General features: G+C 38.5%; 1 protein-coding gene across 2 annotated transcripts; it reads left to right on the top strand.

The window, feature by feature from the left end:
* Positions 1-29,341: 29,341 nt before the first annotated feature.
* C4H21orf91 (chromosome 4 C21orf91 homolog) lies at positions 29,342-56,906 on the top strand. 2 transcript variants are annotated; one of them, XM_065876780.1, is made up of 5 exons: positions 29,342-29,411; positions 30,350-30,483; positions 53,160-53,696; positions 54,720-54,782; positions 56,565-56,906. In XM_065876780.1, the coding sequence occupies exons 2-5, from the start codon at positions 30,357-30,359 to the stop codon at positions 56,729-56,731; spliced, it is 894 nt and encodes a 297-aa protein (XP_065732852.1). In that variant the 5' UTR covers positions 29,342-29,411; positions 30,350-30,356; the 3' UTR covers positions 56,732-56,906. The 2 variants fall into 2 exon arrangements, with proteins under 2 accessions (XP_065732852.1, XP_065732853.1); XM_065876781.1 differs by lacking the exon at positions 29,342-29,411 and having other exon boundaries at positions 30,357-30,483; positions 56,568-56,731.
* Positions 56,907-72,089: the final 15,183 nt, after the last annotated feature.

Below are 72,089 nucleotides of genomic sequence, written 5' to 3'. Positions count from 1 at the left end.
CTTGAGAGTAGCTATTTGTAGTCTGTCTCCTCCACTAAACAATCAAATCCTTGAGAAATGGCCCAATATAATATTTGTTTTTGTGCCCCAGGATGTAGTGGACAGCCCAGCACATGTTAGGTATCTAAAAATAGCTATAGCACTGGAATTTTTATGTTGACTTTGAATCTCTGCAACAGAACCCTTTATCTATTTTATCCTTTCTTTCTTGTATTCTGTTGAATTCCAATTTCATTCCTGGTGACAATGTGCCCAGCTCAATGCTGACATTTCCCAACCTCCCTTGCCATGACAGAAGACCAATGCAGTGTAAAAACTCATTGCTGGCTTTCTGGAAACTGCTTTAAAAGACGCTGACTCAACTGGGAAAAAGATGCTTTTGTCATTTATTCCTCCCCTCCTTTTGCCTGAAACATATTCACAATGTCTGGAGTTCCAGGAGACATCATGTGACCTTGAAGAGGCAAATCCATGCTGTAAAGATGGGACTCTGTACCCTAACAAACATGGAGCTTTCATACAAGCCTAGGACAGCATTCTTTTAGACTTCTGCTACATAAGAGACTATGACCCATACTTTGTTTAGCCTGTGTCTTTGTTACCAGAAGCTGAATGCAATAGTTCTGAATAAAGGTTCTTCTTAAATGATGCAACTGAAAATTAAAATTGATCATAAAAAAATGCTTAATTGGGATTATCTAGGATGAACACACTTCTATTTCTAAATGTACTACCCTATTCAACTTCATCCAGAAACTGGCAGGCTGGGTGACTTTTTATAGATAGTGAGCTATTTTGTTTTCCCAACTGTTATTTAACTCGGTGACTTGTCACTTCAGTAAAGTTGGAGTTTCTGAGGTAATTACATGAGTAACTTTTATAGTACTCTTATTCACAGCTAGTAACTATTATGGGGGCTTCATATTGCCTAATTAAGAAATAAGGACAGAGTAGTTAGAGCTCCTTCAAGGATTTATAACCAAGAAAGCGTTAATAAACCATTATATATTTACATGTATCTATGTGTATGTACACATAGTATATAAATATTTATGCGGATAGCAAATATAAATTATTTTTCTTTCACTTAGTTGCTCCATTTAACAAGTATAAAATAAAACAGTGAAAACAACATACATAAATACACACACAGGTTTCAAACATACATTGGATTCTGGGTCTCCAACTTAACAGGTATCATACCTTGTGTTTCTAAGGACTTCATCCATTGATCTTGTTCGCCCCCAGGGCAACCACAGGCCATTTTCACACCATATTGACTCAGTTTAAACTCTATTCAGTTGCTACCTAGACACTGGCAGCGTGTGGCCTCTCCTCCAGGCATTTAAGGCTGACTTTTCGACAATCATCAGTGCCCACTTTCTGAGTGGCTCTGAACTGCTTAGAGTCTGTACCACCAGCTGTTTCTATGTCACTCTTTAGCACTCCTCCCTCCCAGGGGATAGTCATTCACTGTGTGCAATGATTTCTGCACATACGCATTCCCTTCTGAGCCATTTAAAGTCCACATAAGACAAAGCCTTGACCCAGCCTTGTTTTGTTTTGTTTTTAAGTCTAAATAATAGGATTTGAGATCAGATATTTTCAGACTGTAAATGGCATATCTTGACTCTGCTGTTTTACACTCAATAGGTACATGCTTTTAATAACAAGCAGGTTGTCCAAGGTTCATTCATTGACTTACTAGTATTAAGTGTCTGCTATGTGCTTAGTGCTGTGCTAGGTCACACATACTACACTGAGCAAAACCAGGTATGGTATCTAATTCCATGTTGTGGGGAATACACGTATTATGCAAATTATCACAGAAATGAGTTTACAATTGAAAACTGAGATTAGTGCTAAAAGGAAAGGAATATGGTTCTATGAGTCTGCTAATCACAGATTAGCACCTTAGCAAGTAAGCTAGAAAAATGGAATTTTAAAAAATCTGTGTGAATACGTCATAAAGCTACTAAGGATATGAGGACTCATGGGGCTCAAATCCAAGAGAGGAGGGAAGTGCAGGGAGGTGAACCTGACAGTAAGAGTGACTTTTCCTCTTACGGCATTTGCTAATTGTCAGTGGAGAATCAGAAGATGAGCAGAGCTTCCTAGAGTCTTGCGGGGCTGGGAAACAAAAGTTGAAGTTTAGGGCCCACAAAGAAAGGGAGGCCTTGATAAACTCCATGGCTTTCCTTTAAGAAAGGACAGCACTCATGAACTCCCTTCTGCATGACTCATTCATGGAGCACTTTCAACCAGTACTCCAGACACTCATGGCTCTTCACCTAGTAGATGGCTCGAAATTTCAGTCCTGATGTATCTGAGCCATTGATACTTCTGCTTATAAAGCGTTTGCTTCATTCAGTCTTTTATTAAACTGTACTAGTGGACACAGCAGTACTAGAAGGAAATTCTACTTTCATTCTATCCGTGAAGATTACTTTCATTCTATCTATGCTGCTCTCTGGACACACTGTGTAGTGAAACCTTTGATAGGATTAATCAATTACCTCCTTTTTGCCCATTTACCCAGCGGCATGAGTAAACTTAAATGGCCAAGAGGCAGTCTAAGCTTCAGGTTTAATGGAATGATTGCCATATCCCAAGTGGAAACAGCCCACTGTTAAATACTAAAATATTCAAACTAAATCCAGAGAATGGGGATGGGCAGTAAAACATTTTCAAGTAGATTATTAAGTACAATTAGGAGAAGTTCCACTCTCACTTCCATTCTATTTTCTCCAAACCCATATATTCAATCTATGGGAGAAATAATACTGTATATTAATCATTGGCTAAAAAAGATATTACAAGAAGGTCCTCTCTTCACAAGGTGTTGTATCTCAGCTATACTGTATTCAAGACTCCAGTTAGACCACAGATGTTTCTGGGCCCTGATGTACCTTAGACCACTTAACTACCATTTGCCCCACTTCTTTCACTGTAAAATAAACTTCTTTGGTCAGAGGGCGGTTGGCTAGAATACCATAATAGTTCATAAAATAGTCCATGAATAGTGATACTAAAAGAAAAAACTAACTGGGTGGAAAGGCAAATTAAAATTTAAAGTGTCACATGCCCCTCCATGATGGAAGGCACCTAGCTGCCCTCCCCAGGGTATGGTACTACACTACAAGCTCAAGGTTGATAGCTGTTGCTGGAAAGTACAGCCAAGTCAGATTTTTGAGGAGTCCATGTTTTAATTCCTGTCACCATATCCACTTTTACCAATATTAAGGAGGCTTGAGAAAGAGGCAGGGCAGCACAAATGGAATGAGTCATCTTGTACACACGCTCATTAAAAGCCTATCCTTTCAGTGGTCATTCACATAGGATACATTTAGTCACACTTTGGAACTTCACTGAAAGAGGTTCAGTCATATATGTCTCCTCACAAACTCTTTATGGTCAGTCTTACAATTCTGCTTCTTTTAGGTCCCTGACAATCTGATTATATCATTAGCCACTGCTCATCCATCAGTATAGATACTTACCTCAGGCTTTCTACTAACAAAGTGAACAAACAGATAAATTGTTTGAATTTATGTCCACTGGGAGAATTTTCTATGTCCACTGTCCTGCAGGGCCATTCCTAAGGGAGGTAATGAAGTTGCAGTAATCTACTCCTTGTTGGTACAAATGTGTAGAGATCCATTTTTAACCAAACTCTCAACGATCTGAAGTAATTCTCCCATGAGAGTGGAATGCAATAGAGCAGGAGGGGGCAAGGTGAGAGTTAATGAAACTACTCATGCAACTTACTTCTTCCTTTACACCTGGATTGGACCCAGTCCTGGATATATCATTTCCACTTGCTGATGGAGGACTTCAGGCCATGTTTAACATCAATGTTTGTTTCTTATCCTTCACTACTTACTGTATAATCTGTTCTTCATCTTATTGGTAAAGAAATAATCCAAACTGGCTCAACTTTATGCTTCTGATCTCCTTCTATTATTACCTTGGCTCACTCCACTCCAGTTACTCTCTTCCTCCAACAAGCCAGTCCTGTTCATGACCTGTGCCCTTCTTGTTCTTTCTGCCTAGAATATTCTTGCCCTGGAAATGCACAAGCTACTTCAACACCTCCTTCAGGCCATGGCTCAAACAATACATTCTCAGTGACACATTCCCTGCAACACTTTTTCGAAGTTAAACCCTTCCCCACCCTGGTAATCGTAATTTATCCTGATTTATTTTTCTCCTTACACAGATCACCTTCTAACATACTATATTTTTCAATTTATTTGTTTATCCTCCATTTTCTTCTACTAGACTACCAATTACATGAGGGAATTTTCATCTGCCTAGTTTATTGCTGTGTCTCCAGTGCCGAGAAAACTGTGTGAACATACTGGGTATTCAATAAATATCTTAGTGAACGAACAAGTGAATGAATCTTACCCTTCAAAGTCCTAACAAATTTTAAATTTTGTTTGAGGGTATTCGAATGAATCAAAAACAAACAGCATTGTTAAATGAACATGTCTGGTCTTATTCACTTATATTTATTTACATGTAAGAAACTCGCTCCCTCCCTTTTTTCCCCCTACAGTCTTCCAATCTACATATATTATAAAAATTTTGAGTGAGAAGAAATCAGTTCAGTTTGTTCTTCTTTCCCAACATCCGCTAGTTTGTAGAATAATAATGCAACTGGTTGTTTCTGATTCAAACACAGTGTGAGGCTTTGTTTCTTACAAGTCAACCGAGCAACCAAACAAGTAGAATTACTCCCAGCTTGAAGAGGCACATTGAATCCAGAATCTCAATGAATGTCCCCATCATGCTAAAATCAGCATGATCTAAAATCATCAGTTCCCCTTTGGCCTTACTCCCTCAGAATACACACACACACACACACACACACACACACACACACACACATAAAATTCTGATATAAATTAACAAAGTTTTACAATTTTTTTGTGGGAATTCTTTCATCTCAGAGTTTTGCTTTTAAATTGGTTCCCAGAGTACGATGGGATCTGACAACGTTAAAGCTTTGGAACAAAGAAAGGCGTAAGGGTGGGACAGAAGAAGAACTGGCTTCCCTCAGCCAGGTAAATCCCTTAGATGGGCCTATTAAAGTATTTGTTAAGGGTCTTTAAGCAAAGAGGAGAGAAAGGAGAGAAAGGAGGGCTGCTTCGCTGGGAGCCTCACAGGCCATTTTAAAGACTTAGAATTTTGCTCTGAATGAGATGGAACGCCATTTGAGGGTTTTGAAAAGTTCATCCATGATGCTCTGTTGAGAATAGACTGAAGGGGAACCAAAGCTGGAGCAGAGAGATCAGTTAGGAGGCTATTACTGTTAGGGGAACCGCCACCCTGGCCAGGCACCATAGTAACCACTTGCATGCGTCATCTTAAACAGAAGGTCCTGGTAAGGAATGGGGAACAAGCTACCACCAACCGGAAGAATTTGGGAAAGGTCAAAAGGAGACAGGAGACTCCAGTCCAGATGTCCTACCAACTTCCCAGAATCCTTCTCACTGGAATCCATCTTGGCTGAGTGATGCTCACGCCACCAGGAAGGACCTTGGGTCAGAGTGATTGGCCAGAGACAACCTGGAAACTAACCCAATTACCCAAAAAACCCGAGACTGCAAGCCACGTGGCACAGCAGTTCTCCTGGGTTCCCTTACCCTGCTGCTCTCCACCCGGGCACTCCTTCCCAATAAAGTCTCTTGCTTTGTCAGCACGTGTGTCTCCTTGGACAATTCATTTCCGAGTGTCAGACAAGAGCCCACTCTCGGGCCCTGGAAGGGGTCCCCCTTCCTGTAACATTACAATAATGCAGTACAGAAGTGACAGTGATTTGAACTGGGACTGTAGCAGAGGCACTACTATACAGAAGAAGTGGGGAGAGTATTTTGAAAGTAGAGCCAACAAGATTTGCTGACCGATCAGATGTGGGTTGGGATAGGGAGGAGTCAAGAGTGACTCTTGGGCTTCCCTGGTGGCACAGTGGGTGAGAGTCTGCCTGCCGATGCAGGGGGTGCGGGTTCATGTCCCGGTCTGGGAAGATCCCACATGCCATGGAGCGGCTGGGCCCGTGAGCCATGGCTGCTGAGCCTGTGCGTCTGGAGCCTGTGCTCCGCAATGGGAGAGGCCACAACAGTGAGAGGCCCGCGTACCGCAAAAAAAAAAAAAAAAAAAAAAAGGAGTGACTCTTGAGTTTTGGTCCTGAGCAATTGGAAGAATGGAATCATCACTAACTGAGAAAAAGACAAGAGGAAATGCAAGCTTGAGGTTAGCAGCATGAGGCAAAAGGGAAAATCAGAAGTTCAGTGATGGATGTATTAATGGACAATGAACGGATCATATGAATCTGGCATTCAGGGGCAAGCTCTACACTGCAGATGTAAATCTCCAAGTTTTCAGTATATAGATGATATTTAAAATCACGGACTGGATGAGATCAATGGAATGATCACCAATAGAAAAGACCTCCAAGCTGCTTTGGAAAGCAGTCTGGCAATTCCTCAAAGGTTAAACCTAGAGTTATCCTATAATCTAGCAAATCCACTGTTAGGTACCTACCCAAGAGAAATGAAAACATGTCCATACAAATTATTGAACAACATGAGGCTTAAGGGCACAGACCCTTCTGCAGTTGACAAGTAGAGTATAACTTTATAATCAGTCCTTCGTATCCATGGTTCTACATCCTCCGATTCAACCAAACGTGGATTATGTATTACTGTAGTACCCATTTATTGAAAAACATCCACATATAAGTGAACATGTGCAGTTCAAACCTGTATTGTTCAAGGGTCAGCTGTGTATCAATGATCACAGCAAGAGTATTCATAATAGTCAAAAAGTGGACACAACCCAACTATCAACTGATGAATGGTTAAAGTGTGGTATACGCATACAATGGAATGTAATTTGGAAATCAAAAGGAATGAAATACATAGTACAACGTGTATGAACCTTGAAAACATTATGCTAGGAGAAAGAAGCCAGTCACAAAGGACCACATATTGTATGATTCCATTTTTATGAAATGTCCAGAACAAGCAAATCTATAGAGGCAGTGGTTGCCTAGGGCTGGGAATGGCGGGAAGGAAAGCTAAGTAGGGGGTAGAAACTAAGGGGCAGGGGGTTTCTTTTGACAGTGATGACAATGTTCTAAAATTGATTATGGTAAACATTACACAACTCTAAATATACTAAAAACCATTTTGTACACTGGTTGTACACTTTGAATTGTACACTTCAAATGGTTGAATTGTATGCTATGTGAATTATCTCTCAATAATACTATCCAAAAAATAAAGAAAGAAAGAAGGAAAGGAAAGAAAAAAATAAAGAAGAGTTCCAAGGTTCGAGTCCTGAGGCCATCAGACATTTGGGGATTGATGATGCTTATTAGACATCCGAGAGGAAGTTTTGAGTAGGCGGTTGGGTATGTGAATTTGGAGATGAGGAGAAAGGTCTGGGCTTGAAAAGTAAATCTGAAAGCCCTTAGTATATAGGTAGTATTTAAAACCTTTGTATTAAGTGAGATCACCTAGACAGTGAGTGTAGAAAACGTAGAGATCTGAGGCTGAGTCTGGGGCACACCAATGTTAGAGACTGGGAATATACAGAGGGACCAGAGCACAGGGCATGGAGCAAATGATCCTGAAAAGGAGGAGCCAGTAAAGTAAGAACAGAACCAAGAGTACAGTATCCTAAAAGTTAAGTGAAGAAAATATTTAAGGGAAGAGTGATCATCTGTCAAATACTGACAACAGCTCAAGTAAGATGAAAACTAAGAGCAAGCACTGGTTTTAGCTATGCGAAAGTCAATGGCAATTTTATGAGAGCTGTTTTGTAGGAGTCATGAGAATGAATGCCTGATTAGAAAATAGGAGATGAGCAAACCGCAGATAACAAGTAGAGAGAACCATTGAGAAGATGTGCTTTTCACAGAAGCAGAAAAATGACCCAGTAAATAAAGTGAAATAGAGTCTAGAATTTTTTCCCCCTAAGATAGGAGAAATAGTAGCATTTTATAAGCTCGTGAAAATGAGCAGGCAGCAGAGAAAACATGATTTTACAGAACAGAAAAGCCAACTGCTGATGTGTGGTCTTTAAACGTGTGACAGGGGATGGAAATTGGTGAGCCAGTGGAAGGGACTGGCCTTAGCCAAGAGTGTGGCAAGTTCACCTGTAGTAATGAAAGACAGAATATATGGTCACAGAGCATTCGGGTGGGTGGACATGGTGGTAGGGGCATACTATAACTGTTCTGGTGGCTTTTATCATCCCAGTAAAATAGGAAACAGGATCTCAGCAAAGAGTGAGGATGGAGAAGGAAACACTGAGGAGAGAGAAGAAAGAAGAAAACAGTCTTTGGGCAATGGCAAGTGGAGAACTAGAGAAATGCAGTATTGTTGCCAGACAGTTATTAAGCAACCATTTGTGGTTAATACTAATGAGTTAAGAGTGAGACCAGTCAGCAAGGTGATGTTTTTCTCCAGACCTGTTCAGTCTTATGATGGTAGGTCCTAATAAATGAGAGTTGGCTTCAACCAGCATTGGCATTAACAAAATAGGAAAATGCTCACAAGTTTGTAAAAAAGAAAAACAGGAGATTTTATAGAGAGTATGATTATAGCACTTCTATAGGAACAAAACAGACTGAAATGAAATGTTTACATTGGGTATGATTTTACAGGCAATTTGAATTTCTTACATATTCTCTAAATTTTTTTGCAAAAATCAAAGCTCACTCAATCTATCTTAAACAAGCTAGTATTCGGGACCATCCCATATAACCAAAGACAGAAAGCAGGGCCAGGTCTCACAAGAAATTTAAATCTGAAAGCAATAAAACAAGACAACAATTCTTTTTGTCCCTGCTCTCACTGAGCACATCACCTCTTACTCTCTTATGCTTCCTCTGGGAATCTGAATCATTCCTCTGATTTCCTCTGCTTGTGGATCAATGCACAGGATCCCAATGTGGCTGCTTTTGTCTCAGCCCGTAGTTCCAGAGACCACCATCACCTGACTGTTTGTCTTCCTCAGATACACAATAGGCAAGCTAATTGGCTCAGCTTGAATTAGGGCTCCATGATTGGTTCAATCAGCTGGGACCAGGAATGGGAAGTCAGCTGTTCAAAATATGATGGGCACCCAACCCCTTTCTTCCAAATGTCAGGAACAGAGGTAACTCCAATGAAAGAGGCCAAGCAGGACCCCAAATATATCTCTAAGAAAGCACATGTGACTTTAATAAGAACAAATACTTTAAAATAAATACTTCTAAAGAAGAGATCAAAAGGAGATATTAAGTATTAAACACTTAGTTTCCCCTTTTTTTGTCAAATATTCCTTCTCTGTTTCAGGTAGGTTTTTCATCATTGTAACGTCCAAAAAGCTTCTATTGAGTGCTTATTAGCACAAGGCACCATGTCCTCCACTGCATAGAATGAGTCTGACAGGCATAAAATCATATTTAACAGTAAAATTTAATTTCTGAAGAAAACATTGAGAACCTGGAATGCATCCCTAACTACAAAATGGAACTGTTGATAACATCAAATATTCTGAAGATTCCCTCCCTTCATCATTATTTTCCTGCAGTTATTAGATTTGAATGCTACATTGGAGGTAAAAATAGCAGAATAAAACTGAAATGTAAGTCTATTTGTGGCTTTCTAGTCTAAGGTTATTTTTAGATATTTTTATGTATATTTAGTTATTTTTAGTTGCACAAATTATACACGATACATGTTTGTGTATATAAAATTCAAGTAAATACAGAAGCATATAGAGACAAAGAAAAGGCTTCTTTGTCTTCCCTCTCTCACCCCTGAGTAACCCCAATTCCATAGCCCTTTGCAGAGGAAAACACAGGTAACAGTATTCTTTCAACTGTTTTTCTAGGTTAGTTTTATTATTGTTTTGTTATTAAGCCTTTTCTTTTTCATTTTTAAACTTGCCTTTCTTTCTTTATGCAGATGACTTCCTGTCAGTATTCCTGGTAAGTTATATACCCAGTGGCCTTGCATCCAGGTTCCATAAAGACATTTTTAATAATATCCCAATGACCTAATCTTTTAAGGCTCTAATATTTCACCTGTTTTTTTTAAAGCAGACATTTTATGGACTGGTGAAGAGCAGTCATTAGAGACATACATCTCTGAAGCCATAATAGTTTTATAATTTGTTCTGCCTCACAAATAACCACAGCCAGTCTTCCAAGAGGACAATCCTTTAAACCAAATCTCTAACATTACAGCAGCTTATGGCTATTTCAGATAATGGGAGCTGTCCAGTGTGTGATGTGTTCAGTCTCTTCCATTTAGGGAGGATCTGTTGTACAAATAATCGACTTGAAAATGAGCTCTGCACTAGAAATTCAGCAGTGAATAACGGAAATAAGTGAGCTTACAAAATTTATTGGAAATTTCTTTCTGAAGGTCAGAGAACATATCAAGCACAACAGCAAATGTGCATTTTTAATAGTATATCATATTCTTATGAAACTCTGCTATAAAGCTTATTGTACTTCCCTTTCAAAAAAACTGGTTAGGGATTTCCCTGGTGGTCCAGTGGGACCTGGGCTCCCAATACAGGGGGCCCAGGTTCGATCCCTGGTCAGGGAACTAGATCCCGCATGCTGCAACTAAAGATCTCACACGCTGCAACGAAGATCCGACATGCCGCAACTAAGACCTGGTACAGCCAAGATAAATAAATTAATTTTTAAAAAACTGGTTAAAGGGACTTCAATCAACACCTACTTTGTAGATTTGTCTAAATTTCTGGAATAATAAATTAGATGTAATAAAAGAAAAAAAATCTCTGGATTTTTTCCCTAAAAAAGAAAAATCTCCTAAAATATGTCCTTTGTGGACCTTGTCATGAGTCATATGTGTATAGAAACACACTTTATCACTTAAAAGCTATGTCATCTTGAACAGGAATGAGAATTTGTCTGATTCTTGGTTTCCCCATTTTTAAACTGGAAATAATAATGTCTATTTCGCAAGTATTATATAATGTATGCATAGCAGAGGCTTTGCCATGTGCCTGGTCCATCACTGATTCCAACTGGTGGTAGATAATTCCCATGCTGATGGCAAACTCTACCCCAAGTGTCTGTCTTATTTCTCAACTTTTCTGCCTCAGGACTTGTTCTGAAGATGTAAAATTTTTCATCCTTCTGAGAACATTCCAGAAGTTAACAACCAGAGGGGCAACCCTCAACCAATGAGGAACGGGAGTCAGTGGATAAATTCCTCAGTCTTCCGTTTTTGAAGGGACAATTCTGAAGCCCATTCTATACAGTTGTTTGGAGGGTCCGCAGTGGAATTGAGCACAAGCTGCCCATAGCAAAACTGGCTCAATAATGTACCCTTAATTAGCTTCCTGGAGTCATCTCTCTAATAGATTACCTTCTCCCAAATGCTTATCTCAGACTCCGTTTTGAGGGGAAAAAAAAACGAACTAAAGGCTTTTAACAGTGCAAGTACATAATATGTGGTTGGTACATGATGGTTCCCTTCCCTGCATCTCTTCTTAAATGCATTTACTCTACTGATGAGTCAGTTTTCCAGTCTTTATCAAGGGCTTACTCTTGGCAAAATAATGCTCTAGATACAACTATCCAATATGGTAACCACTAGTGACACATGGCTATTGAGGACTTAAAACGTGGGTAGTCCAAATTAAGAGGTGCTGACAGTATACGCTACACAACAGATTTTGAAAACTTAGAATAAAAAAAGAATGTAAACTATCTTATTAATAATTGTATGTTGATTAGTTGAAATCATAGTATTTTACACACACTGAGTTAAATAAAATGTATTATTAACATTAATTTCACATTTGTTTTTACTTTTTATAATGTAGCCACATTACCAAAAGTTTTTAATCACATTAGTAATTCAGCCTGGCTGAATTAGAAAAATGCATAGAGGCATGAAACCTATCAAAGTAATAAGCACTCTCACTGTTTCCTTAGTTTCTTATTGGTCACAGTTCTTAGCATTAAGAATCTTTCAGTCTGAGTGAAATCTTTTGCCCATTTCCCAGTGTCCAGAACATAATAAGTATTCAGTGTTTTCTTCTGCACAAATAAATTAGAGATTTCATTACAAGAAGAAATAGGAGGTAAATTTTATAAAATAGGTTGGTGTTGGACTACACAGGATGTCAATGTAATTTATTTCAGAGGCAATATAACATCCTTAAAGGTTTTGGTACTATTTATTAGAAAGATTCATGTGGAATCAGTATGTAGGATGCAAAAGTCAGAGTGAGACTAAAGCCTAGCTGGAAGGCTATTGCAAAATGCTGGGGAGGTCACTAGAAGGGAGTAGCCATGGCAATGGAAGAGAATCAGATCATAAGATAAAATTAAGAAAATGCTAGAACCTGATTGGTTCTTGGTGGAGAAAGAAGAGAGGAAGGAATGTTTTCATGTCTTCATTGCAGTATGAAATCCATTAAAAATCCATGCTCTATAATTATTATTGTAAGAAAAAAAAAGTTGCCCCAAGAACTTTCCCTCACTCTATTCATTCTAAGGCATTTTCTAACTCAGGAAAAGAAAAATTACTGCAGAACAGCAGAAAAGGATGGCAGATTCTTTCCTTTAGCTTCAAAAGCAGTGTTCCAGGACAACAAAGACATTGCAAAAGTACTTGCAGAAAGAGACTACCTCATTCCTCTCCACTGAACCTTCCACACCCAGAAGATAAGAGCCTTCTGATTAGGATGAAAAGAAGTCATGAAGGAGAAGCAACGGGGTTAAACGCACACATGAGGAGGATTGGAACAGGATCTTCTCTCACAAGTGTGTAGCTTAGGGAGACAGAAGGTTGGAGAAAAGTGTGGTGTTCTAGATTTACCACTTCAATTTGGTACCCCAGGACACAAATGATGGTGTGGGTCTCTCTACACCATAATAACATCGAGCCAACAATTACACACGGCTAGGTATGACACAAGGGAATAATGAGGCTCTGATTCTACCTTAAACTCGCCACCAAGAAGTGGACAAATAAACTTTCCCCACTTCCCCAAGAAGGGCTCAGATGTTTGTTGAAGGAGACAGCTGAGGGCCAAAGGGGCTTAAATTTGTAACCCAAATGCCAGTGTGAATCATGGAACTGAGGTTTTTACAAGTGCAGAGATTTCAGAAGGTGACCTTAGGAAGAGTGACAAATACTATGACCACCAAAGATCAGATATTCTCTCTCCCTGACCTCCCACCTCAACTTCAATCCTGTCATTATCATAAATACTCCTTGGAACAGGAGTGCCACCCTAAAGAGAAGGAGAGGAAGGTAAAATCCAGGACTGACACAATTTTAAGCTTGACTGAAAAAGTATGACAAAGACTGAGTTCACCTGGAAATGACTAGATACAGTTTTATAGCATCAGGAGAAATCAGGCATATAATAGAAACTAAATGTAAAAATGGGAAAATAAAATGTTACCTGTTTTGCATATATGATTTCAGGGCCCACGAAAATTATACTTACAGCAGGTATAAAGGAATTTACTGCATTCTTAAGAGGATTAAGAACTCTCTTTGGGGAACTATAACATATTTTGTAAAAAAAAAAAAAAAAAAAAAAAAAAAACATAATAAATCATTGACTGAAATGCTGTGACACTAAATTGAAATTAACAAAGTGAACTGCTATTTTCCTCATCCCTGGCCTTCCCTCTGAGGCATGGTCTGATTCTAATTTAGTGCTGAGTTTGAATAACTAAGGTGATAAGGGTCACTAACCAGTATTCTTCAGTACAGGGTATTCCAAAGATTTCCAGGCCATTCTTGGGTCAAAGTCTAAAGGACTCCAAAAAAAAAAGCATTAGGTATTGAAGGTAACCTGATAGTTAAGATAAACTCTAGAGAAGTGGTTCTTAATGGAGAAGATGGGGGAGAGGTAGCAGGTAGTTGGTGGGGGAGGGGAGAAGGAGGAAGGGGGTGGCACCCCATGGGACAGTTGGCGATGTCTAGAGATAGTTTTGGTTGTCATAACTTAGGGTGGTGCGACGAGCATCTAGTAGGCAGAGGCCAGAGATGCTGCTAAACATCCTACAATGCATAGACAGTCCCCACAACAATCAATAGTCAAAATGTCAATAATGTCAAGGTTGAGAGACCTGCTCTAGAGGTGAGTGAGAAGCCTAACCACGCTGAGGATCCTGGCAGCTTCATAAAGTTGACCTATCACTTTGAATTGTTAATATAAAAAAGTTATTGTTCACCGGATCTTTTGTTCTGGGAAGAGCTTGGACAGAACTTCTAGAATTTTTACAAAAAATACTTTTTCTTTTAAAGGGCTCTTGATGATGATAATGATAAAATTCAGGTGAACTTAGTTCTAGTCATAGTTTGGAGCAAGAAAGACCCAGATAACAATGTACTCATCTCTCTATTTTGGATTCTATATTCTGGGCACTTAAATATAGTTATCAGGGGAAGGACAGAAAAGAGGGAAAAGAAGAAGCCTGTAAGAGAAAGAAGCTCAATATTATCATTTCTATTATACTGGGGAATGAATAACTAGGTCATTTAGTAATATTAGCTTTGAAAAATATAAACTTCAAATTTTAAAATGGTCATTAGATTGTTTTAAGAAATATTTTAAATTCTAAATAAAAATAGTCTTTAAATACTTTCCTTTCCTCCTTTGATTGTAGAATTCAATTCATCAATAAATAAATACATTGCCTCCCTCTTAATTTCAGCAATCTGTTCTTGAATAGTTCAGTAAAAAATACTTACTGTGAACCTAATTACCATGATTTTAATGGGAAAAATTATAATGTATATGTCAACCACAAACCCACAGCCAATTTCCTAAAATGCAGTAAAACACCCCTAAATAATTAACGAACTATCATGTTAGAACATAAAATGTTTAAACATTACTTCCCAATAAATCAATATAGCTAATAACTTAGCAATATACTGAACATCTCCTCTCTGAAGACTCAAGAGCTTTTCAAATATCAACATGTGGGTCTGATGTTGCGGCTGAAATAACTCAAAAACACTCCTATACATTGTTTCATTGGACATATTTTGTTGATTTTTCATTTCACTGACAATTAACAGTGCTATGTACTTTTTCATGTGCTTACAGGGTATTTGTTTATCTTCCTTTGTTAAACTCTGTTCAAGTATTTTAGCTATTTATTTTATTTTATTGTATGTATTTTTACAAGTCCTTTGTCAAATATATTACTTTGAATATTTTTGTCCAGTTTACAGCTGGCTTTTCATTTCTTAAGTATCTTTCAAAGAGCAGAAGCTTTTAATTTTAATGAATCCAATTATTTAATTTTTACTTTTATGGTTAGTGGTTTCTATAAGAAATTTTTACCTACTTCTAGGTCACAAAGATATTCTCATGTTTCTTTTTCCCAGAAGCTTTATACATACTAGAATGGCTGAAAATAAAGGTTGACAACACCTAATATAGGCAAGGATGTGGAACAACCAGATCTTTCATAAACTGCTGCTGAGACTGCAAAATGGAACAAGTACTTTGGAAAATTGCTTGGCAGGTTCTTAAGCTGTGAAACTGTTAAACGTATACCTACTCTATGACCCAGCAATTCTAGGTATTTATTCAAGAGAAGTGAAAACAAGTCCATCAAAAGTTTATACAAAAATACTTACAGCGACCATATTCATAACCGCTTAGAACTGGAGGCCACACAATTGTCCAAAAAGAGGTAGCAGAAAAACATACTGCAGTACTGTATATTCATATAATGATAAATGAACTACTGCTACCAACAATAATATAGATGAATCTCAAAAATATGATGAGCAAAAGAAGCCAGACACAAAAGAGTTCATACTTTATGGTTCCACTTATATGAATTTCAAAACAGGTAAAATAATTGACATTGATAGAAATTAGAATAGTGATTGCCTTGGGGTAGAGGGAAAGATAGGGGATTGAACAGGATGGGATACAAGGGAACTTTCTAAGGTGGTGAAAATGTTTTATATTTTGACAATGGTGTGGATTGCCTGGGTGTATTGATTTATTATTGGCTTGTATACTTGAAATTTGTGCATTTCACCACATGTAAATTATACCTAAAAAATATAGAGCATATTATATTTTAGAAGCACAAGTATAAATTTTTCCTACAGCTGAGATATGTACACTTTATGACATATTAAAAGTCACAGGCATTCTACTAGAAAAATGTTAAACTAGGAGAAATCCTGTTGGGGTATGCCTGTATTTCCTACATGCCTGGGAAGATCTGTCTTTGCCTACGCCCTTTTAGATGTATTAAGTAGAGAGTCAGATCATGTGCTGAAGGTTGTTTCACTCTGGATTACAATATTTTAGCTCAGTGGGAATTCCCAACAGTGGGGCTGTGTTCTCCACTATGTTTGCTCTGTACTACTGGGTAAGTGCCAAGAGTTAACTCAATCTCTACCGAAAGTTGTAAATACAAAACATGGAATAACAGGGTTTTATTTATAAAATAACAAGGTTGGAAAATATTTTTGTTAGCTATAAAATTACATGTAACCCACTCGAACCAGGGTGAGTGTACACTTGATCAGTGACCGAGATCTGCTAAGACTCCAACTCAGTCTTAATAGTACAAAAGAGACTACATAACTGCAGGTAAAGCATTAACAAAACCTCTTGTCCTTTATGAACAAACTTGACCCTGGTTAACTTTACAGCACTGTTTCCCTGGAAACCTAAAAAAGGTAGAATGGAAGTGGTGCTACTAGGCAATATTTCTCACGATAAAAAAATTACAAATTGCATCTGGCAGGAGAGAACCTATACATGAACTATAAAAACCTGGTGGGAAACCACAGTTTGGGCTCCCTGCATGTGATGACTCTAATAACGAGGCAGGCTCTAGAATTTATGATTGGGAAATTCACTGCTGTTAGACTCATTGTCATCTCTGTCCCACGGATAAGTCACTCTTCAATGCCACAACATAAAGTGGAGATAGCATCTGCTCCTGTACAACAGTAGGAATGTCATGAACATAAAATAATATATGAAATACTTTGACCTCCTCAGAAGAAAATCAAAACATGTTTTGGGGCTTCCCTGGTGGCGCAGTGGTTGAGAGTCTGCCTGCCGATGCAGGGGACACGCGTTCGTGCCCTGGTCGGGGAGGATCCCACATGCCGCGGAGCGGCTGGGCCCATGAGCCATGGCCGCTGAGCCTACATGTCCGGAGCCTGTGCTCCGCAACGGGAGAGGCCACGGCGGTGAGAGGCCCGCGCACCACAAAAAAAAAAAAAAAAAAAAAAAAAACATGTTTTGGTACAGGCACAGCTGCTAGCCTTACGTCCCTGGACGTTTTTGACAATATTCTATTTTTTGTTTTCCTCTCAGATATATACATAAGCAGTTCCTCTTTTTAAAATACTAAGTTTATGTGTATCAAAGATGAAAATTATAATCTCGCCCCTACATCTGGTTAACTGAAACTAGCCATTAAATATCACAAACCAGAAGCAAAGGGAAGAGTCAAATACCATTAGAGAAGTTAGTGACAAGAGAGTAGACAGAAACAAAAAATGGAAATCCCCAAACCATTCTAAAGCAGAGAGAAAAAAATTAAGGATATTTAGACTTAAAGGCACTTGATACAAACTTTAAATAGATAAACTAAGAGTAGCTCCTGAACAGTCTCCCATGAGCATATAAATTAATCTATCTGTTAAGTCTATCAGAAATCAGTATAATACTCTAAGTCACTACCTTTTTTTGAGTTTTGCTATATAAACCTTTTTCCTACAGAAACTTTTAATGTTCTCAACGTAAAAAGTAAGCCAATGAACCTAATATTATGATGCACTGTAGAGAGACTGAGACTCATCCTGATAATACATGAATTTGTCATTTGAACTTTAATTATGAAAAAAGAGCTGGATATGGTCATCTTCTCTTACTGAGTTCCAGATAGAAAGCCCACATCCTCAGTTGTCAGCTAACATTATCATTTGCACATATTGAATGACTTTGCAAAAAAAAAGTTTCAACATATCAATGACTAGATAGCTACTTTGGGCGGATAAAGCTGCAGGGCTTTTTTTGTTTTGTTTTATTTTTGAGGACATAAAACCACTACAGTTTTCCAGATGATTAAACTGAAATATTTAACAATCTGCAATTCTAATTTATTTTCTAGGCATACATGCAAATTTTACCAATAGCCTGTAGCAAAATACTTAAGCTGCCACAAATTGATCGACACATTCTAGCCAGAGTCAGTTCCATTCTCCTGGGTGTTTAAGAAGTACCTAGGGGTAGAGATGGAGGAGAAAAAGGAAAACTAACCCACCCAACTCCTTAACCCTATAATCTCCACCAATGAGTTTATGTCTAAGTGGATAAGAAATAAACAATATGGCCAAAATTGTCTACACTGGTGTCACTCCTTCTATGGCAATAGAAAAGAGCCTCTCTCAAATGGTGCCTTATAGTAGAATCCACGTGGGGCCATTGCAGAGATGACAGGATAGATTACCTCTAGGAGGTACCAGCTAGGAGTGCCTAAAAGACTAACTAGTTCCACTAGTTATACTGAATTTGAATGCTAATTAGCACTTGCTCTGTGATAACAGTGTGTTAGATAGATGACTCTGTGATTATTCATTTGCACCCTTATTGTCAATTCCTCAAGGATATGCATGAACAGAATAGTGGTCATTTGGTCTCAGTAGCTACTGAAGATACTGCTACTCTATCAGTTAGGATGTTTTCAGCTACAATCAACAAGTAACAGAATAGCAGACCAAAAATGGATTAAATGAAGTAGACATTATTATCTTATTTTTAAAAAGGTGAATCCAAGGTTGCTGCAGTGATTCAATTATGTCACATGGGTCCAGGTCCTTTCTATCTTTCCACTCTTCTAACCTCAGTATGTTAGCAATGTCTGCCTTCATGGTCACAAGATGGCAGGTAAAGCTTCAACATCACATCAACACAAGAGTAAAGAATCGCCAAAGCAAAAAGAAGGGGGTGAGCAGAATTTTTTTTTTTTATTTCCAGGGGTTTTTCCATTCTACCACATTTTTGCTTACCTCTCACTTGCCAAGACTGAAACTTGTCCATTGTTAGTCTAGATGAAGAAGAATGTAATTTCTATAACTGGCATAGAAGAGTTCTCTATGACTAGAGAACAGAGAACAAAGATGGATCCTCCCTGCCCTACTCTACCAATGAAGAAAATGAGGGTTGTTTACATGGAAGAGGAGGAAATGGCTATAACCAGCAGTATTTGCATAGCTCATTAATAAAATAGTATATAGCAGATCCTGAAAAGTCAGCACACTCTCAAATCATTCATTCATTCATTTATTCATTCAACAAATATTTGGCAGGCACTATTCTCTGTCCCTGAGATATATGAGAGAAGAAAATATAACTTCCAAATCTCATGGAATTTACATGCTAGAGGAAGAAGACAGACAATAAACAGTAAGTATGATAAATAAGATAAATGTATCTCATATATACATATTTCATATATACATGAAAGTAATGATTTTTTTTTAAAGATTGGGGTAAGGTGGGACTGAGTGGAAGCTTTAAGTAGGGTGATTGGAGAAGGCCTCCTAAGGGAGTGATAATGATTAAACAGCAAAAGGTCAGACTGTTACCTTCCCAGTCCACCCCAATTTTTCAGATGGCCTCAAGATAACTGCAACTAAAATAAAAGAACATGTCAGAGGAAGAAGAAGAAAGCAAAAACTGAAGTACTGTATAGAATATATGCAGAAAAAATTTTGGTTGTGCTTACAGACATATTGGAAGCAAATAAACTACAAGCTTACTAAGATTGAGGAAATTGTGTTGGTAAAGAATCTATGAGCCTGAGAACCAAAGATCCATCTGACTCTGAGCCTTAAAACAACCTACAGGCTTACAAAAAGCTGCAAAATACACACAGCCCCTAAGGGGAACATATTCCCACAACACATTTCAGATGTGGCCAAGAAGAATAATAGATGAGGAAGGTTCTTCCAGAAGGTAGCGCAAGGGGCTACAGAGAGCAATGGATAAGAATTCCCTCCCAGAGAGTAAAAATAGGATGCAATCAAGGCACTTCTGCCACTGCCAGAGCAGAGGTCTTTTTCTTTTTTTTTTTTTTTTGCGGTACGCGGGCCTCTCACTGCTGTGGCCTCTCCCATTGCGGAGCACAGGCTCCGGACGCACAGGCTCAGCGGCCATGGCTCACGGGCCCAGCCGCTCCGTGGCATGTGGCATCCTCCTGGACCGGGGCACGGACCCATGTCCCCTGCATCGGCAGGTGGACTCTCAACCACTGTGCCTCCAGGGGTCTTTGAGACCCCTGCCCAGCTGGTCTCCATCAGTGCTATGGACCAATGACTGCTGTGTCTCTCATTGTTTTCTTACCTGAATAGGGGTTTTAATTTTTTGGGCCACCCTGATCACCTGAGTTACATCTGGACCTGAGTGAAAAGACTAAACATCACTCAGAAATCCTTGGATTTGAGCTGGATACAGTAAGTAGATGGAACTTTGAGCTGTCTCCCTTGGGAAAGGGGTGAGTGTGCTCTATGTGTCTTGCATGGAGAAAGGATGAATGTGAGAAGGACATACACAACATTTGGCAGCCATAATTGCAGGTTATGTGAGAGACAGCTAGCTTCCCATCAATATTCATCCACTCCTTATTCCTGGCACATAATTAGGTTACATTTCCCAGTCTCCCTTGCAGACTGATGTAACCATGTGACTAAAATCTCAGCTATGATATGTGAGTAGCTGTGATACGCACCTGTCTCTTCAGGACTCCAGCCTTTAAGAGAGGTGTGCCTCATCCACACTGTTCCCCTCTCCACTGGCTGAAGCTGAGGTGGTGAACAAGCCTTGACATCATGACAAGGTGCCAGAGGATAAAAGAGTCACAAGATGACAAGATGGGAGAATCTGGGTCCCTGAATCACCATGTGGAAGAGAGTTGCTACCAACCTGGAACACCCTCGATTATTCCATGAGGGAGAAATAACCTTCTGGTTCATTGTCACTGATTTTCTAAGTCTATTTTTACTACAACTTAGTCTACTCTAACACAGAAATTTAACTCCCCAGCTAATGTAGAAATTATCTTCTATATATTTTAAGATGGCAAAAAAGAACATAATGTTGATACATTTTTGAAAACCTTTGTCTTAGTTTGGGCTGCTATTACCCCTACCATAGAACACCATAGACTAGGTGGCTTATAAGCAACACAAATTTATTTCTCACAGTTCTGGAGGCTGGAACTCCAAAATTCAGGTGCTGGCAGATTCAGTGTCTGGCGAGATCCTACTTCCTGGTTCATAAACAACCACCTTTTCACTGAGTCCCATGTGGCAGAAGGGAAAGAGAGCCCTCTAAGGTCTCTTTTAGAAGGGCACTAATCCTATTCATGAGGGCTCCACCCTCATGACCAAATCACTTCCCAAAGGCCTCACCTCTAAATACCATCACACTGGTGGTTAGGATTTCAACATATGAATTTGGGGAGAACATTCAATCTATTGCAGCTTTCTTTCAAAATAGCTAAAAATTTTAAAGTATTAAAAACTATCATTTTCCAGTTATTCTGGAAAAAAAAAACTGTGGTGGAACCCCTCATTTCCTACAGATTATAGATAAGTGAATCATTACTATACTTAACATGTAAAATTTATCAGAATAATGAAAAAAAAGCAGAATACAAAAATATATGCCAGTGTGGTACTTAGACATCTTTATAGTGCTAGGGCAATTAAAATGTAAATATATTTCAATGCCATTAAAAACTCCATTCCAAAAGCAATTACTTAATGCCTGTCCCTTTCATCGGTGGTAAATTTCTCAAGAGTAGGCACTCTCTTGATCTCTACTGTATAACTAATACCTGGAAAAGTATCTCATATATAAACAGCATTTAATAAGAAATTGTTAAATGAACAAATAAATAAATGAATGATTAAATGAATGAAAAAAAGTATTTTAAAAATTGAATTAGTTTTAACTTTTGTGGAAAAGTACACGTTTAGTAGAAATTCCAAAAACAAAAAAGTTGTATTCTTTTTCACTTACCATTAATGCTATCATCTCCCATCCACAAACCTCGCTGAATTAAAGAAAATCCTGAAAATTTTAAAATTCTGAAATTTAAAATTCTCTATCTAACTCAATTGGTACACTAATAGTTAACTCAGAAATATGTCAGGATTTCAATGTCTAGCTTGAGTATTCCATACCCAGACATCTTATATTTATACAATGAAATATAAAAATAAACCTCTGGTAAAATATTGTGAAACAGACTGTTTTCTAACTTCAGACATCAATCCCAAACTTTCCTTTTATCACCTTGAATTTAACAGCGGGAATGGTGCACATTACTAAAGACTGGATTTGAACCACAGTGGAAAAAAAAAAAAAATCAATAGCTTAGTAGTTAACTCCCAATCTCCTCCCAGCAATGCCAACAGTGAATTCATCTACAGACTGGAAATAGGTTTGGTTTGTTGTGCTTGCACAACAGGACAATGGATCAACAGACAGCTTACCCATAAAGTCAGCATTACTGAAACTATAAGTGGTAAATCCCTTTAATGCAAATATTTGTAGCCCAAACTTTCGAAAGGATGCTGGTCTAAGCTTAAGAGGACCCATAATTTTAAGTGAGACATTTTCTTCAGAGTTAAGGATTCCAATAGAGCAGTACTAAACTTTGTCTATAATCCTATAAAAATTAGACTTTTAGAAAATGGATCAACAACACTGAAATAAGCCTACCACACTGCTCAATTTGAGTGTAAAGCAAAAAGAATTCTAAAACAGTCAATTTTTGCTTTCTTGCTTGCTAAAAATGAGAAATAGGATAGGTATTTTACCTCAAATAGGTTATTTAAGCCAGCATTGAATCTAAGATTGAAAATTTAGTCTTCAGAGTTTATTAACCAATTTTAATTTTTAATACATGATTCATTCACTTAACACATTCATTCAAGAAATATCTATTGAGTACTGTGCCAGAGATTGCTTGTTGCCTATTCTAATATACACTGTTCCTATTTAGAAGCCCTGATTTTTAGCTGGGCACAGGGATGCTGGAATAAAGGTCTGATCCCAAGTCTCCCTTTCATCCAGGCTCTTACCACTGAAAGGGTAGGAGGTAACCAGAAATGTTTTGTAGCAGCTTCTCAGAAATATCCTTAAAAAGCAGCTGGTATATATTCTTTGCCCTGTCTTCTCATTTTCCTCCACCCTGCTGTTTAACATTTGTCTCTAACGAAAGGGGCTATCTCTTGCACAAAAAGATGAGCCCATGTCCTAGGGATGACAGAGTAGAAAACTAGGAGCAGTATGCGTTCCTGAGAACTTTGTGGGTCAGAGCCACCACACCTACCCTAGACTGCACATCCCCAGACTTTAATGCAAGAGAAAAAATAAAGCCCTATCTTTTAAAGTTACTTGTGTTCAGGGTTTTTATATTACTGCAGTGAAACCTAATCCTAACTGATACAAGCACAATCTGTAAGGTAAGTGTTGAAATACAAGATGACTAAAGCAGGGTTCCTTGCAAACAACCGGCTTAAATTCTAGCAATGAATATTGAAGTATAAAGAACACCAGAGTGAATTAACAATAGTTTTTGCCTGTTTGTTATATTTTCAAACCAACTCCCTTCTTCTGGTAACAACAACCACTTTTCTTTGGAGGAGTTCTTCTCCCATATTATGAGATCAAATTTTAATCCCTGCAGCCCCATTCCTGAGCCAACCTGTTTTCTGGGGAGGGGTGAGGTGGGAGATGTGGGAATGTAATCCAAGCCTGGCCAATTAAAGTACTGGTTTGGCCAAAATGTTCATTCGGCTTTTCCGTAACATCTTAATGCAAAAGCCAAATGAACTTTTTGGCCAGCCCAATACTAGCCACTATAATTGATTCAGAAATAAGCATATGAATTAAACTTGGCCATTTAGAATCCTGCTGTATTAACAACCATCACTACAATATGTTGCATAACAAAACAACCCACAACTCAGTGCTTATAACAACAAGCATCTATCACAGGTTTGTAGGTCAGGTAGGCCTCCCTAGCTTTAGGCTGCTGATTGGATGCAGGTCTGCTCCACATCTTTCAATCTCCTTGCACTGGCAACTATCTGGGTGAAATTCTCTTAGTGATATATGACAGAGGCACAAGAAGCCAAGTTAAATCACACAAGCACATTTAAGGTCTCTGCTCACGTCATGTTCATTAATATTCCATCAGGGTGGGGAAATATATTCTGCCCACTATAGTGCGTTATGAGGTCACATGGCAGAGGGAGGGTATGAAGAAGTGGAAATAATAATGCAATTGATTATGCACACATCTTGAGTTTCCGGGTCCTTTAGGGTCATAGTACTAGAAGGCTCTAAGCCTGGGGCTGCATGCATCAATCTTCCAGGCTAAATGGATGAAGCACATCTCCAACAGCAGAGAATGAATTAACACATAAAGAGAAGCAAAGACAGCAAAGGTAAGAGATGGATGAATAGATACACTAAGTATACTGAATCCTTTACTTTAAAATAGGAACATGCCAGAAAAAATACCAAGAATAGCAGTGGTATGAACAAGAGTTGTGGGGATTCAGAAAAGCGAGAAGATTAGAGAAATTTTTATAGCAGACATTCATTGGAATGAGGAGCGAGGGTCATTTGCACCAAAGCAGACATAAAAATGATATTCAGAAAAGAAAATTATGTAAACTCTCTAGCAGTCATTGTTGGTTTATATACCTAACTTCTTTTCCTTGCCTCTGTTATAGAGGTTGAAAAAACTAAATACTCACTTCCCTAGAATCCATTGTTGTCATATAATTTCTAGTGATTTGATATAAGCAGAAATCTGCTGGGGTCTCTCAGGAAAGCTTTTCCTTCCTCACAAAAATGAAAGAGGCAGCTTTCCCTCCCACTTCTCCCTACATCTTCCATTTCCATCCTCTTGCCTGGAAGACAATATGTTGCTTAACTGTAGGGCAGCCATTCTGCTCTTGAAAGGGAAAGCCAGAATAGATGCAGAGAGGGTAGTCCTGATATAATAAGCCAATGAACCACTGCCCGGAGATGGCTCCTCAGATCTTGTTCGGTGAAACAAATAAAACCTTACCTGATTCAGACACTGTTAATCAGGTTTCCTGTTACTTTCATCTGAATGGATTCCTAACTGATTTAAGCCTGAAGTCAAGGTAATGTCAGTTTTAGGTCAAGAACAAATTATATAACTAATGTTTGTATATATCCCCTTACAGTTTGTAACACATTTTTGCACACTTTACTCAGTTACTAAATTAGAAAGGATTGCAGTTAATTGAAAATAAAATCCTTGACTATCCAAGTAAATGTTAGGTTTTATCAAATGAGACAGTAAACTGGAAAGCCCATTGTAACTGTCTAAATGCTGAATAGATACATGTATTACTGTTAGGAGAAAGGCAAGATGCCATGACAAGTTTTTGAGAAGGGGAGTTCACCTGTGTTTATTTCATAATGGACTGTGGAAGATGAATTGAAAAATAACTAGATTGGAAGCAAAGAGACCTGGGAAGAAGCTCTTATTTGATGAATGAAGGATCCACTGACAAAAATAACAAGGGATTCTAGCCAGGATGGAGTAAGGAGTACCAGAATAGCTCTTCAAAGTTAGAAAACAGGGCAAAATTTATGAAATATCTATTTTCAGACACTGAAACACACACAGAGCAAACATGTCATCCCAGAAAGAAAGGAAACAAATGAGGTGAGCCCTACAATTGCCCTGGTTTTATGCCTGGAGGTACTTTCAAACCATGGTCCACATGAGGAGATCCAAGCAAAGCTGGGAGGAGGAGACAAAGATTGAGTCTGGGGAGTACAAGATGTCTGGAATTTGTAATCAGGAATGCTAGAAAGGAAGAGCTATACACAGAAAGAGTTTCAGAACACGCTTTAAGTCTTCACCTGAATACTAAGCTGTGCATGTACAGGGTGAAGCTCCAAGAGGCTGTGCAAAAATTAATTACCAGGGAAAAAAGAATTACTTAGGAACTACAATATGAACAACTACTGGAACTCATAGGGAAAGTAATAATTTGAGTTTTCTCCAAGTAGAGTATAGAAACTTTATTAAAAACCTGTGACATACAATAGACAGCCTAAGCCACTCCTTAAGAGAGAACTAGAAATTCTTATAGCAAAAGGATAGTCTAGAGTCTCACAAAAGTTTAATAGGCTACTAGAGTAACAGCCTCCCAAATAAAGCCCAACACTCTTTAAAAATCTAGACACTCAATGTATTAGCTTTTTAATGCTGCCATAACAAATTAACACAAATTTAATGGCTTAAGACAATACCATTTACTATCTCACAGTTCTGTAGGTAAGAAGTCCAGGTACAATGGATTTCTAATCCTCCATTTAGAATTTCACAAAGCTAAAATCAAGATGTAGACCAGGTACTGGATTGAACTTCCAAATCCATTCAGTTTTTTGGCTGAATTTAGTTCTCCAAGTTTTAGGACTGAAGTCCCCATTTCCTTGCTGGCTGTCAGCTGGGATCCAGTCTTTGCTCCTAGAGCAATGCTAACTCAAAATTTCTAATCACTTTGACTTCCTCTTCTGCTGCATCTCTTGACTTTAGTTGGAGAAAGTTCTTTGCTTTTAAGGGTTCATGTGATTAAACTGGGATCACCCCCCAGTAATCCAGGATAATCTCCCTCTTAAAGTCCACAACCTTAATTATATCTGCAAAATCTCTTTTGCTATGTTACATACATATTCACAGGATGCAGGGATTAGGGTGTGAACATCTTTGGGGAGCTATTCTGCCTACTACACTCAACAATATCACTTTTACATTGTTCAGCAACCAATCAATGCATATCATATAAAAAGCAAGAAAATATGACGTACCCAGCAGCGGAAAAAATAGTCTGTTAATAGAAACAGGCAGCACATTAATATAAAGACATAGAGGGGTTAAAAATAAAAAGAGGAGAAAAGAAACACATGGAAACACTAATCATAAGAGAGCAGGAGTGGCTATATTGATATCGGATAAAGTAGATTTCAGGAGAAGAAATACTGCCAGAGATAAAAATATCACCAATGATAAAAGGGTCAAATCATCAAGAAAACAAAACAGTCCTAACTATGTAAAATGGCATAACCACATGGGAAAGCAGTTTGGCAATTTATTTTAAAATTAAAAGTGTACACTTACCATACATACGACTCGGCAATTCCACTCCTAGTTATTTACCTAAGAGAAAGAAAACATAAACACACAAAGAGACTTTTACATTAATACTCATAGCAGCTTTATAATAGTCTCCAAACTAGAAACAATTCAAGTATTCATCAATATGTGAATGGATAAACAAATTGTGGAATATTATTCAGCAATAAAAGGAACTACTATTACAAAACATCATTGTGAATCTCAAAAACATGCTGAATGAGAGCAATCACAAAATAATACATACCATTTATTCCCATGTACATAAAGTCCTAGAGCAGGTAAAACTTGTCTTTAGTGACATAAATTAGATCAGATGTTGGTGGGAGGCTTGACTGAGAAGGGGCATAGGGAATTCTGGGGTCGTGGAAATGTTCTGTATCTTAATTGGGGTGGTGGACTCAGCAACTGTACTTTTAAAACGGGAAAAAATTTTTTCTGTAAGTTAAACCCCAATGTGTAACCTTTTAAAAATAATTTAAAAATAAAAAACAAGGTGAAAGGTTTGAGAGTTAAAAAGGCAAAATGCCACAGAAAGAGAGATAACCCTGAGAAATGAAAAGAACTTGTTCGATACAAGAAAATCGTTAAGCCGCAGCACACAGACAGGATCTTCATTGTGGCATGCATGTGGGATCTAGTTCCCTGACCAGAGATCGAACCCAGGCCCCTGCTTTAGGAGCAGAGTCTTACCCACTGGACCACCAGGGAAGTCCCTTGTTAGTGATTTTAGAAAGCACTTTCACTGAAAAGATGGGTAGAATCCAAGATGTAAGACACTTTAGTCATATTTACTTAGAATGTGTAATTCAAGTAGAAAACGCATAGATTTTTCTATTTCAATTAGTGCTTCTCAAACTTTCATCTGCATAGGAATCACCTGGGGGGTCTTGTTAAAATACAGGTTCTGATTCAGGAAGTCTTGGGTGAGACTCGATAGTCTACGTTTCTAACAAGATACCAGGCAGGTGAGGCCAATGTTGCTGGTTCATCTCCTACACTTCAAGTAGCAAAAACACAGACCACTTTTCTGGGGCACTGATGGTTTATATCAAGTGTCAATTTGGTCTAGAAGTTCCCAAGATCTATGGAATCCATTCCTACCACCGGTTACATGTAGACTGACAACCTAGTCCCCTTTCTCTTTGTTGGTGTAACCAGGACAGCTGCTTATGATGCTCTGGAAAATAGCAGCGATTTTACGTCAGCAGCCTTGGGTTCAAGTCCCAGCTCTGTTTCTAACCAATAGATAATCTGGGTTAGTCATTTTTAGGATGCAAAAGAAGAAAACTCTTTTCGTTTCTCTTCTTTGGCTGTTTTGAGGATTACAATAGAAAATGTAAGTGAAAGTGTTACATGAATTATAACCTTTAAAAAATGGCTTAAAATGTCAAGCAAAGTGGGCAAAAAGAGATCAGCTTTTTAAAGAGACAGGACCTAAAGTAAGAGGTGGGGCTCCGGGATTATCCTCGTGGGCGTGTAAGGAATGCGCCATATTACAGGGGAGGGGCGCCCCATTTCTAAGACAATCTGTAAAAAATAAGCTTCTGTATTTAAGATTATCTCTAAATTATGAAACTTGAAAACGAACTTTTCCCTCATTAAATACTTCAACTGGCACCTAACTCAAAGATCAAATGATACTATTTTGCTTCAGTCTACCGATTTCACACGAAGTTCCACCCACGCATCTCTGGCCCTCTCACCCATCCACTCGTCACTTTTCTGCCCCCGCCCCTGCGGCCCCCGTCCGGGGGCAGTAGTTTCCACTACCCTGAAGGGGGAGGTGGTAACGGACTCCTCTATCTACTTGCCTAGAGGAGGGGGCGTGCGAGGAGCTACCTTCCACAGAACGGTAAGAGACCCCGGCCAAGAGGCGCGGAATCAAGAGAAAATCCGAGTTGAGGCCGCGGCGTCGGTGCAGCAGGGGAGCGGCGGTGCCCGCGGCCGCCGAGAGAGCGCGCGGCTTCGCTATTAGCCGCGCCGTCCCCCATCCCCCCCAGAGCCTCCGAGGGATGGCACCGGCGGGAGGGGGCGGGGCCGGCGCACGGCAGCCTTCTCCGCTGCGGCCGCCTGCGCTGCGGCCGGAAACAATAGTGGAGGAGCCTGGGCCGCGCGGATCGGCGGCGGCGGCGCGCGAAGCCGGACGGTAAAGCCCCAGCTCCCCTGCCCCCGACTGCCTGCGCCCCGGTCCCCGCCCCCTCGGTCCAGCCGCCTTCGCACTCTAAGCCCCGCGGCCCCTGGCGCTGCTCCGCGCGGGCTGCCCCGACGGACGGTCGGAGAGAATGACACGGGTTCGCGGCACCCTGAGGGGCAAGCGCGCGCGCCCAACGCCGGGGACCCGGCTCCCAGAGGCGCTGAGTCCAGATGGACCAGCTGCCGTGGCCCTCGAACGCCTTCTTCCTGGGTGGGAGGAAGCCCGGGGCGAGGGGACGTGGCGCTCCCGCCGGCTGGGCTCCGGGACCCCTAGCCTTGCTTGGCCACCCCGCCTCCGGCCGTGCCCGGGCCGCACGGCGGAGCCGCTGCCCGACCTTCCGTGAGGATGCTTTGTAAGCGGCCGGGCCCCCTCCCTAGTGTTCACTTTTCCATGTGCATTTTCCTGCCCCGGATCTCGAATAGGAAACCTCACTACGCCGAGCTAGCGAAACGCATCTGAGGTTCCCACAATGAAGTTAGCAAAGCAGTGTCCCGAACAGATCGTTCGTCCTACCTTTAACAGTGTTAAGTAGGTTGACCCCGGTAGCTGAATAGGCGTCGCTGCTAAGATCCTTCACCTACTCGGATGGGGGTGGGCTAGAATACCCGAAAACTGCTTTCTGTCAGACCCCCTCAACTAAATAAAACACAAGACCGAAAAAGGCGCTTAGGCGTAGTGTCACTTACGGCTAGGCTTTAAGTTTTACTAGCTTTGTGTCTTTGCACAATAAAAGTATAATATTGAAGTACAAGTATGGCAGTGCTTGTTTGATGGGGCTGTTGCTTTAGATAACCTGAACAGCATCCTTCCGTCTTCCTAGAAGTTCCTAATATTGCCGTTAATGGCAAGTTCTTGAAATTGTGTAACTTTCTTTTTCTGTTTCTTAACAGGGGCACTATGAACGAAGAGGAGCAGTTTGTAAGCATTGATTTGAATGATGACAACATCTGCAGCGTTTGTAAACTGGGAACAGACAAAGAAACACTCTCCTTCTGCCACGTTTGTTTTGAGCTAAATATTGATGGTAAGGACACAGTGTAATTAATTTTATGGCGTGAACTTTACAGAACTATTTTATGCTGAACTAGTTACAAGGTAAAACTAAAATTTCTTGAATGATTGTAAATTGTGTCAAGTATGAAGTGGAGATCTGTTAAAGATAAGGGTTTCTGGAAATGAAACAAGGTAGCACAGCTATGAATTTAAGAGAAACTTTTTTTTTTTTAACTCCCACAGCATTAATCCCATTTTTACTAATATAAAAATGAGGAATGAGTATTGACTAGTAAACTTTGCTGGTTTGAGAGCTTAAGTTGTCAGATTTTAACACACGTGTGTGTGTGTTTTGTTTTGTTTTAATATTAAGAAAAAAACATAACCAAACATTTACATTGATAGGCGAATGTAATTTTATTCTTTTGGCCTACCGTGCTAGTACCTAATTGAGGTGAGCTATAACTTTTTTCCCCAGTGCTATCTTATTATCTGCAACACATTTTAAAATTTTTAGATAACCTCTTTTCAGTGATCACACACACCTTTAAACTAAAAAGGCTTTTAAAATTTCTCAGTAGTATCTCTAAGAGTATACGAAAAAGAGTTCTCCAAATACTTAAAAAAAAAATCTCTATTAAAGTATTTGGGTTGGTGCACAATTAATGTGTCTGTGGGTATCAGTAGTTTGTCCCTGAGAAACATGTGGGATATGTTTTCTTAATCTTGATGTTACCATGATAAATTCTGATTTTTTTTTTTAATATTTGAGTCACACTAAAAAAGAATCTTAATATTCTAGCAATAAAAAAAGTTGGCCTGCCATTTGAATTTTGAATTGTAACATTTCAGTAGAGAGATTTTGTTAGATCTTTAGATTAATTTGTATTATCTCTACTTGTTCTATTTATTAGATAGGAAATATCAAATGTTCTTGCCATTAAAAAAATAGGATTATGTACTTTGAGATTCCTATTGAGACTTGTTTTTCAGAAATTGTTGTAGGCACCAAATTAATATATATAGATACTCTGCAGTAAAAGTCAAAATTATAACCATAAGTAGGCTACTAAAAACATGTAGAGTTAATTATATGACATTCATTTTCCGTTTAAGATCATATTGGTTTTGACAGTTTTGCCATTGTACTCAGAACTGTAGTTGCTAAACATGATAATCGATGGAAGATCATAGATTTCCTGTGGGTTGCATAGAACGCATAAAACTTTGGCTTTAGTAAATGTAGCATTATAACTAATTTCAAAGGGATGACTTAAAAAACATGATTCTTCTGTAGCATTTAAATTACCATGTCCTTAATCATGCTAGAGTGAAAGATATTAATGTATGTTCTTTAGAAATAGAGTTGGCCCTATACATTCTTTTACATTGTAGATTTTAGTTTTAGATGGGCAAAGGCATTAGAAATGACTCAGCCAAACCTGTATTTACATTGAGGAAAACTGGCAACCAGGTAGTTGGACTGTTCAAGGTTGCTCTAGCAGTGATGGCAAGCTGTTGTTATGTGCCAGGCATTGTACTAAGCACCTTACATGGATTATCTATTTCAGCTCAAAATAGCTCTGGGATGGCTACTATTATCCATTTTAAAGTTGATGGAGTCTAACCTTCAAGACCTAAAAAATGCACTTTGAAGTTGCCCAGCAGTGAATGACAGTGCTGGGCTTTGAAGCCTGCCAATCTAGTTCTAGTATATGTGATTTTAATTCCATTGATCTACTGTCAGTAGTTATTTTAGTTGATGGGGCTAATATTAGAAACCTGTTTTCCTGAGTCCTAATTGCGCTCCTTGATATTCGGTCAGCCAACTTTTCCTTATCAGTGCTTCCTGCTAAATCATTAGTGCTGTTCATGCTGTGATAGGATTTATCTACAGAAATGTAAACTTTCATACTTGCTTTTCTAGCCTGTTTTTAATGCCTTTTAATTGGTTCTTCATCATTGTATAGAGAATATACAAGTATTCCTCAGGTACCATCTTATAAATATTTCATCTCTGATAATATTTATCTCAATATATAAGCTTGTCATAAGCCCTATGTGTTGAAATAAGAGTTGTCTTTAACTTAAAAGACGAAAATTATTCTCAATTTGTATTAGAACTCTATATTCTATGTACCCTCAAGGTTTTATATTTTTAAATGCCAATTAAATCTTCATAAGAAAAATTATTTTAGAATTTTCTTCTCAGTTTATCTGAAGTCAATTCCTAGATCTCACAGATACAATACATTTTATATTTACTACAGTGATGAGCTTGTGCATATAACCATTTTAATATCATGAGATTTTTTTCTAAGTATTAGGAATTTTAAGGAAAAAAGAGGGAAATGAGAACCCTGAATTCCTCAAAATTTCTATTTTTATATCAGTATACAGGTTTTTATTTTTTATTTATTTATTTATTTTTTTGCGGTACGCGGGCCTCTCACTCTTGTGGCCTCTCCTGTTGCGGAGCACAGGCTCCGGACGCGCAGGCTTAGCGTCCATGGCTCATGGGCCTAGCCGCTCCGCAGTATGTGGGATCTTCCCGGACTGGGGCACGAACCTGTGTACCCTGCATCGGCAGGCGGACTCTCAACCACTGCACCACCAGGGAAGCCCAGTATACAGGTTTTTTAAAAATCAATGGTAAAAAGTGATAATAAAGTAATCACATACCTGAAAAATAACAAAGTCTATTCTTTGTCTATGCCAGTAAACCTTTTTAAATGTTTTTGAAGTTTTCTTTCCCCTACCAAATTCTCAGCACAGTGCCAATCAATAAATAGATAAGAGGGACTTTAAAAAAATATGACATTTAACTTTACTATTTTTGGTATAACTTTTTTGTAGTATGGCAATGTTGCTGTTACTTGGTTTCTTAGCTTTCTAATTGCTGAGTTTGCTCTAAAGCCTTCTATTCTTTTTTCAGCTAAGAGGCTAGATAAAAATTTTCTTGGAATTTTTAGGGTAGTTTTGAGTCCACAGGTTTGTAGTAAACAAAAATATTTTACACCTTTTGGATTGTTACTTATGTCAAATCAAAACTGTGCTAATCAAGTGTTGCTTATGTCAAATCAAAACTAGTCTAATCAAATTTTTTAAAATGTGCTCATGCATGTATTTATAAAATTAAGATGAAAGAAAGAAATAACAAAAGACAGTCTAACCTTGTAGGAGAGATTTCATATTCTGAGCTTGGCTCTAAGTTGCCTTTTTTTCTGTGACTTTACAGTACTTAAAAGTAAACGAGTACCTACATTTCATATACTTTCAACCCATAGGTGATATACTTCAAGGACCAAATAAATGCACTTTAAGGAGATTGATGGGGTGGGGCACTTATAATTCACCATTAGAATTACTTGTCCACTTCTAGGATTAGGAGATAGATGCTTAAACTTCTTAATACTGATGGCCTGTCCTTGACACTAAGACGCTATATGCATGTATGATCAAATACATTAATATGCCTCATGGTTCATGGTGCTAAAATCTCTAAAGTTATTTACCGACTACTGTTACCTAGGCTATTAAGTCTGGGAGGAAGGTAGCCCAGAGTGGTCAGGAGCCAGTAATGAAACTCAACTGTAATATAAGAAAGTCAGAAATGAAACTACAGCTGGGGGATGGGAGAGAGATCCAGGGCTCCAATCTATTACTTCATACTGTCAGTTCTCATTTTGTACCAAAATACTGTGCAAATAATTAGTATTTGTACCTTCCTCTAATAATTGACTTCCTTTCTATTCTATAGAGAGAAACTTTTTTTTTTTTTTTTTTTCCTGTACACGGGCCTCTCACTGTTGTGGCCTCTCCCGTTGCGGAGCACAGGCTCCGGACGCGCAGGCTCAGCGGCCATGGCTCACGGGCCCAACCGCTCCGCGGCATGTGGGATCCTCCCAGACCGGGGCACGAACCCGTGTCCCCTGCATCGGCAGGCGGACTCTCAACCACTGCACCACCAGGGAAGCCCGAGAGAAACTTTTTTATAAGACAAGATCAATTCCTCTTATGCCAAAGTTTTCAGTGTGAGTTGATCTTGCTAGTTGATTAGTAAGCATTTTTAATGCCTACTAGTCCATCTTGGACTGTAAAATCCATCTCAGACTTCATTCTCCTCTAATTTGTTGAACTGCCCAGGAACTGTTCTAGAAACAGACCCTAATGCAGATCCTTAGTAATCTTTCCAGCAAGAGAAGTCTATAGGTGTTTTCACTTGGTTAAGGCACTGGTGAACCCAATGCTCACTTTTAATCTCATTCTTCCTTGATTCTCTGTGTCTTTGACCAAAACATGGTTCACATGGTCAGTAGTCAGGAAGCAGTTTGAATCTCAATATTAAATCTTGACTTAACTTGGAAGTCAAGATTGATTATTAACTACTTAAAGCCTGTCAACAGCTCTTCCTTTGACTTGCTTCTGGCACATCAGCATCTTTCCACTTAAGTAAAAGCCCACCACTTTACTTGTGATAAGGAGACTGTATATTGCTAATTCAATCTGGCATTAACCTCTTTCTCTTGTTTCCCATAATGACAAACATCATGCCTTGCTATTAACTAAAAGAGCACTTTTAAATATAAAGCCTAATATGCCTTTTGAACTTTAGCTTGGCTATCTTTGATATACTTAGAAATACAGATGAAAGGTTTATTTTTTCTTTAACTGCCTTTTAATTCTACTTTAAATAAATTTGAACACTTTTTAAATGGCTCTGATAGTAAAATCTCATTATTTGGACAGGAGTAGGGAGGGTAGAAGTGAAATGTAGGTTTAATTGATGATAACTTTAAATTATAGAATATTTTTTAAAAATAAAACTAGGCTAACAACATCTGGTAAAGACTTGTGACTTAACTAACAACCCATATCTGAGGAGCCAGGTTCCAGATTCTTATCCCAGTCCTAGTAATGGTGGCCTCTTTTTAGTTACCCCCAATTTTTTCTCCTTTTAACTTTAAGCTGTCTAATTTTAAAGTCTAGGATGAATTTAAAATTGAGATCGTACATGAATTTCAGTTGGAATGGTATATTCCATTAGGAGTTAGGTCTGGCTCTATGTAATAGAAAATCCAAATAATAATGATGAAATAAAATGGAAGGGATATTTATATGTCTCATATTAAAAGAAGTTGAGTCTGGAGTTGGTATGGTAGCTCCATGATCAGAAAGACTCAAGCTGCTTCTGTTTTTCTAATCCACTTTCCTTAACACATATTTGCCATCGTCAGTCATCTCATGAGCCAGGGTGGATGCTAGAACTCCAGCCATTGCTTCCTTATTCTCAGACAGAAAAGAAAGGACATCTGACAAAAGATACATGTTAGCATTCTCTCCTGTATCTAAAAAGGAGCTTTTCCTAAAGTCCCACCTAACAATTTCTTATACATTCCACTCCCCTTTCAAGAGAAGCTGCTCCAAATAAAATCAGTGTTTTCCAAAGAAAGGGACAAAGGACATTGAGTATGCACCTAGCAAAATCGGCCATAGAGAGGCCTTTCTAGTAATTAAAGGTTACCACATTGAAGACAAACTATTTGAGCTATAACTAAGACCAACAAGTAATGCTCTGGTGATTCTTCTAACCCAGGAGTTTGAACTGGAAGGGATTTTTAGAGAATGAGGCATTGTATTCTGAGGATGGGCATGCAGCCAGATCTCATGTGAACTTGTTGCCAAAAAGCTTATAAGAATTTTCAAGTTTCTGACCCATCTCGGTACATAAGATGCGATGATTAACGCTACTGCTCATTATAGGTAAGTTAGATGTTATAAACTTAGGAAAACTACTTCCTGCTTTCTCTCAGCCTCTGTTCATGACAGACTAACGTGGTAATTCCACCTTCCTCATACCTTTACAGGAAAGATTGCTTTTCTACAGCTGGATACATCTGCTACTGCTCCACTTCTGCTGTAGTGATTGAGCATGTGGGCCTTGGGCTCAGACCTGGCCTTGAATCTTGACCCTGCCACTTACTAGTTGGGTTTTCTTGGTGAGATACCTAAGTTTATTGTGTCATACTGGTTCTCAAATGTTACCAGTAAGAGCAGTTTTATATTTTTATTTCTTAATCTTGAAATTATTGTGCCAGAATCTAATTCAAAAGGCTGAACTCCAGTTGTTGCCATTTGTTCCAAGAATACTTGGCAGTATAAGCAGTGGCGCTCAGATTTATTTGTTTGCTCTTGATACTCACAGTGAAGCTGCAGAGCAATTGTAGCGTGGTGATTAGGAGCACAGGTTCCTAATTCTGTGCCACTGAGGTCCAAAAACTCCTGGTGGGGGCACTCACTCCAGAGCCTGACTCTCTGGATTTGAATCCACATTTAGTAGCTGTGAGACCATAGGCAAGTTACTTCTGGCTTTGTTTTTTTTTGGGGGGTAGGGGTGGGCACGCCGCTCAGCACGCGGGATCTTAGTTCCCTGACTAGGAATCGACCTGTGCCCCCTTCAGTGGAAACGCGGAGCCCTAACCACTGGACCTCCAGGGAATTCCCACTGTGTGTGTGACTATTCTGTCAGTTCAGCTACAGGTATATGCCCATGTACGTTTTAAATAGGAAATGATTAATATTTATTTGCTCCTATTTAGTGATATAGTATATGGCTAAAATGCTTGTAGAAGTGACTAGGGTGGTTGTACACCCTTACTTTACCAACTGATTTTTAAGCATAATGGAGCATTTATTGCAGCTAATGTTTATAGAGGTCTCTCATCAGGACTAAGAGATAAATAGTAGTATCCTCAATTATATGTGGCAAAATGAAGGTTCTGAGGTCAAATGAAGTTACCCTAAAGTCATATAGATAGTAATTGACACAGAAGGGATTCAGATCAGGTCTCTGGTGTCAGAGTAGTTGTAACCATTGTGAGAAATGGATATTGACCTTTGCCATATTTTAAGTTTTAAATTGCAGACCAGCCCTGCTATGTTGATGGCATTCACTTATTGGTTTTCCTAATGCCTCTGATTAGTCCTGATAATCTTTGTAGTGTCTTTTTTGTTGTTGTTGTTTTTTATGTTGGCATGCTCTGTCCTAGACCTTCCATCGTCACTCTGTCTGGGCTTTCATGGCCTTTTATGCGCTGACATGTAGCAGATCTCCTCCTACCTCTTTCTCCCCACCCCCAAGCTACACATCTATATATGCAACTAGTTTGTAGACATCTTCACTTGTATAGCCCATAAGTACTTCCAACTACATGTCTAAAGTTAAACTATTATTCCTGTACCACGTGTATCTCCTTTCAAAATGAATGAGTAAATAAATAAGTGAATTCCCCTCCACCCCTGCGATCAGAAGTGTTGGGGTTGGAAGCGCACTGTGGAGAAGGTACGGACTTACATGCCTGGCGAAAATGCGTGCAAGGCAGCGCCGCAAGAAAGAACCTCCCTGCCCTGGTGCTTGGAAAGGCACTTCTCAAAGTGGTCTTCCCTGCCCTAGCACTTCTTCCTCTGCCCCTGCCACCGCTGTCAGCCCCAACCTGCTTGTCTTCATAGCGCCCTTTCCTTCATGGCACTTGCTATAATTTGTTGTTGTAACTATTTGCTTATGTGTTTGTTTAATGCGCCACCCCTCCCCCATTTCTAATTGCGTAAAGACGTGGATTAGAGTCTTTTATTTACTAGTATATAATCAACAGTAGTACAAGGACTGGCAAGAAGTTATGAATGAGTATGTGATTGATCAGTGAATCAGTCTAAAGGAGACTTGAGAGAACTGTCTTTTTTTATATTTTTCCCTTAAACTGGCCCACAGTGAAACTCTTCTGCTATTTTTCTGCCCTTTCACAGAATTGCCTGAGACCTTTCTGGAGTCTCCGAAAAGTTTTACAAATTTTACTAATAGAAGAACTTTGTATCATATTCAAAAGAAAAATGTAGCAAATAATACTAAGAGTGATATATGGTTATCTTTTTCAATCAGGAAGGTAGAAAACAGACATAGTATTTTTCTCCAAACACAGAGCAAGAAGTCTTAAACAGAGCTGTGTTTAGAGTGGGAGTTTCTACATTCATTTACACACTACAACTCTTGTTATTCAGAACACCTCAGCATAGTGATGTTTGCTCATAATGATGACCCCCAAGGTATTTGATGATCCAGAGTACTTTTTAAATTAGTAATAATAAAAGTATGTTCTTTAAATCAGTGATTTTAAGTTGAAAACAAAGAAACAATATACAACCCAGAATATCTTATTAATAGAAACATCATAATGATAAAGGATTTGTTAAAATAGATAAAAATGACATTCTGATTCAAATTCATAATTCATTCCTTCCAGTGTGTTGACAAAGATGAAAAGAAATGTTTTATGAGTTATACGGAAACAAATTAAATCTAGATTGAAAATCTTTTAACACTTAGGTCAAAAATATTAATATCTATTCTCAGAAAAGGGATGCACTTTTCATGGTTGAAATAATTTGAATAACTGTTACTAGAGAGTTTATAAAGAGAAATTAGCTGCCCAGAAATAAAGAGTAATTTTTCTGTTGCATGCAAAATAATGCCTGTGAAGAAAGAAGACAAAGATAAGTTTCTGTCTCTACTCTAGAAGAAGTGAAATAATCACTCTCTAGTTGGGAGAAGCTAGTCCAACTGTCAGATACTTAAGGGATTTACACTTTTAGGTAAGTGACTTACCTAAATAATAGTATAGTTTGTCAGGTATTCTGTGTTACATGCATCATTTCGTTCTTAATACAACTATATGAGCTAGGTGCTAGCTTATCCCAATTTGATGAATGAGGGAAATGAGTAAAGAGTCTGGGAAACTAGTCCAAAATCACACAGCTTGGAAGTCCAAACCTAAGGTATCTGATTCCAAAAAGTGCAAGTGCCTAAATCATTTCTCCTTCCAAAAAAAATGACATGAACTCTTAAGAATCTAGGAGATATTAAGTAACTTTCAGGCAAAGTTACAGATGAATTACACAAATGTGAATGTTCAAGCAAGGAACAAAATTTGGGTCCCAAGAAATGCTTGCTTTTTAAAAGTTACTTCTACCTATGATATTATTTGATTAATATACATTTGGTGGAATATCCAAAAATAGACATTTCTCATGACCTAAGAGAGTGGGATGATGCAATCTCCATATAGATTATAATCTAAATAGTCTGTTAAGAAAATGTGGTATTTTAGAACTCTTGGATTAGATTGATGATTATCAGAGAGGAGGAAAGAACTAGGAAGAAGAGACGCACACGTGACAGTCTTGCTAGTCCCTGCCCAGAGGGGACAAGGAAGTTGAGCTGCACACTGACATTTGCTACAGAATCATACAGGTGGCAGCTGGTGATGAGGCAATTCTTCTAACACTGCTCTCTGTCCTTCCAACCATTCAAGTAATAGAGGCTAACACACTTATCCTGATTAGTCTTCCTCTGAAGAGGGAATCGGGTTCTAAGTAAGTGGAGGCAGACGGTGCAAACAACAGTGAAAAGATTAACACCAGTCCTGGAATTGCACGCTGTCTCCCTTTTGCTCATCTGCCCCGGTAGTCGCCTGGAACACTTTTCCAGAAAGAGAGAGAAGAAACAGGTGGTAAGACAACATAACTTTATAAGGCACTGTAGATGTTCAAAGGTGCTTTTACAGCATCTTAATTTAATCTCCACATTATAAAGGATATTAACATTCTGAATTTCAGATAAGGTGTTACGTGCAAAATGTATAAATGATTGAAATCAAAGTGTCTAAGTAACATTGCAGAATTATCAAAATGTTATCAACTATAGTTCTAGTTAGAGTGGATTTAAATTATTCTAATCCAGTTTGGCACACATTAGGGTTTAGATAAGGGGAATAAACCCATTAAACACTGAGCCTTGGATTTATAGTTTGTAATAAAGGGGGACAGTGTCTGTTTATTTACAAAAAAATTTAAACTAGTGTATCTATTTCTGTTAGCTTTTTGGCATTACTGTCGCAACTGTAAAACAGTAAGGCAAAATAATGGTTTGCGTGTACCCATCAAAATCTGAATCTCAGAGTTAAAGCTATGTTCATAGCAATTTTTATACACATTGATTAAGTAAATATTAATTGAGCAACTGCTGTGTGCCAGAAATTGTTCTGGTAGCTAAGGATAAGGCAGTTAACAAAACAAACATAAACTTGTGAAGCTTACAAGAGAGGACGGAAAAGACATTAGAATAAGTTATATGGTACATTGGAAGGCGATATAGGATTATTTGCCTTTTATTAAGAATACATTCAATCGCTGATACATTTTTCCATGTATTACCTTATTTAAAATTCAGTTAGTGTTTTTTTCCTATATAATGTGGAGATTAAAATTAATAGACAGTAAAAACGCCTTCCAGCCTCTAAAGTGTTATACAGGTATACTTAAATGACATCTTTAATATCTAAAACTCATGATAACTGGTGGAATAATATCTACAATGAATTTAGTGAATGATAATTCCTAGTCTTTTTTTTTTAATTTTTATTTATTTATTTTTGGCTGCGTTGGGTCTTCGTTGCTGTGTGCAAGTTTTCTCTAGTTGTGGCTTGCGGGCTCTAGAGCGCAGGCTCAGTAGCCATGGCTCATGGGCTCAGTCGCTCCACGGCATGTGGGATCCTCCCGGACCAGGGCCTGAACCCACGTCCCCTGAGTTGGCAGGCAGATTCTTAACCACTGCACCACCAGGGAAGCCCCCTAGTCTGTTTTGAAAACAGAGTTCACATGTTGAAGTTTGGTGTTGTTGGAGGGGAATTGTTTAAAAATTAACATGAAGTCCTCTTTTATTCATACTTCTATATTTTTATCTTCAAATATTAAAGAGGATCTTTAGTATCTTTAAGTGTTGGGAAAGATTTTAAAGGTTTTGTATTCTTACTACTTCCTCACTAACACTGTTCGCAGTATTTGCCCTGAGCACATTTGTTATTTAGTATTAAAGTATCTTTTATAATCTTAACCAAATCTCACCAGAATAATTTCAATATATCAACAATCAAGTTTCAATTCAATGTCAATCAACATTTTGGCTATATTTCTACTACAAAGTAGAATAAATACAATATAATAAAATATAATTCCTATATAGTAAATCAGACAGTTCTCCATAAAACTCAGCCTTAGATTACCAGTGTATTTACTAACCAAATGAAATAGCAGTCGTAAGTATCTGCAGAAAGAAAATATCACAATTCTCGGTAGAGACTAATTACAGAACAATTTAATTTCATGCTTCTTACATTCTGTCTCTCTTTTCTACCACCCACTCTTCATTCATTTATTTATCCTCTCCTTCATTTGTTTTATCGTATATTGACACATCATCCTGCCTACCTACAGTTATCTTCTCCGTCGTAACCTGGCAGATTGACCAAAAAGATGATTAGAATGGCAGAAATGCTCATGTCACCCATGTTTAAAAAAAAGAAAAAATCAAGGGAAAAAGCTTTCCTCTCTTTCCCTTAAGCCATAGTTCTTGAAAGAGCAGTGTTCATTCATTGTCTCCCTCTGTCTCTCCTCCCAACTTAATCTTCCGTGCCCCTGTAACTGGCATACTTCCTATGCTTTCATCAGTGACTTCCTAGTTATCAACACAATAAATAGGTTCATGTTCCTGCCGTTTTCAAAATCTGACATTTAACATTTCCCTCTTTTTTGAAACAGCTCCCTGGGTTCTGTGATAAAATATCTCGGGCCTCTTATTTCTGCCCTTTTTTCTTCCTAGGGTCACTGCTTATTACAGGTCCCTGAAATACTAGTGTTTCATTGAATTCTGTCCTTGTCTTTCTTTTTTTCTCATATCACACTCATCTATTTCTTTCACTGCACTGGCTTCAGCTGTACCTCTGTAAGCTAATGGAACTCCACAAACATATCACAGGCCAAATCTGTCTTTTAAGCACCAGACTTATCAATATATATCCAACCACCTGCTGGACCTCTCCATTTAGATATTCTACAGCCGTCTTCAATTTACGTTTCTCAAACTAAATTTCTCTCCTTATTTCCATATACACATGCATTTTTATTTCCTTCATCTTCGGTTCACATGGAATTCCAGGCCCTATACCCCAGAAATTTTGTTTCAGTAGGTCTGCAGTTGAGATATTTTGTTTCAGTAGGTCTACAGTTGAGTCTAGGAATTTGCATTTTAATAAGAATCCCAGCTGACTCTTATGCAGGTGGTTTCAGGACCAAACTTTGAAAAACTGCCCGTAGCAAATGAATGGTTCCAGTTTCTTCAGGACTGTCCACATAAAGTTGTGTAGATGCAGTGAGGAATTATGGCTGAAATCTTACCTAAGCTCTGCTTTTCAAGCCATGCACCCTGGCAGGGATGGCTTTTCAGTTCTCAAAGGCAAATTGGCCTGTGGCCTTGCAGCACCGCTGTTCCCTCACTGCTTCCCTCCCACCCACCCTCTCCATGCAGTCTGTCCCCGAGTCCTGTTGATTCTCCCCAAAAGTTCCTGACTTTTCATTCCCACTGCTATACCTTTGACCAGGCCTTTATTCCCTCTTACCAATACTACTTCAAGACCCACTTAATCAGTTTCATAGACTTTATCCCCCTTTCCCCATCGCTACCGCACACCCCTAGTTCTCTCTCAGTATCACCAGAAAGGTCTTTAAAATGCAAATCTGAGCATGCTGTTCATTTTCTTAGAACTCTTTGATTCCTTACTATTTTCATCTGGTTAGGCTGTTAACTCCCTAACATGACACGTAGGACATTTCATGACCAGGTATCTGCTTAACTGGCTACCTTGATCTTTCATTACCCTTCCAAAGGCACTCTACAAGCCAATCATTTGTGCACGCTCTCTCTCCCTTCCTCTCTTTTCCTCCATTTCATTCTCACTTCCACACTTTTGTTTATCTAGTTCCCTCTGTTTTGAACCATTGACTTTTTCCTCCAAGTATGCAACCGCTTAATTTTTGGAGTACATGTATTAAATAGAGGTGATGGTGCCTGTGTTCACAGTGCTGCTGCGAGGATCACAGAAAGATGATGAATATAGGAGCTCTTTGGTAAATATAGTATGTGATGCAAATGTTCGTGTTGATTTAAATTGAAATATAGAAGGGTTTTGTTTTCATCTCATCTGAAAAGATGAAATTCTACTGGAAAGATTACTATGATTTGTTTGTATATTGAACAATTCCTCCATTGCCAAAATAATTCATTGTTTTATGTACATTGAGGAGGTTTGACTTTATCCTGAGTTTACCTTCTTATGATTTGGCTTTCAGTAGATTTTTCTGCTCTAGCTGCCGTAATTTCCTTCATGTAGGAGCTGCCCAGCCAATCCTTTCCCCACAGTTTCTTTCAACAGTATGAATTCTGTTCATGTATCAGTGTCTTTTTCCCTCATTCCCTTTGAAGTCTTCCAGGTCTCCAACAAGGATTGCCAGATAAAACTATACTGTCGTTATAATCTTACTTTGGCGGGGAGGGACTTCTTGCATTTGAAGGTTATCCTTTGATAGATACATTGTTAGCCTAAGGGGATTCTCAATTTGAAAAAATATTCAGAATATTGGGATATTTTAGGTATGTGTATCTTTACCATTTCAGCTGTAAATTTTTTGTTTTACTTAGTTCATTGGAACATACAGTACAAAACCTAATTTGTCTCGGACTAAGGAACACCATTTCCTTTCCCAAACCGAAATGTTCCCTTATGGGCATTTTTTTTTTAATGTTTTAAATTTTCACTATTTAAAATGAGAAAAGATTTTTTTTCTCCCATAATAGTCTTTTTTTCCATTAAAAAAGCAAACTATGCCTATTACAGAAAAATCAAAAGACAGGAAGCAAGAAGAATTTTAAGATTATAATCCCACCTATCTACCAATAATCTCGTAATAATTTTGGTATGTTGTTTTTCTAAATTATTTTCTGCGTAGAGTATGCATGTGTGCGTGGTAAATTGTGTTTAAAAAGTGAAATCAGGCTATATATACTATTTATAACCAGTCTTTTAATATATCAGAAATATCTTTTTCATGTCAATAGGTAAAATTCTACTACGCTGATATTTTTGTAAAAGGTTGCATTGCATTGGACCATAATTTTTAAAACTTTGTTTCATCATGGAATGATTTTATTGTACACTAGTTCTCCAAACCCTTTGTTCTAATCAAAGTTCTTTTTACTCTAGAATTGCTATGCTTCAATTATAATACACAGTCACAATATTTTTTTTAATATTTTGCAGTATGATTCATCAGTTATCACCTTTTTTTAATCTTTAGTTTTTCTAATCAAATGGTTGGTGAATTGTAGTGATTGTTTCCCATCAGCCTTAATTTTTACCATTTACTACCTATAGTATAATTGAATTATAAATGCCTTCAAATTCACTTGCTAGTAAATCTCTAATTAATAGATATTGCTATAAAGCATTTATATAGGGAATAGTCAACTAGAATTTCAGGAATAGTGATTCAAATATAAGCAGAGAAGTTGAGATGGAAAACAGATGTTTTATAAATAGCTGCAGGACAGCTTTTCATTTTGTTTTTCTTATTTGTAAGAAAATAAATCAGTCAAAACCTTAACTGGGCAGATGGCACGCAGTTCAGGAGATAAAGGGCAGAGTGCATATGGCTATCACATTTCTGGCTTTTGAACCCATAAATTTCCTTTGTCTTAATGGTTTATCCTCTTTCATCCAGTGTTACTATGAAAGCCTTTTTTCCAGACTGTCTTTTGTTTAGGTAATGTGTATATTTTTAACCTTGACTATTTTTAGGGAAGTTTTATTTAGGAGAAAAATGGAACAAGTAGAGGGTTACTTGGGTCAACTGGATTATTGACTTAAAATTTTTTTATAATATAACTTTTAATTCTTTGTGCCACTTAAAAATTATAGTCTAAATATATTTTAATGGGCTAGAAAAACAATTTTAGCTTTTTATATTCTGTGCTGCTGTGAGCTTAGTATCCTGAACATGGATAGCTTCCATTCATATTTTTTTCCAAGTACCCTTTCACTTCATCAGTTACCTATGGACAAGCTGCCCTGTCCCATATGGTAACCTAACCACAATTTGGTTATTTAAATTTAAGTTAATTAAAATTAAAGTTAAAACTTTAGTTCCTCAGTCATACTAGCTACATTTCAAAGGCTCAATAGCCACATGTAGCTAGTGGCTATCCTATTACATAGCACAGATTGAGAATGTGTCCATCTTCACAGAGAGTTCTATTGGACCTTTCTCGTTAAAACAGGTAGCTAAGTTTGAGAGCAGAATTGAGTGTGGATTGTTATTTTTTTGTACCCTGTTACTAATAAACAGTTGTTATGTAGGTGTGTTTCCCCAATTTCCCAATCATTATAATGAAAAAGTAAAATTCACTGAGAAAGATTTTCTTTTTGACAAATCATTTGCAGTTTATACATCCATCAATAAAAGAACTCAGTTCTACTGTGGCTACCTTGGTTATTTGAGGTTGAGATTTATCTTTTAACATCATCTCTGAACACTTTGCTGATTGAAATTTGCCCTTATAATTCCTTTATTGGATTAAGCTGCTTTGACCAACTGCTTAATCCTCTTAGCTCACACAAAAATTTTTAAATGGCATAAACATCTCCTAAGCAGAAATATGCTGTCTAAAGACCACCGGTTGGTATGTCTTTCTTTAAGGCAGTGATTCTCAAAATGTGGAAAAAGCAAGTTGCTGAACCCATCTGTATATCGGCTTAGTACAGTTGCCAGTAATACACTATGTTGGGTATTTGAATACGGCAGACTGTAGGTGGCATGAGGGGGTGGGGAAAGGAGCACTGTTTATCATAGTACTCACTAAGGCACATAGGACAACCGGTAAAATTTTCCAAGAGGTAGAAGCCTGTCCTATTGTGGGTTTAAGGAAGGAAGTAGGTGCTCCAACTATCCATCCTTGCCTTCCCACCTTCGGGCTGATCTGCCTTTTGTCAGTGACAGACTAGACAATCTGAGCATCCTCCCACTGCGTGTGTGACTAGCAGTAGGTATAATGGTAATAACTCTTCTTGAATCATGGCTTGGCTGCTGCTTGATCATCAAATGCAGAGTAGCCTGGTCGCTTTGGGTATCAAAGCGTCATTGGGACAGCCATTATTTACACAGAAGCAATCCAGACCTGTGTCATCACAGAGCCTGAGTATAGTATGAGAGTCACTAACCAACATGGCTGCGGAGCTTCCTAGGTCACAAGTTCCTGCACACATGAAAGGAAGCATAAAGACTGTTTGAATTGGAGAGCACTTACCTAATGTTCAGGCAGTGGCTGCTTCTCATTACTAGCCAGTTGCTGTCAGATCTTCTGATTTTGTTTTTAAAAGAAACCAAGAAATTGAAAATTGTACGTGAATCTTAAAAAAAAAAAAAAAACAAAAACACTTGTAGGCTAAACTTAACTTGCTGCAGTATGGATCCAGACTTCAGGCTGTGGATGTGCCACCTCTACTTACAGAACTTTTCCTCTAGTCCTTTTATCAGAAATGGGAACCTGATCCTCAAAAACACAGGCGTAACAGCTCAGTCCTTTCATTCTTAGTACAACGAAGTTTAGCTCTCCCTCCATCTTTACAGTTAACAGTTACTTAAAGAAGTACATAAACATGGCTTAATATGGGCAACATGTAAACATGCAGTGCTTGTTCTCCCTTTCCTAGCAACCAAGATAAGATCATCATAAAAAGAAAACACCTTAATTCTTGGAAAAGTCTTTACTCTGGGCAAAATGTGAGCCTCCATAAAAAAGATTTTGAAGCAGTACTGCGTGAATTGTTGCACAAGTGTTGGTCATGTCTAAAGGCAGTGTGCTTAAAATTTCTTCACAGCCTGTTAACAACCTGGAACTTAAATCATAACTAAATTATCTTGTCTTATTTAAAAATTAAGAAAGACCACACAAACCCACCATTTGGAAAACTAATACTGCCAGTTCTCTAATTCTGGTTCTTTTAAGTTTGTAGTAAAAGTCGAAGTGCTTACTCCTTTAGAGCTTTCCAGTCTCCTACTGATGTGGTAACATGTATTACAGCTTTACATCCAACTATTGGTTGTATTATATTTGCTCTACCTATGGAATACCAAATTATATGAAGCCAGTCCTTTGAGAAATGAAATATAGTAGTCAAATTCAGAAGGAATTTGACAGAGAGTAATACTCTTTGACAGAGAGTATATATGCGTAAGGCAGTCAGATGATATGATATTTGAGAACGTGTGAAATAAAAGGCATGTAGCATCAGTGGAGTCGGCTGAGAGATGGTACTGTTTGACAGGACCAGCTAGGGAACCGTCAGGGAAAGATTGCATAATTACCACCAAATCATAAATAAGATCTTCAAGAGGCTGGGGGTAAAAGCAGAAGGTAATGGGACATGTCATAGAACTCTTAAGTGTTTTGGGTTTTGTGGCTGTTTTTTAGTGCCATTGAGAGTATCATCCTGTGAGAGGAAAAATTATGTTACTACAATAGGCATATTAAATATATGCATGGAAATATCTTTATTTTAAAAGGGTGACACTGATAGGTAGACAGGAAGATCTACATTTGAGTGGCTCTTGCTCTTTTATGAGTATAACCGAGTTTTCTTAAAGCAAATTGATCCTAAAGAGGAATTTAAAGAATAAAAATGGAGATAGCATGCCAGATGGGTTAGTGGGAGGGTTTTCAAAGTATGTGAGAATGGTGTAACAAAATCAGAAATGAAAGTGGGAAGACTTTAAAAAGAAAACTGTTGAATAGAAACAGCTTAACTTTTTAAAATACCACTGTTCATACAGAAATGTACTGCCTAGGGGCTTCCCTGGTGGCACAGTGGTTAAGAATCCGCCTGTCAATGCAGAAGACACAGGTTCAAGCCCTGGTACGGGAAAATCCCACATTCTGCAGAGCAACTAAGCCAGTGCGCCACAACTACTGAGCCTGTGTTCTAGAGCCCATGAGCCACAACTGCTGAGTCCATGTGCCACAACTACTGAAGCCCACGTGCCTAGAGCCCGTGCTCGGCAACAAGGGAAGCCATCGCAATGAGAAGACTTCGCACCGCAACGAAGAGTAGCCCCTGCTCGCCGCAACTAGAGAAAGCCTGCGCGCAGCAACAAAGACCCAACACAGCCAAAAATAAATAAATAAATAAAAAAGAAATGTACTGCCTATATAAATTTCTAAACAGCCTCTATCCAGAAGAAACTAGTACATACTTCTAAAAAATATTAGCAATTACAGTTGCCAAGTAAGGTCTTGGTTCTCTAATAATCATGAACTCAAGACACAGTTACATGGACCTCTTTGTGATATGTTTTAAAGATTTTATGATAGTTAAGGTGTCAATTATATTGGCCCTCAGAATTTTTATTAGTAAGGAAGTTTTAGTGCAATTTTTGTTGAACTGGTTTGGAAATTACTTATAACTCAGGTTCTCAAAAGTATGAACTTATTTAATTGCATTTAGATTCATTCCCTTTCAAAAGCTGCTGAAGAAATAAATGGTACTCAGAGCGGTTTACACTTGTAAATGCAATTAAAATTGTAAAGTCAGTTGGGAAACTCACTGGGATCTCTGATAATAGCAGTGGTTGTTACTCTTATATTCGAACTGATAAAGTGGAAAAAACAAAATCACTTCAGGAGTTTATACAATGACACCTATATTGCTGATACAAATTAAGTGGGCTACTCACATTCTTTTCTAGGTTAAAAAGTAATTTGTTCAAGTATACGAAGTAGTCCGTGTATTAAATTTTTTGTTTCTTCTGCTACTGCATATTTTAAGCTATGTTTATAAGACAAACATTTTCAAATTGAACTTTAAAACTGATTCAAGTTTTAAATTTTTAGTGAGCTAAAGAAGTTACAGGTACAGATCTGGATGAATGAGCTACAGTTTACATAAAATAGCCTTCTTGTATATTCACTGTATGTACATTTCTAATGAAAATATGTAATTGAATAGAAGTTCCTGATTTTGTATGGCAGATTGAATGATGCCACAGGAATGCCATTTCTGTATCAGTGCCACTCATTAGTTCTTGGGACTAATGGCACGTTAAACTGTAAACATAGGAGTAACTTTACTGGAAGGTGCCTTTAATTAACTTCTGAGAGCCTGGCCTAATTGCACATCCTAGTTACCTTGCTAGGATGGGCAAAACTTCATGGCAGTAGACCTCAAATAATAACTGGTAATAAGTTTTAGGTTTGTTTTTTAATATAATTTTAATTTTCCTTTATTCATTTAATTTTCCTTGAGTATTTGCTGTGTGCCAGGCACTATGACAATAAGGATGCATATAAAACAGATGGTCCCCTTTCTCACAGAGCTTACCTTCTAGCAGGGGATAAAGGCCAGTGAAGAAGCAACTGTACAGTCTGGTGTGATTAACTCAGATGTTACTGGTTAGAAGAGGCTTCTTTAGAGGAAGTGAGAACTAGATGGGATGGTGAGGAAGACCCAGATAATGTAGTGGGAGTAATAATGGAGTGAAGGAGGATTTAATATGCTGTACTGCTAGACTTCAGGGGGAAAAAAATCTGTTAAGATGGACAGTAAAACATCTGGGATGGGGGTGCAGGGAAGAACTGTCAAGGAGGACACCCAGGTTTCTTCCTTGAGCAGGTGGTGGTACCAGACTCAGGAAAAAGATTGGGTTTGGGTGGTGAAAATGGAGGAAGAGGAGTGTCATTTAGGCAGGGTGAGTTTCAGAAGCCTGTGGGACATCTAAGTAGAAATATTTCCCACATTCAGAACTCTTCCTGACATGACTTTTTTTATGTCTTTTATAGGGGATTTTTCACCTGAGTGAATCAGAAATTTATTTTACATTTATGTATTTTCACATTAAATTGAATATTGTAGTTCTCTGACTTGCTGTTTATCTCAGCAGATTACCAATATGCATATAATCATGTGCTTACCGGGTTCCAAGCATTCATTTGGGGATTTAAGTAAAAGTTAAAAAACTATTTCTGGAGGACAAAAAGTTATATTACATGAATTACTAAGAAGCAACGTTGGGTAGAAATATCTTTAAAAGCCCACATTAGTCTTCAAATAAACATCCATCATACTGATTTGTTGTTGAAGCTGTGTGGTAAATCAGGAAATTTGTTTCATATAATTTTTTATCTTTTTTTAATACAATTTCTGAACATTCCAAATAAAATTTTAAAAACCCGAAAAAACAAGGGCTTCCCTAGTGGCGCATTGGTTGAGAGTCCACCTGCCATTGCAGGGGACACGGGTTCGTGCCCCGGTTCGGGAAGATCCCACATGCTGCGGAGCAGCTGGGCCCGTGAGCCATGGCCGCTGAGCCTGCGCGTCCGGAGCCTGTGCTCTGCAACGGGAGAGGCCACAACAGTGAGAGGCCCGCGTACCCCCCCCCCCACACACACACAAAGATATATATATATATATATATATATATATATAAAAGCAAAAAATAATGCCTTTCTGTAGCCTAGTTTAGAACCCTTTTTATATGCTGAAGGACTTCCTTTCATACATAGTAAAGGAGAAACAATTTACAGTGTTCAGATTCAGCTAACGCATTGCTACATGATTAGTGCTGTGGCAGTGGACCGAGTGAGAATGAGACTGTTTACTGTTTCAGGGATTGGCTAGCCGTCTGCCTCATCTTAGGCCAGTGAGCCCTAAGAGAGTTTATAAAGAGTAAGGAAGCTCTTTAATGAATCCTCCAAAGTTAGTAAAGTAAGCAAGCTATCAGGTTCTCTCTGCCTAGCAGTAAGTAGTAGAATCAAACAGCAGAATGGAGGTATTTCTTATTTTGTCTGTAATTGATACTAACTACCTTTTTGTCTTATGATATGAAACATGCATAATAACAATACTTTTAATATTTTTATTCTAATCAAGGTTTGTGAACTTCCTTTTTTATGTTAATTTACCAGGTTTTGAAATACAGCTGTGAGGTTTTGCACTTAAATATTTTAATTCTGCTGGAAATTTGACCCAACCAGACAATAACTGGTAAAAAATATACACACACAGTTGCAGTACAGGTACCAAAGGGGTAAATAAAACGTGTATGAAGTTCTGTTTAAGTTCAGTTTTTACACTCAGTGGAAGAAACAAGGCTGAGATAGTTGAGTTTACCTGGTGAGAGTCGTTGGCTCTCGTCTGCTTAGACTGTTAGTGTTTAGGAGGTGTGCCCCATAGCTTACTTGTGAGGGAACTGACAGCCCAGTTAGCACTGGTTTTGGCAGTCTTAGCAGAACCTACCATTGGCTGATGTTTTGTCATTTTGGAACAAATTAGTATTCACAAGCCATTTTATACCTAATTTAATGCCATTAAAGCACAAATACTTCATTATCTTAGTATTAGCCAGCGTTTGCAGTTCAGTTAATAAAATTGTTACAACTTCAATTTTTAAAACAAGGGGTGAATACAGAATGTAATTTTTTCTGACGAAGTCAGCTAAAACTTTTTTTTTAACCTAGCACCTGAGTGGCTCTCCACTTACTCTGTTTTCAAAGCTAAGCAGATTTAGACTGCTTAATTCTGGCAGGCATTAATTTTCAGTTCCACATCCCTTATTCACCTTCAGTATAAAAGCATTGCTGTTTGACCTTAAATGGTTTGAACTTATGAAAATGTATGAATGTATTCTATATTTGGAAGTGTGTTGTGTATTTGAAAAGGTATTCTGTATTTTAAAAAACAATTGAGGGGGTTCCCTGGTGGCGCAGCGGTTGAGAGTCCGCCTGCCGATGCAGGGGACACGGGTTCGTGCCCCGGTCCGGGAAGATCCCACATGCCGCGGAGCGGCTGGGCCCGTGAGCCATGGCCGCTGAGCCTGCGTGTCCGGAGCCTGTGCTCCGCAACGGGAGAGGCCACGGCAGTGAGAGGCGCGTGTACAGCAAAAAAAAAAAAAAAAAAAAAAAAACAATTGAGATAGTATGCTTAAGCCGTACTAAAAAGTTGGGAAACATAAACATGTAATATGAATATTTCCATTATTTATGGTGCATAATGAACACTTGTGGGTTCAAGAATTATACTGGTTATTGTATCTTGGTAGACTGAATGTGTTGCTATATGAGTAATAATTGTGTGTGATGCATTTCTTCTAGAGATAAAATTATCTTGATAAAGTTTTAATAAGTATCAAACGTGAAAACATTTTAGATGCTTTTCTTAAAAAAATAAACAGTTCATCGACTTTTTGAGGCTTTTATTAATGTGTATTTTTCTGGTTCTGGTTTATCTTTCCCCAGATAAAAACATAACTAATAAGTTCATGATTTACTGTGTTTTTTGTTGGGAAAAAAATTATCAAGCATTTCTCTTATTGAGCCTATAATAGAAATTTTTTTCAAGTGTGTACTTCAGGAGGATTAGTGAAGAAAGCACTATAATATCAAGGCCAAGATTCTGTAAATGTAAACTGCTGGTTCAGTAGTACTTTTTAATATTATGCAACAACATGCCTCTGGGCTGAGGTTGAAACTGAATCATTAAGCCCTTAGAAAGGCTTTACTATTCATAAGAATTTAATATTTCTGCTATTCAGAATTTACTGAATAAATTGAAGCATAAATTTTTAGGCTGTATTTTATATTAATACCAATATTCTTCAGCATTTTTCCTCTGATTTACAAATTATCAGTGTGTTTTACTAAGATTTGTATTTCTTAATGCACCTTATAAAAAACAAAACTGTCTCAAGTCTTCTGTTTCTTTTTTTTTTCTTTAGGAATACCAAAATCTAATCTCTTGCACACCAAATCATTAAGGGGCCATAAAGACTGCTTTGAAAAATACCATTTGATTGCAAACCAGGATTGTCCTCGATCTAAGCTTTCAAAAAGTACTTATGAAGAAGTTAAAACCATTTTGAGTAAGAAGATAAACTGGATTGTACAGTATGCACAAAATAAGGATCTGGATTCAGATTCCGAATGTTCTAAAAATCCCCAGCATCACCTGTTTAATTTCAGGCATAAGCCAGATAAAAAGTTACTCCCACAGTTTGACTCCCAAGTACCAAAGTATTCTGCAAAGTGGATAGATGGAAATGCAGGTGGCCTCTCAAACTGTACACAAAGAATATTGGAACAGAGGGAAAATACGGACTTTGGGCTTGCTGTGTTACAAGATTCAGGTGCCACTTTATGCCACAGTAGTCAATTGTGGCCTCATAGTCACAACCAGGAACAGAAAAAAGAAGAGACAGTCTCTAATCCAGAGGCTAATGTCCATACCCAGCATCCACATTACAGCAGAGAAGAATGTAAGTAAAAATAGGGAGAAAAGGTAAAGGTTGGAGTTTTGTTGGGGTTTTATATGTTTTATGTATGTGATGTGTCAAGAATTTTGCTGTGATATTATAGATTTGGTAAATACAGTATTTAAATGACAGGTTCACCCTAGCAAAAATGAGATGTCTTAAAACTCTTCGTCATTTCTTTGGAATATTCCTTAGTAGGTCCTAAACCATTGGAATTCTGCAGGCCCATCATTTGTTTTGCCATTTTAAATTATTAACGGAATGGAATCAACAACTGTGAATTGGAAAGTTCAGGGTTCATATAGTTTAGAAGTACAGCCTCAACCATTGACAAACACACACTGGCACATTGCTAATCCCTACAAGACTAATTGGGGGTGGCATTTCAAAAGCAGAAATCTGACATTTCACTAAAGGCCAAAGGTAATGTGTGTACTTGGAAAAAGTGACTCATTCAGTCTGCATATTATTTCTTCAAAAACTCATAGGAGCTAAGATAATTTTAATTGACTTAAAATCAAATGATCTTAGAGCTAGAAGGGCGCTTGGGTATATTTTTATAAAACTCCTTGATTCTACATATGAATTATCTAAGGTTATGTAGCTAGGTAGACAAATTGATTTTTCAAACTATTTCCATAGCACTTTAGTGTTTTTCAAGCTACACATCATGAAGCATGTAGTGCTTAAGCAAAACCAACTTGATGGGTAGTGACTAGCACTTTTTAAAAACTGAAACAATGAGAAATAGCAGAATCCATTGGACCTAATGCTAAGAGTTTTTCAATGAACCTTTTATTACAGGTGGAGGTAGACTGGGAGTGAAATGTTTCTTACTGTGGGTTGTGGTCAGAACTTGAAAACTCAACACTTTAGGAGTTAATGAATGAATCTTGGGGCCCTGCAGAATGTTATGTGGGAAGATAAGTGCAAATATTTCTTTTAAATAGGATATTGTGTTGGTGGTGTAGATAACTTCTTTTCCCAGGTTGTCATGGTAATAATGAATATGTTTTCATGTTTCAGTGAATTCGATGACTCTTGGTGAGGTAAAGCAACTGAATGCAGAGCTCCGACAACAAATACAGGGTAAAGACTCAGTGTCAGTGCTTTTTACATGTGCAAATTTTGATACAGAAAATCCCCTGTTAGCTTCATCTGCATTTAAATTATGGGATTAGAACCTGCTCGAGTTTCCAGAGCAAAAAGAATTCTTATTATTCTTTATGAACTGCAGGTGAAATAGGTTCTTTTTTAGGTGAAAACGGAGACAACTTAATCTCTACCTCTTACTAACATGTTTTTGACTACCTACTGTTGTACCAGGCACTGTGCATGTGTGCTCCTTAGCAGTTCTTTTAGGGCAGGTGGTGTTGGCCCCGTTTTTTCTTAATTATTATTAAATTTTCTAAACACAAAAGTAATCAGAATAGTATAGTGGAACTGTTGACCCATCTTTCCCAGTTTCAACTATAATCAAAAGCGTAACTAATTTTCCTTCATCTCTGCGTGCACCCATTCCCCTCGACCCACCCCTACCTCCAGCATGGATTATTTTAAAACAAATCCCAGACAACATTTTGTTTTGTCTGTAAATAGTGTAGAATTTTCTCAAAAAAATAACATTTTTTAGGCTATCATATCTTTAAAAAAGAATGGCTAGTAATTTGTTAACATCATCAAATAGGATGCTGAAACAGTGTTCAAATTCCCCAACTGTTTCTTTTTTTTTTTTTTCCTACAATTGATTTCCATTTAGGTGAGGAAACTAACTGTGCTTCAAAGACATTAAGTTGCTTGCAGTTGCTTTAGTTGCTTAGAGAGATCATGCTTTCAGTCAGTAACAGATTAAGGATTATAACCCGTCTTAAACTCCAAAGCTAGTAGTCTTTCTTGACCACACACCCTCTCAGAATAGTAAGATAATAATAATAGCATCTTATATTTATCAAGTACTTATTCTGAGGTAAGTACTTTACAAGTATGATCTTATTTAATACTCAACAATAATCCTGTGAAGTGCTTACTTTCATTATCGAGGTTATATATAAGAAGAAATTAAAACATAGTTTAGGACTTCCCTGGTGGCACAGTGGTTAAGAATCCACCTGCCATTGCAGGGGACATGGGTTCGAGCCCTGGTCCAGAAAGATCCCACATGCCGCAGAGCAGCTAAGCCCGTGCGCCACAACTACTGAGCCTGCACTCTAGAGCCCGCAAGCCACAACTACTGAGCCCACAAGCCACAACTACTGAAGCCCGTGCGCCTAGAGCCGCACTCCGCAACGAGAAGCCACTGCAATGAGAAGCCCGAACACTGCAATGAAGCGCTCACCGCAACTAGAGAAAGCCTGCGCACAGCAATGAAGACCCAAAAACAAATAAATAAATTTATAAAAAAAAAAACCAAAACATAGTTTAAGTTACTTGCCTGAGACTCGTGAGAGTCGGAACAAGGATTCAAAACTCCGGTAGTCTGATTCCAAAGCCTCTTGGGGGGTTCCAGACCTGGGTATTAATGGGCACTTTACTGTCCATAAGTCATATTAGAAATTGATTGAACCTGTTTATCTGTTCAGATTGAGAAAAGTATCTCAGAGGTAGTTGTAACTGCCATTTCTGCTATGCATCTCTAAGTCATTGCTTGACTCTCAAGTTTCATTTGATGGAGAAAAGAAAAACAGTATTCCAGTTGGCTATGCAAAGCATACAGCTTCCTAGGATGATCAAAACAACCGTTTCCTTGGTTTCAAACTACTTTCATTGCAAACATTTGCCCAGTGCATTCATTTTAATTAAAGTACTTGAAATATAAATCATAGATTAGCTTTCTGTGTACTAAAAATGGAACTACTTTTTAAATCTTTACAGAAGTTTTTGAAGAGTTAGCCCACCAAGTGCAAGAAAAAGATTCTTTGGCCTCAGAGCTCCATGTCCGCCACATTGCCATCGAACAGCTTCTCAAGAACTATTCCAAGTTACCGTGTCTGCAAATGGGACGAACGGGAATGAAGTCACACCTACCCATAAACAACTGAACTCTAAACTTACACGTCCTTCCTATGGCCTGCCATTTTTTTGGCCTGCCGGGCATGCACACTTTGAAGAAGTTGAAGAAAGTTATGGTCAATTATTTTATGGTCATTAAATTTGCAAAACTTAAGGCAGTGTTTAACATCTTTGTCAAATAAAGCAGATCATTACACTCTAGTCTTCTAGGGTTAATCATTTTGGTTCATTTGGGAAATCTTTTTTCCCATAATTACTAAACAGCCCTCCCTAACTTTTACCACATGTGACTACTTAAATATACTGTTAGAGTGTGACTTTGTTAAACATGGTTTAATGTAATTCACCTGTCAGAACAACAGAAGGTTAAAGTTCTTAGGTTAGTCTAAACTACTAAAGATAACATTTAAGAGGTAAATGGAATTCATAATATCACCTCTTATTTATTGAGCAATATTTTAATATGAAAATTTTATATATAAAAATAGTATTTTAGGTACCTTTTCATTCTGTTTATAAATGTGTATTTGAATGGCTCTGTATATTATATTTACACTTTCATGTGTGAATGTTACCCATATTTCAGATCACTGCATTTTATTCTCTAATAATGTTTTTACAGCTGTTATCTTATTTTCCAAAGATAAATGTATTTTGGCATAGAAATCTATCTAGTTGAATTGTTTTGACTTCTAATAACTCTTATGAAAGAGGAATTAATAACTTTTTAAAGCAAGTATACAGGAAAATAAAAGACATTATTTTTTTCTAACAGAAACAGTTATGAGTCCAAGAAGAAAATGCTAATCTAGTTTCTGTATGTCAGCTTGTCTCCATAGAAGTAAAAGCCTATTCTACGTCATTATTACTTTCATTCTAATGACTTTGATGTGTTAGATTTGGACAGAATTTAAGTAAAGTCTCACTTCCAAGTCAAATGTAATGTCTATCTTCAAATATAATATGTCATGAAATTGTTGTCCTATCTTTGAAAAAAATTAAAATCATTTTGTGTACCACTTAAGATAAAAGTTCAAGAATCCTTCAACTGTCCAAATTCTGTTATCAACATCACTGAAAGTAGTGCCCAAAGAAAGCATTTTCTAAACTTTACAATCTAAAGGAAAAGAGAAGATTGCTCGTCACAGAAAAACAGAACTCTAATTCAAAAAAAAAGTCCGTTTTTAAGAGGATACTCTTATTGCCTATCATGTTTCCAAAGAATTCTGAACAAATAGTTTGTCTCAAACAGCTAGATAAGTTTTCAAATAATATAGTAAAAGCTATAACCAATGCAGAATTAAAATGGGCTCTAAATTCTGTTTTCAACTGGTACTTAGAATGTATTTATGAGGTAAGATCCTTTGCTTGAAAGAATCCACATAAAAGCCCATTAACTTGGCAGTTTCACGCATAAAGATATGAATAACTTCTGCCTTAAATTTGGCAGCCTGCCCTGGTTTGGGTCAGATTTTAGTCTTGAACACAAAGAGTATTTGACTAAGCAAAGAAACACCTCAATCTAGTAGAAAACAACTTTTTGTAACGCTAAAATGTGTTAAATTTGCCTGAGGATATCAATTGATATCTCACTGATTTTGTTTTCTTTGAAATATGACATAACTGCTTTTCGGAGGGAGCTTTTGAAAGATGTTTTCAACTTCTCTCAATCCTTTGAGTCACCCAGAATGAATTTAAAATCCAGGGAGTGGGGGCTTCCCTGGTGGCACAGTGGTTGAGAGTCCGCCTACCAATGCAGGGGGCACGGGTTCGTGCCCCGGTCCGGGAAGATCCCACATGCCGCGGAGCAGCTGGGCCCATGAGCCATGGCCGCTGAGCCTGCGCGTCCGGAGCCTGTGCTCCGCAGTGGGAGAGACCACAGCGGTGAGAGGCCTGCGTACCACAAAAAAAAAAAAAAAAAAAAAAAATCCAGGGAGTGGGAATGCATTGCCTTAGTTGTGATAAGCTTTAATTGAATGTGTGCAATATCAAAATCTATAAACTATAAGTTGAATAAAACATTTCCTGATGAAGCCGATAAGTATCTCAGTGCTTCGTTGTTATGGTCAGATTTTCAAATTTGACTTTACTCTTTTTTGGCATAATTCATTAAGAATCTTCCCAGCCAGGGTGCTTCTACACATTTGTGGTTCTATTTAGGTCACTTAGGGACAGTCATAAAAGTTTGGGATGTGTTGCCTTTGATGTAAGTAGTAGCTTGTCGCCAGAACATGAGCCATATGGTGCAGTCCCAAATATAACAGTGTTATCCAAAGAAAGTGTTTGCTTATTTCTTAGAGTTTCTGGCAAATTTATAGCATTACTAATGAGTTTGGCACAATTGGATGGGGGCGTATATACCAAGGTGTTAATTGAGGACTCTAATTTATTCCATTTAGATATTTCTTACTTAAGTCCTTCAAAGGCAAGGTGCTCTTAAAAAATACCTGCGGTGCTGGTACTCGCACTAGTACTTAATTTGGAAGGATATCCTAGTTAAAAATAATTTTTGAAAAAAGTATTTTGCACAGCAGTTTATCCAAATATTTGGTAAACTTATTTTATATTCCTATGTTAGTTTTCTTGAATATTCAATTATTGTATATGCTAAAATAAGGGTAAGGGATAGAGTTGAGTTTTCAGAGAACATGAAATACCGCAAATATTGGTTACCATGCTTGGCTATTTTTCTGCAGAGTTGTTGGTACTTTTTGAGGAAGTTTAGAAGAAAACCTCACATATACCTTTAGTTTCAAAAATGGTAAAAAAAAGAGATTGCTAATCAGCCATTATTGACATCTTCACAGCTTATATGATTAAACGGAGTGAAATAAGACTAACATTTTTTTCACTTTAGATTTCATAATTAGACAAGTTGAATTAAGTTTAAAACATCAGTTGTTTAAACTTATTTTGACCACACAAGATTGTTCTCTTTAAAGATTTAAAATGCTTGCAGCCTTTTATTTAAGCTAAAAACCTATTTACTTTGCGATTATTATCCTTTGATCCTAGTATTTAGTATCCAAATTAGTCTTTTTTTTTCTTAAAGGCATGCACGTAAGAGACCAATAATAGATGATGCATGCAAGCAGCAGGATAGTGTTTCTTTCCATTATGTAGTTGCTTACACACAGTGTTGGAGCAGAGAAATGTTAGTTTTTCAAATTATATGTTCATTTCACCACAAAGTGCCCATTTTTATATGCATTTGAGGATTGTTTTTAAAATAAATTCATGTTGGAAAGTGATTTCAGAAATATAGTCAAAATATATTGTTTTGTTGTTGGCATCTTGACAAGCATCTTGAGATTTCTCGGGTTTTTTATTTTACTGTATTCTTTACTGCTGAAAATGGTTTAAAGTTCATTCTTTTTTGTTTATATATTTTTTTTACCTAGGTGTTTACAATGTTGAGGCTTTTGGTCAGTTTTTGCCACATTTTGGTTTTTTTTTTAATATTTTGGGATGAATGTCTGTTAATGTTTACCAGTTTTGGCTTTATTTTGTTTTGTTTTGGAAGAAATCTGCTAGTGTTATTAATGTTGTAAAATGTAATACAAAATGTATATGCTCAAAACCTCAGTAGGAACTTTTAAAGAAATCATTTGTGTAGCTTAGTAGGAGGTTCAGGTTAGTGACCATAAAATAAAGTTACGTGACATAAAAAATTTTCAAATGGTACAGTGTAAAGTTCTTGTAGTGTTATTTTTATGCTAAAGTAAGATATGTAATTTTAAGTACTTAATAAAAAGTTTAGTACTCTACAAATAGATTTTTTTTAAATATCTTTTGTTCAGATGTGGCTGTAAAGCAAAGATAATTGATTTCATTTCAGTGTTCAATTGCGTTTTTAACTTTAGGTTGGTGGAAATAATTATTTGAGGAAATTTGTGGTGGTGGGGTGGGAGAGAGTTTGTTACCAAAATAATAAGGTAATAAGTCTCTGGCACAAGTAAAGGTATCTTGGAGGGGGGCTGTAATACTGTGCTTGGAATAACAAGGTTCTGTCCAGCGTCTTAAGTATTTTCATTCACTTCATCCTTTCATAACTCCCCTTATGATAATGTAGTCTAACCTATTAAGCAGCTTGGTCACCTTGCTATGAACCATATCATAGCAAGTCTCTAGCATTGAGATTTCTTGAGCACCTAGTTTGTAATATATGCTTTTCCTATTCTTTTTAGTTTAAAATAATCCAGATTACTAATGCATTTCAGTGATGTTGAATTAGTCCACAATTTTAATCCTACCAAATTAAAAAGTTTAAAAATCATGAAGATGAGTATTGCCCTCCACCCTCCCTTCAGAAAAAGTGTTGAACTTCCCTCAACTGCACAGAAAACAAAGGGAATTTTAGTAAATGTGTGTTTCTTCTTTCAAACGTGTAGAATGTTTACTTCCATTCTACTGCCTCCAAAAGAGGCATTTTAGAAAGTGTTCAGTAGTGACTTCTGTTAAATGCCATTCATACTTTTACAATTCGTGTGTGTGTTAATGTTGCTTTAAACTTGAGTAGAAATTCATACAAAATTGTCTAAGACCTTTGAGAAAAGAAAATGAAGCTGCAGTGATGAAAACCAAGTTGGTTTCAAAAAAGTTTATTTAGACATTACTTGGCTGTTATATTTTCCTTTTAAAACTGCAATAATTTATATATTTGTATTGCTCTGCTTTGGAACTGTAACTACATATGCTTGTCTACTATTTTTAATTTTACAACAATAAAATAAATATTTTATTATCTGCTAGCTTCAGTGGATATTTTTGTGTCCGTATATTTTCTTTAAATTATTGACCCAAATGAAAAGTTTTGTTTTTCATGATTAGGGAGTCTATACTTAGAATTGTTATCTAACAGTTTCTTAATTTTTTGTGAGAATCTTTCTTTGATACTTAATATTCCCTCTGTCCCAAGAGTTCAGAAGCAGAAAATAAGATTCCTGTGGCTTTCTAGATGTCTATACAACTTTTTAATTTGGAGTGTACTTTTTACATACAATAAATACACAGATTTTAAGTGTGTTGTTTGAGTTTTAATAAGTGTATACAACTGTGTAACCATCCCCTCTTTGGGCCCCTTTCTAATCTCTTCACTCTCCATTTCCTTTCCACTGTTCTGATCTCTATCACCGTAATTTGCATTTGCCTGCCTTAGAACTTGACATAAATATTATTCTACAGGATGTGCTCATTTGCTTCTGGCTTTTTTCACTCAGCCAGCTGCTCTGAAATTCATCTATATTAATGCAGGGTTCAGTAGTTCATTCCCTCTTTTTTAGCTGACTAGTCTTTTGTGTGTATTATAATTTGTTTATCCATTCATCCTGTTGATGGACTTTTGAGTTGTTTCCAGTTTAAGGTTATATGAATAAAGCTGTTGTGAATATTTTTAAGTTGGCCTTTAAAAGGGTATTAAAATAATAAAGTATTCAAAATTACTCATGGTTAGCACTATGAATCTGAATTTTGTTTTTAATTATCATTTTTTCCCACAAATGATTTTTAAAGTAATTTATATACCTTGTGGTAATAATTTGAAACTAGGAAACAGTTGTTCAAGAGATAAGAGGAAGATTACAAAATAAGGGATGTTTGAGAATTGAAACATTTAATGGGTTGCAAAGAATACTGATCGTCCTTGGAGGTCTCTGCAAAGTCTAACAGTCTAAGACCACTTTGTTTTCCAGAAGAGGCAATGAAGACCAAGAGAGTCTGGTTTGGAGAAAGTACTGGAAAGAGCGCCAGACCACAAATGAAGTTGTTCTCCTATTTAGCTTTAACTGCTTTGTGACGTTAAGGGAAATTAATCGCTTAAACTTTTCTAAGCCTGAATTCACTAAGCTAGAGCCAACAGTTGGTAAAATATAAGCCTCTGCTTCATCATCCTTGTTCCTGCACAGGTTCTGAGCCTTCTCAAGAATTTTCAAAGTACTTGTAAAATGATTTGTTCGCCCTCATTTTTAAATGTCATTACAGGACCCAGAATTCTTTGTAGGTATCTTAGAGACTGGTAAGTAGGTGTGAGTATGATGAATAGAAAGGAGGGGGAGCTGCAGGCAGAACACCTTTTAAATCATTTATATATTGGTGTTCTAAATTATTAATTAAAAGGTTTTAAAAGGTTTTATCTTTGGAATCTGGTCTAGATGATGTCTTAGGTCCCTTGTAAAGTTCCACACGACTTGCAAGTTTACATCAGTGTATTTTTCTTTGGGGTGGGGAGGGGCGACATGTGCTCTGCATCTGAATCCCATTCCAGTGTTCAAATGGCACAGACGACTTTTACCTGTGGAAGCAAAAACTTCACCCAACCTCCCTTGCAACTGGGACACCGCACCCTAATTGGCGAAGCAAAGAAACTGGGTAGGAGAGGATCCACACTGAGAGCAGCAGCGTCTATCACTAGGGGAAACATCTGGTATATCCAATGGGGACAAGAGTAAGCTCCTAGCATCTGGTGTTGAGTAGCCATTGCTCTGAGAATTTGGCCATGAACCTAGTAGCTGATGAATCACCTTTGTTGCTGCCTGGTTTCCAAGCTTCCTGGGCAATCTCTACCCATTGAATAAATTCCTTTTCAGCCTAAATCAACCAGTTGCCTTCTCTGGCTTGCAACTGAGAACCCTGTTACACCTCATTTCAGTGCTCTCCCGCTCTGAGATCTTACAGAATTGGTTTATAAAAGTGAACTGCTGAGAGCCACCACATAGCTGAACTATCCCTCAGGACCACATGGTCTGCCTTGGGTCAGCTGAAACTGATGCGAAGGTTCTAAAGAGAAATTAAATCTTTTGGTAATGTAGATGTCTGTTTTCCTGTTTTGTTTTTTTTAAAGGAATTTTGCCTTTTATTTATTTATTTATTTATTTATGGCTGTGTTGGCTCTTCGTTTCTGTGCGAGGGCTTTCTCTAGTTGCGGCAAGTGGGGGCTACTCTTCGTTGTGTGGTGCACGGGCTTCTCATTGCAGTGGCTTCTCTTGTTGCGGATCACAGGCTCTAGGTGCGTGGGCTTCAGTGGTTGTGGCTCGCAGCCTCTAGAGCACAGGTTCAGTAGTTGTGGCGCACGGGCTTAGTTGCTCCGCGGCATGTGGGATCTTCCTGGACCAGGGCTCGAATCCGTGTCCCCTGCATTGGCGGGTGGATTCTTTTTTTTTTTTTTAATTTATTTATTTTATTTTTGGCTGTGCTGGGTCTCTGTCTCTGTGCGAGGGCTTTCTCTAGTTGCGGCAAGCGGGGGCCACTCTTCATCGCGGTGCGCGGGCCTCTCACTATCGCGGCCTCTCTTGTTGTGGAGCACAGGCTCCAGACGCGCAGGCTCAGTAATCGTGGCTCACGGGGCTAGTTGCTCCACGGCATGTGGGATCTTCCCAGACCAGGGCTCGAACCCATGTCCCCTGCATCGGCAGGCAGATTCTCAAGCACTGCGCCACCAGGGAAGCCCTGTTTTCCTGTTAAAAGTGTTCATTGTTCATAGGTGGGGTGACTTTGGAGCACTTCTCTCTGTCCTCCACGAATTACTGTAAGTGCTCACAGTTTGTATCTACCAGGATCTTGCAGGAAGTGATCTAATACAAACCAGTGATGATTATAACTTTAGCTCTGAGCTTGGCCTGTGTTCTCCCTGGTCATATGAAATGACCCCAGCACAGTAAGCATATGTTGAATGAAGGAGTGAATAAGACTTCAGAGGCAGCACCAGGATTGCGTGTTCTCTATGTCAGTAGTTACAAAAAAAAAATGTCTAAGGCCCTCATCCAGTGACTGAATACTGCACATTCTTTTCACATACCCCACTCTCCACAACATTGTGACTCTATTTTAGGCCTTTGATGACTAGTACTTATTCTGTCTCTGTTTCTCCTCCAAACCAGTAGTTCTCTAACTTTGAGCTTCATGAAACATACGTCACGTGGCTGCACATCCAGAGTTTCTGAATCACTAGATCAGGGTGGGACCCAAGAATTTCATCTAACGAAGTCCCAGGTGCCGCTGATCCTGCTTTTTTACACAGCACTTTGCAAACCACTGCTCCAAACCATCCGCTGCCCCAGAGTTTACTTCCCAAAAGATGTGATATTACTATTGTACTTCCTTCCTCAGCCTTTTATAGATTACCACTGCCTAGAGAATAAAAATCAATCCTCACAGCTCAGCATTAAAAGACTTCACCATTGGGTTCCCACCTATTTTCCATTTTAATTATTTCATCAAATTGAGATTGTGTTGCAGGAACTCTTAACAAACCCTGTAGGCTTTGGGTCTAAGAGATATAAAAGCCAACAGAGCTATATTGGCCAACTGAAAAGGATTCTGCCCAGCAATTAAATAAGGATTGAAAAAGGTCCACTGGATTTAGCAACTAGGAATTCAATGAGAATAGTTTTACGGGAACTATGGGAGCAAAAGTAGATCATAATGATTTGAAGTGTGTGTGGGCAAGTAGGATAGTGGATTTGGGGTATGAGCTCTAAAAAGTCTAACCATAAAATAAAGTTGAGGAAGTCACGATGGTGGGTCCAAGGTTTTTGTTTTGTTTCAAGTTGGGGAGTATCAATACTTAAACATGAGTAAATACTGAGAAGACAGATCTAGTGGAAAGGCTAAAGATGGAGAGGCTGCAGTAATCAAAGGAGTAAAGTACTGAAGAGGCAGAACAATGTGGCACACCTAGAATGAATTGTCTTTGAAGAGGCCAAGGATCATCTCAGGCTTTGATATTGGACAGAAGGTAAAACTGCAGATGAAAGTATTTGAAGGAGATTCGTTGGAGGCTAAGTTGAGAAAGTGCCTACCTGGCTGTTTCTATTCTCTATGAAAGAAAAGGAAAAGATGATGGGGTCAGAAGCTCAAGGGAAGGGGTGAATAGCTACTTCTTGAGGAATGAGAAAAGTCTTGGCTACAACTGGAAGGGTTGCCAGACTGTTTAAATGAGGTGGAGATTGGCACCCATGACTCACCATTGATTGAATTTCTCTAAATTTGCATTCAGATTTTGTTAACTGTAAATACCTACAGAGATGGAGTATTTTTGCAATTGGAGTAAACTAAACTGAGAGCACTACTGAAAATAAATCAGAATCTGAAACTCAGATAAATTTGTGGCTCAAAAATTCACAAAACTGGGCTTCCCTGGTGGCGCAATGGTTGAGAGTCTGCCTGCCGATTCAGGGGACACGGGTTCGTGCCCCGGTCTGGGAGGATCCCACGTGCCGCAGAGCGGCTGGGCCCGTGGGCCATGGCCGCTGAGCCTGTGCATCCAGAGCCTGTGCTCCGCAACGGGAGAGGCCACAACAGTGAGAGGCCCGCGTACCAAAAAAAAAAATTCACAAAACCCTACCCAATAGATAAAATTTCAAGTGTGTGGAAAATGAGAAATTTGAAAAGATCCTATAAATAGCATGTAGGAAACAAAATGAATTCTGTAGCTTTAATTTAAGCAATAATTTCCAAGCAATTATTTTCACTTGTCCTCTCGGTAATTGGTCTTACAGGCAAGAGTTGACTAAGGCTGTTTTGAAGGGCAAGCCCTTATAGGTCAGTTGGTATCAAGCTTCAGCAGAGGAAGGTGGGGAAATGCGAAACCTAGATAAAAGGAGGTTTATGAGAGGCCATCCGTACACAGAACGTGGAAGAAAGCCAGGGCATAGCTAAACACTGAGTTTCAGATCTGTAACTTCAAAGCAAAGAAAAGGAGAGGTAAAAGGAGAAGGGCTCTTCTGGGGGAAAGAGTCAACTAAAATGAAAGTGATGACGGCAGAAGAGGAAGTTTTAATGAGCAAGGCCATTGCTCTACTGAGAGTCGGGAACTTGGGGTCTAACCCTCCTCTGCTACTCCTGGTCTCCACTCCACCTCTCTTAGCCTCTGTTATCTCGCCTGTCAAAAGTAGACTTGAACATTGTGATCTTTAGGGGAACTTCCAGCTCTTACACTCTGTAAGGATAATGAATTTTAAGAAACTTGCAAGGGAAAATTTCCTCAGTCTCTGCATGAACAGCAGAACTGAGCTGAAAGGACATAAAGGAAGTGTGGTTTCATTAAGAAGAAACAGTGAGGTGCTTTTACAACAAGATATTTCTATGACCATCTGAAAAAAAAGAGAAGAGACGGCGGAATGAACATGGCTCATAAACAACTCTACAATTCTCTAGGTACTGTTTGTGGAACGGAAAAAAGGACAGTAAGTCTTGACACCTCATCACTTTCCCACATTCTCTTATCAGGGAGAAGTATTTGGGGAGACTGTTCTCTTAGGAGTGACAGTGGGGCTGTTCTCCCACACAATCAGAAGCTGGGTCACCCCGAGCACAACTCCTAAAGACTGGCTCAGACATTTCCACCTGTGAATGGAAAATGAAAAATGTAAAGTCGGTGCAGTAAGCTGTTTGGTAGGACATGATTTCTTCAATTAATAGAACTCCTTTATTCTGAGATTACTTCTTTCCTATTATGGGAGCAGAAAATTGTTCTTTCCTTCATGAAGTGATAACAGTAGATGATTGGTTTTCATTTTCATTTACTTGGTTTTGAGTCCTTATTGGTAAAAATTAAAACCACAATCTTATGTTGGTGCATTATTCAGAGCTCTGCAAAGAAACAAAACCAATACGGATAGGTAGATAGGTAGGTTGGTAGGTAGGTAGGTGGACAGAGAGATGGGGTGGGGAAGGGGTTGATTGATTTTAGGGAATCGGCTTACTCAGTTGTGGGTGCTGCAGGCTGGAAACTCTGGCAAGAGTTGATGTTGCAGTCTTGGACCTAAAAGCATTCTGGAGGCAGAATCCCTTCCCCTTCAGGGAAACTTAGTCTTTTTTCTTAAGGCCTTCAATTGATTGGATGAGGCCCACCCACATTAGGGAGTTATGGAGCATAATCTGCTTTGTACAAAGTCTACTGACTCAAATATTAGTCATATCTAAAAAATATTTTCACAGCAACATCTAGACTGGTGTTGAAACAACTGGGCACAAAAGCCAAGGCCAGTTAGCACATAAAATTAATCATCACAATTGATTCACATGTTTCTTTTAATATTCCATGAATTTAATAAGTCTGGAAACCATGGATCCGGCGTTACCTCATCCAGGCAGCTGCCTCTAAGCAGCACTACCTCAAACCCCTCAGCTCAGGTCTCTGATTTCCAGAGAAGGAAGTGTACTCAAGAGGTTCTTATACTATTCTGAATTTTTCCATGTGTTCTAAGAGGGCTTAGAGGAACAGCTTTTCATTATTTTTTAAATAATCCTTTGTGTAAGAAAGACAGTTATCTAATTCTCTTTTTTTCTCTTAACATGGTGTTGGTCTTAAATTATTTGAAGACCGAGTTTTATACAAAAAGTAAAAGATGTATATGGCCCCGAGTAGATTCAATACGCAGTAATTTTAGATAAATCACTGAACGTTTTATAACATTGAATGTTTGGTGTACCGCTCTTATTCTCCTTGCTCTCTCCTACCTCCACCCTACAAATAACTCTCCAGACAGTTATTCTGCATCAGAGAAAGATATCACTCAGTCTCAACCACCACCAGCCCAAAGAGCACATTCTTGAGGTAAATGTACACAGTGCTGGGTGGGAGAAGAGCTCAGGAGCGCCCCACGACTAACCAGGTAAATAACTAAATTGCTGGCTAGCTCGTTTCGGGGAGTTGGCTCCCTTTGTCCTGATCAGATAGCTCAGAGACTAGGAAGGGCAGCATCTGGGCCCCCTGCTGAGTTTCTCCCCACTGTTGCTGCCACACTACTTCTCACAAACGCACCCCAAAAAATGTGGGGTCCTGGGCACTGCTGCTGCCCTACAGAGATCAGGGAGCTTCCCTCACTTAACAGAAAAGGCTGGAGGAGTTGAACTAGTGACATGCAAAACCCCATTTCCTTTGCTTCTTCCACCTCTTCTCATCCTCATACCTGTTCGAACAAAGTCCAAGCCAGCAGATTTCATGTCCTGCAGGGCTCTGCTGCCCTTCATCAGAGTATAGATGGAATTTCTCTCCCAGATCGATACAGATGGGGCTCATCTCGGAGAACAAGTGAACCAGCATGTAAGATACATAAACGTCATAGGAGACCACTAAATATGTGGTGCTAAAGGGGACTTTAAGAGTCTCATAAGTTTTATTTGATTTGCTCTTGTTTTATTTTACGAGAATGCTTTCTTCAAAAAAAAAAAATCCTTCAAGTACAACTAAGGTGTAATATATATGAAAGTTGAGCTGCTGCTGCTCTAAGTGAAAGACAATGGAGATTATCACAGCACAGCCCACTTTACATCCTTCTCAATGACTATCACCCCAGTTCCCCAAAACTGCTACCATGAACCCTGAAAGCAGCTCTGAGTGACCTACAGGCCCTGGGTATCTACAAAGTGCCAATTAGAAACTGCTGATCTAGTCTCATCCCCTTAGCTGGCCTAAATTGCTTAAGAAGCTTCCAAACATTCTACAGAACTTTTATTTTTGCGGTACGCGGGCCTCTCACTGTTGTGGCCTCTCCCGTTGCGGAGCACAGGCTCCGGACGCGCAGGCTCAGCAGCCATGGCTCACAGGCCCAGCCGCTCCGTGGCATGTGGGATCTTCCTGGACCGGGGCACGAACCCATGTCCCCTGCATCGGCAGGCTCTCAACCACTGCGCCACCAGGGAGACCCTCTACAGAACTTTTTAGCCACAGAGGCAGACTGAACCGCAAATCTCCTGATTTCATTTCCAGAGCTCCCATGATATGATACCACCTCTGTCTGGACTCCTAGTTTTTATTTCTCTGTCTAAAGGAATTGTAGGACATTTATCCACACTCTGAGGGACCACAGAAACAGCCAGGAGAGGAAAACAGAGGGAAAAGAAAAGCCAGGGTAAGTTTCTCCTGCTAGGCAATGCAAGATTTAGTCTGAACCGGGACAACTGCTAGTGAATCCAGAGGGTGCCTTATCTGTCCTCATTCTGGAAGGCAACCAGGATAGGCTACAAGAATAGTTCCCATCAGAACCTGAAGACAGCAAGTACCTTTCTTATATCAAAAAGGCAGTTTTAGCAAACATTGCTATGAAATGTCAAAGCTTATAAATGCCCACTGCTTTACCTAGAAAATAAAGGGAAAAACATACTCCACAGCTCCTGACTGTTTCTTCAAAACAGAGGCGAAAAAGTCAAATATGATCACAGTCATATATATTCAAGGGACTGTGCACAGTGTGGATGGAATTTCCTCTGTCAACAGAAGGAAATGGCAATAGTGTGTGCAAAACCCCAAATGCCCTATATTAATTTTATTATATTATAGTATATTACATTACATTATATTACATTACATTACATTATATATTACATTACATTACATTACATTATATTAATCTCTTGTAGAAATGACATATTTCTGTACCATACCCTAGAACCATTGAGAAGAAGGCTAACATGGGACCAGCAAGGAAGCTCATTATGAAGCCTAATTCCAATCTCATACCTAAGTGAATTTGAAATGGAAACCTAGTTAGCTACAAAGAAACTTTAGAACAAGATCTGAAACTGTTAGTTAAATAACCTTCTTCTTACTCATTACCAGTAACTTACTGCTCATTAGAAGTAAAAAGAGGACCTATCCAATTACTCACTGCCCGGGACTGCTGGAAAGCAAGAATCCCTGTCTGCTGCAGCCTGCAGCTTGGCCACACGTCTGGGTGTGCCGCCAAGTTCTTCTGACCAGTCAACTTAGGTAAAATCTCATGACTGGAGATACTAGAAGTAGCACCAGCAAAATGACCTAAGAAAATGCACAAAGTTTATGTTGCCCTTTTTCCTTTCCTTCTGGAACAATTCAGTCTAAGAGCTATTAGATGGGACAAACAAGGGTGGTGTCCACAGGGGTGTAGAGGGCTAGGGCCACTGGTATGGGGTGTTAGAGTTGGAGCAGGTGGGGGGGTGCTCGTGCAGGCTCTCAGGCCGCCAGAGGGGTGAGGAGGGCACCCATGGGGGCATCAGCAGAGATAAGAGCCTGGATGTGGGGTGTCGGAGCCCCAGTGGGCTGAAGACGGCACCTGCAGGGGGAAGAGTGGCAATGGAAAATTGGTAACACACACAGAGATTGATCAGATAAGTAAATATATTATGGATAGGGCTTCCCTGGTGGTGCAGTGGTTGAGAGTCCGCCTGCTGATGCAGGGGACACGGGTTCGTGCCCTGGTCCGGGAGGATCCCACATGCCACAGAGTGGCTGGGCCCGTGAGCCATGGCCGCTGAGCCTGCGCGTCCGGAGCCTGTGCTCCGTGACGGGAGAGGCCACAACAGTGAGAGGCCCACGTACCGAAAAAAAAAAATATATATATATATATATAAAGGATAATGGGAGCCTGGTTTCTCATTCCTGAAGGAGTTACAAGTTGGAAAGGGAAAAAACTAGAAGGATCCCTGTGGGTTTGACTAGAATTGAAGATAATGAGGTAAACTCATCATTTTCAAATAGATAGATGCATACATATATATATATATATACATACATGCACAATCAAACATACCATGTGTGCTTGTCCACTGAGAGAGTCTGGAAGAGTGACCTCCAACAAAAGCAGTGGGTACACATAGAACTCAAATCTTAGTTTCTAAAACCATTCTCCACTACAACAGCACCCTTTAGGGAAATGATTGATTTTAGTGCTAAGGCAGGGAAAGAAGAATATGAGTCTTTTTGTCCCCAAAAAGTCCTCAAAACATGATGTGGACATGTCAAAAGAACACAGAAGCTATGTTGAAGGGGCTCCATTGACCAAATGGGAGACAATTTAAGTATCAAAATAGTGAATTAGTTGAATAAAATTTTAAAATATGTGTCCATACTGATTTTTAAAAATGAATAAATGGAGAGTTTGTCATGAGAGGTGGGAGAGTTATTAATGCCAAAAATCTCAGCTCCTGTGAACCAGTGCCAAATTGAATCTCGGAGACAGAGTTTTGGGTGAAGTAGAAAAGAATAGCTTTATTGCTTTGCCAGGCAAAGCGGGGCACAGAGGGCTCATGACTGGAAAACTGCATGTCCCAACCTGGGAGGATTTGGTGAGGAGTTTTATAGCAATGGTTCAAGGGCAGGGTTGCTGATAAGATTTGAGTGTGTGCAGGGCCTGTACGCCTTTAATCTGGTCTCAGGTAATCTCTATTTTTTTTTTTTTTTTTTTTTTTTGCTGTAAGCGGGCCTCACTGTTGCGGCCTCTCCCGTTGCGGAGCACAGGCTCCGGATGCGCAGGCTTAGCGGCCATGGCTCACGGGCCCAGCCACTCTGCAGCATGTGGGATCTTCCCGGACCAGGGCACGAACCTGTGTCCCCTGCATCGGCAGGTGGACTCTCAACCACTGTGCCACCAGGGAAGCCCTCAGGTAATCTCTTGATGAGCTTCTCTGGTT

The sequence above is a fragment of the Phocoena phocoena genome, chromosome 4 (assembly GCF_963924675.1).
Source record: "Phocoena phocoena chromosome 4, mPhoPho1.1, whole genome shotgun sequence".
Classification (NCBI taxonomy): Eukaryota; Metazoa; Chordata; class Mammalia; order Artiodactyla; family Phocoenidae; genus Phocoena; species Phocoena phocoena.
Note: the sequence above shows the minus strand (reverse complement) of the source record. Positions and strands in the feature narration are given on the sequence as shown.

What these genes read in the sequence shown, in the direction of transcription:
- C4H21orf91 (XM_065876780.1), top strand. Translation starts at nt 30,357, where the DNA reads ATGAACGAAGAGGAGCAGTTTGTAAGCATTGATTTGAATGATGACAAC. An exon ending in TTTTGAGCTAAATATTGATG is followed by an intron (nt 30,484 to 53,159) that starts GTAAGGACACAG and finishes TTTTTTCTTTAG; the next exon opens with GAATACCAAAATCTAATCTC. An exon ending in ACATTACAGCAGAGAAGAAT is followed by an intron (nt 53,697 to 54,719) that starts GTAAGTAAAAAT and finishes TTCATGTTTCAG; the next exon opens with TGAATTCGATGACTCTTGGT.